Below are 59,857 nucleotides of genomic sequence, written 5' to 3' on the forward strand. Positions count from 1 at the left end.
CCTATTTTGAATTAAATTTGGTACACATTGGAGTTATTTTGTTATAAAATATTCAATTAGATTATGTTGTAATTAGACTTTGTTTATATTATGTTGTAATTAGACTTTGTTTGCAATTAGACTTTGTAATTTTTTACTATTTTGTTATGTGTGATACCTTTGTTTAAAATTTGAATTTAAGTTATGAAATTGTGAATTTATGATATGATATTTTTAAAAAATTTAAAAGTTAGTTAAATTTTTTGAGAGACTGAATCATCCGGTTCGACCGGTTTTATACCTATATAATGACAGGTCTATTCAACTGAGTTATCCGGTTTAATCCGGTTTGGTCGTGCGGTTCGACCAGTGACCCAGTGGTTCGACCGATAAACCAGTGACCCAGTACCCTCACCGGTTCGATGACCGATCCGGTTTTTAAAACACTGGTTAAGAGGGGAGAAGAAGGAAGGGAAGCAAAATCTCTACAAATCACACTTTTTACGTCCCCCGGAATAGGAGAATCGGACGGGAGGGGAGGTAATGTAACTTTTTTTTTTTGAATCAAAGAATATATTATTGATATTAATTCAAAAAACTATACAAGCACAAGGTGATCAAGTAGATCCAACCAACCCACCAAGACCAACAAGACAGACAACAACCTACATCATGATTCTAGCGATATGTTGTCGAAACTTCCTAATATTCCAAATCCTATACACTATGCTATCTTTAATTTTTTTCCACAATGTTTGTATTATCCACATTATTCTTGAAACAAGCATCATTTCTCATCCTCCACACGCTATAGATCGTTTCCGCTATACAAACTTTAATCAACATAGCTTTCCAACCCTTGCCTTTGGCAATAGTAGATATCCATCGAATTTCATCCTCCCAACTAACCGGCTGATGCTTTAACTCAATCCATTCTAGAATATTCTTCCATATATTTCCAGTTTTCCTGCATTGAAAGAAGATATGGTTGTGGGATTCCTCAGATTCGTTGCACAGAACACAGTTACTATCCTGCAAGGTAATGTAACTTTTGATATTTAATAATTTAATATATTTACTAAATTATCCTTAGTTTTATTTTATTATTTTAAAATTATTGTTTTCTTTTGTGTTCTTGTTTTTCTTTTTTGTGATTTTTCTCTATTGCTTTTTTTAATTTATTAAAATTATTCTTCACCTTTAAATTATATTTTTATTTAATAAAAATTATAATCACTCAAAATTTTTAATTTTTTATTATTTATTTATGTTAAATCAACAGACAACTTTATATTTTTACAATTAGGTCTGTCTTTAAAATTTCTCAATCTCTTTCAAATTTTTTTCATAAACTAATTGTTTGTTATTTTCTTTTAATATTTAATGATTTTGTTTACTATTTCTTAATTATGTTTTTAAAGTATATTGTGAAGACTTACAAAGATATATTTTTTTTAATAAAAGTATTATGCATTGTTGTTTCTTCATTATTGGTTTTTTTCTGCAGATAAGAGATTTTGAATTTTGATTATTTTGATTCCTATTTCTTTCTACTTAATTTTATTGTTGTTTACTAACTTTTAGTTTTGTTTATTTTGTATGTACATTTTGAACCATCACATTTTGAACCATAACATTTTGAAACATCACATTTAGAAAATTTTGAATTATGGAAGAGGGTTAATTAAAATATTTATATATTTTATTGTTTTTATTATTTAATATTATAATATTTTAGTTTTGGTCTTCCTATTTTTTCGAATTTACGAAATTGGTCTCTCTATTTTAAACTTAAACAGTTTTGGTCCTCCTATTTTTAGCTTTAAACAATTTTGGCCCCCTTTCATACTTTTTCACTTAAAATTAACGATATTTTCACTTTTCAAATGACAAATTACTTATAAAACATGACAAATTATCAAATATAAACTTATTATTGAATTTCGTAGATAATAATATAAGTTAAAAAATAAAAAATCTCATCGATTTTCTTTGAAAAATATGAGAGGGAGACTAAAACTGTTTAAATATAAAATAATGGGACCAAAACTATTTAAATTTAAAATAAGGAAACTAAATTCGTGAATCAGACAAAATAGAAGGACAAAAATTGTAATTTAGCCAATTTTTTTTATTTGACTTAGAGACAAAATCTAATATAATTACAATGTTATATGCTTTGTAAGTGAATATAAACTAATTTTTAACCTTTGTTAATTTTTGAATTTTTGTTTTTTAATTTTATTTTTTTCATTCTCATATTTATATTTATATAAGTGCTTTTAACGCATTATATTATCACAGAGTTTAGCTAATTTCTATAATGTGAATCACCTCATTCTACTAACTCGATCATTCAACAAAATGCGATAATGACTACCATTTTTAATTAATGCAAAATTTTCTAATAAGATTAAAATAGTGTTCTAAGTACTTAAAAAAAATATAACATCATATTAAATTATAATACTATAATATTTTCATAAAAATTTTCTGCCAAATTATTTTAATACATAAATAAATAAATAAATTAAAATAATTAAAATAAAAAAAATTCTGACTGTAACTTCCAATAATCCCTGCTTCATTGCTTTAAAATTATATCACAAATTTCCAACCCCATGTTTTCAATTAATAAAAAAAGAAAAAAAAAAAAAAAAGAGATATGCACTTTTACACTGTCAATCAGTGACGATCATGAATTAGGACAAGTCAAATCTTTTTCATAAAATTTGGTAACACTATAAAAATCATTTTTAAAAAAAACCAAAACAAACGGACCCTTTATAGATTATTTTGCTTCTTATACTAATCATTTGTAATTTTAATTTTTCTCAAAATTTTATTAACTTTTATTTATGTTTGTGTTGTAGTTATGATGTTTGTAGATAGGTAACATGTATAGGATTAAATTGTTTCACATTTAACATTATAAAATTTTAGTATATATATATATATATATATATATATATATATATATATATATATATATATATATATATATATATATATATATATATATATATATATATATAGTTTTTATTTCAGACCGGTTAAACAGTCTAATAAGACCGATTAAATATCAAATATTTTATTCAGAATATCCTTGCAAGAAAATGATAAATATGTAGACCTTTGTCAAAGAACTAGGTAGCAGTTGGTTTGTAATCTTTTCTTTTTGTCGGGTTTTCCCGTGTATTTGTGTAATCGGGTTGGAGAACCCTTAATTCTCCCTTTTATTAAAATCTTACTTACACACAAAAAAAATACTAACTATATTACTTTTACTAACTATATTAATTTTCTTTTTCACTACAATTAAATCACTACATTGCAAGGAAGATTAAGTGAAAATAGATTTTTTCTTAAGAAAATGGATTTTAGCTTTAAGAAAATGGATTTTTTCTTTGTATTTTTGAAAATAGATTTTTTAAAACCGTTTTTCAAAATATTACAAATTTTTTTATATTCGTTTTTTCAAAAATGAAACACTTAATTTGACATCCTATAACATAAACATACATAATTGAAGACCAAAACTTAGTCAAAATCATAATTTTTTCAAAAAGTTGTATTTCAAAAATGATTTTTATGACAACCTATTTGAAATAGCTTCAAAATTAAGTGATTTTTGGAAATTTTGATATCCAACTTTTTTCCCCATAAATAGATAAGATACCTAAAATCACATTTTAAAAATAACTATTTAAACAAAATTTTCTTTTGAAACTTTTATAAAAAATTTCTTTGTAAAAATCTTTTTCACAAAATTTGGTAACACTATAAAAATCATTTTTAAAAAAAGCCAAAACAAACGGACCCTATATAGATTATTTTGCTTCTTATACTAATCATTTGTAATTTTAATTTTTCTCAAAATTTTATTAACTTTTATTTATGTTTGTGTTGTAGTTATGATGTTTGTAGATAGGTAACATGCATAGGATTAAATTGTTTCAGATTTAACATTATAAAATTTTAGTATTTAAGATGTTAACAATTTATAATGAGTTTTGTAATTTTAATAATTTAGGCTAATATGAAAATTTTATTTCTTTTTTTTAGTTTATCATTGTACATATTTTTGTTTTTACAATATTTTAATTTTAAAAACAAATTTTATATATAAATATTTATAATAATATATTCTAAATTATTTATTTATTTTATTAATTATAAATAATAATTATATATAATTTATTCATGCATCGCATGATATATATATATATATATATATATATATATATATATATATATATATATATATATATATATATATATATATATATATATATATATATATATATATATATATATATATATATATATATATATATATTATTTATTTTTTTCTCTCTCTCATATAACTTATAACTGATATAAGGATACTCTTTCTCAATATATATATATATATATATATATATATATATATATATATATATATATATATATATATATATATATATATATATATATATATATATATATATATATATATACTTGATAGTTTTTATTTAAGACCGGTTAAACAGTCTAATAAGACCGATTAAATATCAAATATTTTATTCAAAATATCCTTGTAAGAAAATGATAAATATGTAGACCTTTGTCAAAGAACTACACACCTGATCGCGACTACTTGCTCATCATCAGTCATTGGATCCAATTCGGCGATCTCCCGCATTCTGCGCCGTGCCAACTGAAAGTGGTTAAATTTGTGAGTCATATATAACCTTGTCTACGTGCTTTAAGAGGTATTTTTAATTCACTTTTGCAAAGTTTTCGGTTCTTTAACCTCACCGACTTGGATGTTTGAGTGCTAATCTTGGAATAACACCCTCATCTCACTATATTGGAGATCAACATTGCCACATCGGAAAGTTTTGCATCTAAATGTTATCAATCTTCTATTCCATACTAAAATTTTTGCAATGTTAGTTGGAACTCGAGATTTGCACCTTCCCCTTAGCCACAAGTATGAGATAATTGTTTCGGGTTAGTTAAGATAGTCTCACATTATTTAAAAATTGAGACTAAAGATAGTTTATATACAACATTCATAATTCTCAATTCAATGTGATACTTTTTTTAAAGGACAAAGTCGTGTTCTCATATCTAAAACAGACAATACATTGTACTTGCGTTAGCCCATACCAGATATCGACTTGAATAATTCCTTTTATAATTGTTCAAAAAATAAATATTAAAATTAAAGTCGTTTATAAAAATACAATTTATAATTTATGTTAAATAAAAATAAAACAAAATATATAAATTTGAAAGCTGAAATGTAGTATATGAATTTTTTATAGTTTTTTAATTAATTTGTAATATAGTTAAATCTTTATTTACTAAATATTAAATTTAACAACTTTTATCCCTCCTCAAATATTGTGTACATCTATCTACACAAGCAAATTTATGAAGTAGTTGTAAGCTCAAAAAGTGAAGTTTAAACTTCAAAGCTTAAAAATCTAAAAGTAACAACCGCAAAGGCACCAAAGAACTAATCAACGGTAACTACATCATTATTAGAACTTAAAAAGGCTGTCCATGCCAAGCATGTCTAAGCCACCATTTCCCCTCGTAAATTTTATTTTTCTAAAGTAAAAAAAATCACATTTGACTAATTTAACTATGTTGGTTTGTCAACCTTATAGAACTAGTTAATAATAGATTAAAGTAAGGTGGCGTATGCATAAAGTGAAAAGTTGACATTATCTTCAAAATTGTTTTCTAAGTAGGGTTGCTGTTTATGAATATTTTCTAATTGAGCATGACATGAAAGAGTTGATAAACAACCGTTGCAAAAGCAAAAGAGGTATAAGGTATGAGTAATTAATATTGAGAAGAACCCACCATTATCATATGCTGGACACAACTTTAATTATTACAAGATTTTAGTAATTTAGTGGTAATGAAATGGAGCAGGCCATTATTTTGTTTTGAGACAGTTTGATACAAGTGTTGACTGGATTCTATATATCTCAGATCCGGCCCCATGCCATTTCCTGCTGTTTCTGAAACTTTGACCCGCTTTCAAAATCCATTATGAAAACATTGTTTTGTTTTTTTAATCAATACACTTGAGATTAACCCAACTCAAATTGATGACCCACCCAATGTACTACCATACATATATGATATATATCTATATAGATATATATTTATATAACTACCAACATATCCGTGCGTCCGCACGGATAAAAATTACTTAGGAATGTAAAATTATACTCATGCAAATTGAGAGTAATATTTATGTATAATTTTTATTTGTATTTAGCCGCTTAAATTTAATTGGTTGTGTCTCGGGACACTTCATAAAATATTTCGTGCTTTCAATATTAAAGACAAGTGTAAATAAGTGATAGTTCAACATCTATTAAATCTATTAAATAACAACATATTATATTGAGAGTGAGAATGAATTGGTTCTTCAATCGTTAATCATATTAATGAAAAGATTGAAATACATATTAATATTTAAAATATTTCATCATTGAAAGCAATATTTATGCACATGAACATTTAATCATTGTATATGACTAAGTCTTTAGTTGATAGGCTATGTCTAAAACAATAAGGTTTTTTCTTTACCCACCTCCCTATGGGGTCACCCCTAGCGAAAATCTCATTTTACTCCTGCTTCGGAAATGCATTTCCGAAATATTTTTTTTTCGAAATTTTTTCAGACTTGGAAGTGCATTTCCGAAAAAATCCTAAAAATTGGGATTTTGATTAATTCGGAGATGCATCTCCGAAAAAACAAAAAAAAATCTAAAAATTCCAAAAATTAATTTTAGGATATGAATTAATTTATATATTATAAATTTGATATAATTTATGAGTAATAAATAATAATAATTATATATTTTGATATAATTTATTAGTTATGAATAATAATTATTATATATTTCTATTCTGATTCATATTTTAAAATTTAAAATAATTTTAATTAAAGAAATTAAAATAATTTCACTTACAAAATGAGTTATAATTTTTTATTTATATATTTATAATAATCATTATGTATTTACAAAAAAAAAATTTAAAAAATGAGTGTTTTAATTTATATATTTATATAATTATTATATATTTATAAAAATTATTATATATTTATATATTTATATAATAATTATTATATATTAATTATAAATATATTTATATATTTATATAATAATTATAAAAATTAAAAAATGAGTGTTTTAATTTATAATAATTATTATATATTTATATATTTATATATTAATTATTATATATTTATATATTATATATTTATATATTTCACTTACAAAATTAATAATTATTATTATATATTTATATATTTCTATTCTCATTCATAATTAAAAATGAGATAATTTTTTATTTAGTTTAAAAAAATTAAAAAAAGATTTTGTCTTAATTTTATTTAATGAATAAATTTTATATTTAATTCTATATAATTCAAAATTTACTTATGGAATTAAAATGTTTTTGATTTATATAAGTTAGTAAAATAATTTTTAACTTTCAAATAGTTTAGGATGTTTTGATTCACCTAATTTCATTGATTCACCTTCATTTTATTGATTCACCTTGATTTTATACCTATTAATTGTATTGATTCACCTTGATTTTAATTTTTTTAATAATTATTAATTATTTCGGAAGTGTATATCCGAAACATTCCAAGACCAATTTGGTCTTGAAATATTTCGGAAGTTCATTTCCGAATTCCTCCAAGGGGGGTGCGTTCGGAGATGAACTTCCGAAAACACCACATTTTCTGAAAAGTAACTTTATTTCGGAGATGCATCTCCGAAATCAATATTTTATATTAAAAAAAACACGTTTTCGGAGATACATTTCCGAAAACACCTTTTTTAACAAAAAAAGTAACTTTTCGGAAATGAACTTCCGAAACAAGGGGTAGTGTGGTAAATTCACCAGGGGTGGGCAAGAAGGTTAGGAGGTGGGTGAAGAAATTTTCAACAATAAAGCTACTTATTTCATATGGTGGAGAAAAAAATCTTTTATGGAGTAATTGAAGGAATTTCACAAAATTATTAATGACTTGCAAAATATTGAGATAAAACTTGAGGATAAGGAAAAAGCTCTACTCTTATTGAGTTGGCTACTAGATTCTTTGAGAAAATCATGAATGCACTTATTTATCTGAATGAAAATATTATCACCATATAGGAGGTACAATTGACGATAAGAACCGAGTATTTAACCAAGATAAAAGATTTAAAGATTGACGATAATGGTCAAGGCCTGATTATTTCAAGAGATAGGAGTGATGGTGGAGAAACCTTAAAGGAGGAGAAATCTAGGTATAACTCCACGTACAAGAGGTTTGATAAAATCAAAGTAAAAATTATTTATTTGTAATAATATCACTTACTCCAAGAAATTTTATCCCGATAAGAAGAGCAAGAGTGAAAGTTCATGTTGCCTCTGATAAGGATGATTATAATAGTATTAGTGCATTAATTAGTGGTATAAATTTTGGAGACACGAAAGAGTTGGTTCATGAATTTTTAATGCTCTTATCACATGTTTCCAAGTAAAGAATACTTTGATACTTTTGAGTTAAAAGAAGGTGGATTCGTTTGACTTTGTAACAAGGCTTGCAAAGTTCATGGTGTTAAGACAATTAGACTTAAGATGTTTAATATTTGTGAATTCCTTTTATGCAGTGTAGGGTGTGTTCCAAACTCAAGTGAACTTTGTTATCTTTGACCATGTTTGATAATTTAGGCTATTTCACTAGAGTAGAACATGGCATGTTGAGAATTTTGCGCGATGCATTGATAATTACTAAAGGGTCTAAAATGTGTGATTGTATATTTTAGATGGTTTTACTATTATTGGATTAACTAGTCAAGACTTTTATGATAAAAATAAACTATGACGTTTAAGATTATGGCGTGTTAGTTGATAAGTGCCAAAATGTTGTTATTTTGAGTATATAATTGTGGCACTTATCGATTCTATTCATTCCGTTTTTGTAATAAAATCCCCACTTTTGTGTATATATTCACATTATTTAGTTTTCATATGTTTTATATACGGTTTAATAGTTTTTCCTTTGTTTTTATAGGTATTCATACTTATTGGCGCCTCGAGGAATAAAGTGTCGAAGGCACGGCTCCGATTGCACGATTTTGGATCAAATAAGCAAGATTTTGCAGAGAGGTCCGCTTAGCAGCGTCTAAGCGCATTTTCCAGTAGCGAACCATTTTTCCTGGCCGCTAAGCGGAGCCCTGTTTACTGTTCTAGATATTTTTGTAATACGTGTAGTCCGCTCAGAGAGGTTTGGCCGCTAAGCGGCTGTAGCAGAAATTGTGTTTATATTTCTTCATTTGTAACATTTCTAGGGTATGGTTTTGGAGAGTTTTTGGTTCCAACTCCATCATTTTCATTCTTAGATCAAGATTAGCTTAGAAAACAACACCGGGTCATGCACTTGGAAGATCGGAGATGGATTTCTCATCAACCGGAGCTGACAACCTGCGAGATGTTTGGTTTATCTCTTCTATTCTCTGTGTATTTCTTTTGTGTTGGGTTTGTTTGTATAGTTACTCGAATCTTATGTATATTTACCGATTATAATGTTATATTTAACTTGCTTTACAAATCTGTGTTGATGTTATCCTGGATTTTTGCTCTATACTGGGGATTTGGGTTGCTTTAGAGATAAACTTCTTGAATCCTTATCTAGGATGATTATCTGTTGGTTCTGAACTCTAGAGATAGATTTAGAGCTAGCATTCACTGTGGGTATCTGTACTTAATGCTTTCGTGTTTGAGCGGCGCGCGAGAGATCGCCGACGCGAGAACACGGATGTTCTCGTGACTTTGCGTTAGAGATAACCTTAGTTGTGAGATGATCTCTGAGTGCTCCAGAGATGGACGCTTATGTGGGAGATACGTGATGACATAGATGAGTATCGTAGGTTGAGTATAATGGGCTGGTAAGTGTATGTTTGTGAAGAGTGAATATATGTACATTCCTGATAAGTTATTTCTCTTCTAAGAATGTGTTTATTCTTTTCCTGTTTATATCTTTGTTTACTTTTTTCTCATTCAAACCCAAGATCGAAACCGTAGAAACTATTGAATGGCATCTCTCCATCTCTGTGGACGATAATTCACGGATCAATATTTCCAAATCTTTTTTGTTGCTTGCCCTATACTGCATTCAACAAAATGGCGCCGTTGCCGGGGATGGTTGTTGAATTGCATCGCAACAGTTTTCGTGGTTTTGAGCTTTGTATATAACGTATATATTGTATAGTTTCACGTGTATATATTTACTTGTACATGTTTACTTGTTTATGTTCACCATATAGTTACTTGTATATGTTTGCATACAAGTATACTTTTTTGGTGAATGTTGGTGAAACACGTTGAGATCGGACCAGTTCGTTATTCAAAATCTTCACTTTTCAACTTGTGAATCCAACATTCACCAATTTTCTCTTTTTGTATGTTAATAATTGTATTTGTTCCATACTTGTACATATGTGTTTGTTTGTGTATATAGTTGTATACTTTCATTTTTATGTTCGTTTAGTTGTTGTATATATTTGTACCCGTAACGTTTGTTGAGTGCTTTGGTTAGGACACTTTATTTAGGCTTGTGCGGTGAGACGTCACCGTGACATGACGGAAGGAAGTTACTTTCCAAACACGGAAACAATAAAGGTGTCGAGCTAACAACGTAAAACAAGCGCTTGTTGGGAGGCACCACAACGGTTGTAAATATTGTTTATATTTCTGTTTATGAGGTATTTAGGTGAAGTGGCGAGCGATTGGAACAGCTGGTGCAATTCTGATTTTTCTGAGTTCTGATGTGCCCGCTAAGCGAGCATATCCCTTGGGTTTAGGCAAGTTTTTGTTTCGATTAGCTTTAGGACATATCCCTTGTTTGTTAACCAAGCCACATTACAACCTTGAAAAGCCCTTGTGATTCTTGCTTTTATATCTTCAATGTGATTTTTGGATGAATGCATAATTTAATCTTTTGTTTGCAAGATTGTTGGATGAGTGTTAAAAGTCCTTCACCTTTGCGTGTTCTTCATCCATTGATGAAATTTTACTAGGCGTGATTCATGAGATAGCTTGTATTGTTTTAGAATGTTTTGCATGATTTTTGTACTTAGGATTAGTTTCATTTACATGTTGTCGTTGTAGGATAGTGGTAAGTATTTACTTTGTTTATACGTTTTTGTATTAAGCCATACATTTGTTTTTGGTTTTCTGAACTTGTTGATTCACAATTCTTCGGTTTATTACTTTTGATTATTTGATTTATTTGACATTGTTTGAGGACAAACAAAGTTTCAAGTTGGGGAGAGTTTGATAAGTGCCAAAATGTTGTTATTTTGAGTATATAATTGTGGCACTTATCGATTCTATTCATTCCGTTTTTGAAATAAAATCCCCACTTTTGTGTATATATTCACATTATTTAGTTTTCATATGTTTTATATAACGTTTAATAGTTTTTCCTTTGTTTTTATAGGTATTTATGCTTATTAGAGCCTCGAGGAATAAAGTGTCGAAGACACGGCTCCGATTGCGCGATTTTGGATCAAATAAGCAAGATTTGTGCAGAGAGGTCCGCTTAGCGGCGTCTAAGCGCGTTTTTCAGTGGCGAACCATTTTTCCTGGCCGCTAAGCGGAGCCTTGTTTACTGTTCTAGATATTTTTGTAATACGTGTAGTCTGCTCAGAGAGGTTTGGCCGCTAAGCGGCTGTAGCAGAAATTGTGTTTATATTTCTTCATTTGTAACATTTCTAGGGTATGGTTTTGGAGAGTTTTTGGTTCCAACTCCATCATTTTCATTCTTAGATCAAGATTAGCTTAGAAAACAACACCGGGTCATGCACTTGGAAGATCGGAGGTGGATTTCTCATCAACCGGAGCTGACAACCCGCGAGATGTTTGGTTTATCTCTTCTATTCTCTGTGTATTTCTTTTGTGTTGGGTTTGTTTGTATAGTTACTCGAATCTTATGTATATTTACCGATTATAATGTTATATTTAACTTGCTTTACAAATCTGTGTTGATGTTATCCTGGATTTTTGCTCTATACTGGAGATTTGGGTTGCTTTAGAGATAAACTTCTTGAATCCTTATCTAGGATGATTATCTGTTGGTTCTGAACTCTAGAGATAGATTTAGAGCTAGCATTCACTGTGGGTATCTGTACTTAATGATTTCGTGTTTGAGCGGCGTGCGAGAGATCGCCGACGCGAGAACACGGATGTTCTCGTGACTTTGCGTTAGAGATAACCTTAGTTGTGAGATGATCTCGTTTGTGCTCCAGAGATGGACGCTTATGTGGGAGATACGTGATGACATAGATGAGTATCGTAGGTTGAGTATAATGGGTTGGTAAGTGTATGTTTGTGAAGAGTGAATATATTTACATTCCTGATAAGTTATTTTTCTTCTAAGAATGTGTTTATTCTTTTCCTGTCTATATCTTTGTTTACTTTTTGCTCATTCAAACCCAAGCTCGAAACCGTAGAAACTATTGAATGACATCTCTCCATCTCTGTGGACGATAATTCCCGGATCAATATTTCCAAATCTTTTTTGTTGCTTGCCCTATACTGGATTCAACATTAGTGAAAAAGATTTGGTTGATCTAGCTAAACAAAATTAGTTAGGAAGTGAGAAATTATACAAGGCATTTAAGGTCAAACGTGGGGCGTTTCACCTCGGAAGTTGTGTCATTTAAAAGGTTTTTTTACCATTTTTTAGGGAGAGGTGAATACGAGAGACATTTCGTTGAAGCATTTTCGAAGCTTTTTTATTTTGCCTCAAATAAATGCCTTTGAGGGCAGACCAATGGTGTTTTGGACAGAGCACCTGGCTTTTTGGGAAAAAGCGGAAGTTGAATTCTTAAGGGTTTTCCACCATTGTTTAAGGGAGATGCGAATATGCAAGGCCTTCCATTTAAGAATTTTTTTTATTTTTTTTATTTTGCTTCAAACACGAGGTGTTTGAGGGCATGCCTAACATTTCAGATGAGGTGCAAGGTATTCTGAGGAAATGCTCGGCGTTTCACCTCATAAATTGTCATTTTTAAAAAATTTCTGTCATTAGAAAGGGATGAATTTTTAGAGAGACATAGAAATAACTTCTTAGAATTCGTTGTTCTAAAAATTTAGTAATCTTAAGAGGTTATCTAAAGGTTATGAAACACTTCCAAACATTTTAAAGTAGAGTTATTCATGTCTCAGGAGTATGAGAAATTGAGTCAGAATTGAATAAATATTAGAAAATGTTGTTACAAACTTGTTAAGTTGATTTATTTAATTTAAATCATTAAATCTCTTGATTAAAGATTATTGATTGATAGTGGATAGGAGAGTTGTTTTCTTTTCCATAATTCAATTGAATTGAATGAACAATTTTTGTATGGTCTTGTACTTTATTTTATTAATTCTTGTTACTGTGGATTTGTTTGTAAGAGTTCAAACAAGTTTTTGGTTTGCTCAATCTCCTAATAATAAAAGGATTTGTCTATATATATATATATATATATATATATATATATATATATATATATATATATATATATATATATATATATATATATATATATATAAAAAGGAGATTGAGTAACTCTCTAAATAATATCATGCATGGTGCGGAACATCCTTCACCGATCCACTATAGTTTAGGCCTATATGAAAATTATTGAAGCTTTGTAACACAAGTTTTAACAAACTTAGTTGAGTAATATTTTTTTCTGAGTTAAGTAATTAATGTGAGCGACGTGGCAAATCTGAGTCAACAAGACAATCCAGAAATTTTCACTCTTACAAGTCACCCTATACCAAACAGATGGACTTGTATAAAACAAAGCCTTGTGAGAGAGGCTAAAAAAAGGAGGCATATACTTGCTTGAAATGCAAGAGGACTACCTAAATGTCACAACAAGAAACCTTCTCAACGTGTGCCTTTTACCACTAAGTTATATGCTAAAATGATGGTGAAAAACATGGAAATGTATCTTCAAATATAAGACAATAGGAAAGGTAAAATTGATGCTTCTATTTTGTGGTGAACAAAAGTATGAGATAGACAGCTTATTGGTGGAATGACTTCTTCTTCTACAAGCTTGAAAAGTGCACTGTACCAGCAACAAATTTTAATTCATAATAAATACCTCAGTTCCATTTTCACATACATTTTGTAATATAATAATGTGTCACAAAATATGAAAGTGACATTTACAAAATCTTAACCCTTGTCTAAGCAAAGTCTAGAGATTGTTCTCCTCTTTATCTCTCTCACCTCTCTTGTTATTTACCTTCACATTACTTCATGTGCATGAGCCACAATACTTCATCAAATGGGGTGGCTTCAATCCCTCTTCTCTCCGGTCAAAAAGCTATGGTTCAGGTTGAATTCAACTCAAAAGAAGAGTAAGTTTAATAACACTCTCCGTAGTTACATTCTCTCATGCATGTACTTGGGAATTGTGTCCTCTATTTTACAATGTTTTTGCACTTTGCATAAAGCTTCTTCTAGTCTTGAACAATCAAATCAACCAAGAATACCACAGTTTCTTTTCTTTTCTTTCTGCACTGAATTTCTTCCTTTCTTTCCACCCACTAACACTAATTTTTCAGGAAGAGGGCTTTACATTCTATATGAAGATGTCAAATCTTGCCCCTACGAAGACGTGCATGTCCTCTGGTCAATACTAGTGGAATCACATTCATCTTCTTTACAATCCCAAAAATAAAGGCCATGTGCACTATGCAGGATTGATAAGAAGCTCATAATGTACATAAATATATTTACAATGTCCATAGTACTAGTACCATAGTTTTTTCTTTTTCTTTTCCTTTTAACTTCTGTAGCATCAACACATAATGACTAAAATTTTGTTTTTAAAGCGACAGCAATAACTTATAAGCTCGTATTCATGCTTTTGATTTCTGCATATATTTTCAGCCATGTCTAAAACCTGTATACATCATCAAGGTAGGGTAATCACAGAAGCATTTCTTGAGTTGTTTTTCTTGGTATGGTTTTTTTGCTTGTTAAGCTGTCTATTATAAGCTGTTTAAAAGGTGGTTTCTTACATGGATTTTCCTTGTTGATGTTGACTTGTGAAAGCTCGAGCTATAGCCTAGTCAATCACAAGTTGTTAGGTTATAGAAATTTGATAAATTAGGCCTTTCATTTCAAATCACATAGCAAGACGCAAGTTTCATAGAAAAAGTCTTTTTGTGCCACCAGACAATAATGTAGCAGTGACACTGACAACATGCATACCTTAGCAAAATCACTAGAAATCTAAACAACTTACTTTGCACTTGATTGAGTAGAAATCACTTTAAAAAACTAGAATAATCTAAAGAAAATAGACATTCATAAATCACATAACTTGAGATTTGAACTATTTTATAACTAGTAATTTGTAACTGTCTCAGATGAGATTTGAACTTTGTTCTTTTGGAAATGTCAAATTCTTATCATTGAGCTAACATCTCATATACAATGAAAAATATGAAGCAAAAATGATTCTTAGCTAGAGTGTTAAAGGTATCTCGGCACTTCTTTACCACCCGGTTTTATTGCTAATTTGAACCTCTGTAATCTAATGAAAGTATGAAGCCCCCCTTCATAACACTCCTGTAAAATAAAAAGTGAGAGCATTAATTTCATAATACACCTGCAGTCCTGCAAAAGAAAAATGTGAACTCTATTACAGCCTTTAGAGGTAACACTAGCAATATTTTGAAATTGAAGATTTCATACAAATCATGAACACATGAAATGTCTTACAGCATTATAGAGCCAACGAAGAGGGAGATTCTGAGACATTTTGTATCCAATCCCTAAAATAGTTTTGACAATCTTCCTCCGCCTGAGAGATAGCAGCAAGAGGGGTGACAGTAATCTAAACAAAGAGCAAAACTACGTTAGCTACAATCTGTGTATTCACTTCCAATATTTTTTATTGATATATACTCACATATCCTTCCTGCAAACGTTTGTGATCAGTATCATCATTATCATGTTGAGCACCTCTTACCTACACAAATAAAATAGAATACTACATCATACTCAAGAAAAAGTCTAAGCAGTGTAACATTGGTTAAAAGTTAAAACAAGAAGAATTCGTCAAAAGACATTGGAAATAATCTTATTTAAATGAATATAGAGATTTTCAAAGAAGAGAAATGATCATACTTCTCTTGCAAATAAAAGACTTTCAGGTGATATAGATGACGCGTTAAAATCTGAATGCGCTGCTATGTCTGTAGAGGTCATATCAGATGACATTTTTCGTCCTTCCGTCTCAGAGGCAATTTGCTTCCATCCCATTTTGATTATACTTTTACCCTGCTTAGTCAACTTGTACCCCTTTTTGAAAGACACGGAAAAACAACAAATTAATTGTAAGTCTCTGCATCATAACAAGGCTATCAGGCTATTTCATGTTAGTTATATATTTTTTAAGTTAAACATTAAAAAAAAGGTAACCATACCTTATGATTAGCCACATTGCTTGGAATATCTATATTCAAAAAGCACTTTTGAGGGTATCTTTGGTTCTTTATATCAGCCATTAAAGCACTTATGATAGGTATGCATGCTTGCGCGGCAAGGGTGAAGTCATGTAGGTTACTTGTTGCTTTAGCCCTGGATTTACATATAGCGGCTCCAAATGGTCAAATTGGATAGTAATTAGCAGTTTCAGTATTAGACGATGGATGAATGGTATGATAATGTTTATTACCAAAAAATTAATAAAAGCTCTTTAAAAGTTCAATTCAAAACAAATATTCAAGATATTCTGGCAGTATAGCCACAAAAGTATTGCAAAGATACCAGTCATATGAAATGGAGATAGAAGGTATATCATAGAAGAATGCCTCTCGAGCTCCAGCAACTGTGCCCGAGTAAACACTGCACGAAAGGAAACCTAATCAGTACAGTTATGAACGCAAAACTGTTGCGTTTTAAAATCCTGTATCCTCCTATCCTTTCTATTGACAAACATTTTCTTTTAAGATGCAAAGGAATAATTTGTAGTCTGAAATATGAAAAGTATTAAGATGGTTAAAGATGTGGAAAAAAGACATTACTCACATGTGATAACCGCAGTTGTTACCCATGTTTATGCCACTTAATACCTGTAAATATGCATGACACATGTGTTAGTAAAAAAAGATATTATATGTGAGGAATTTTTCAGAAAAAAGAAAGCCTCAACAAAATAATGTACGTAAGAAACCAGAAGTAGCACAAATAGAGGACAAAACATCATCGAAGGTTTACAAAGACTACCTAAATAATTAAAATAGCCGCCATTCTGCGATAAAGAAAAATAACCAAGAACCAAATAGAGCAAGGAAAATAAATTAAAAGTCCATACAACAATGTAATTACTTGGAATGCAAAACTAAAAACCCCGACAGCAGGGGTAGAGGAGAAGTACCATACCAGATCAGCTACTGTAGGAAAAAGTGCTTTGGAAATTCCCAGAGAAGTGCAATCAGCTGGAGTCCCTGTAAAGAATTTGCACAAGAACATTCTGTAAGAATGTAGAGTATGTACTACAAATGTATTTGAAAGTAACTTAAAAAGCAATTAAGAAGAAGAGTTACGAAATTTTTAACACCAGCTATTGGAAATGATAGGTTCTAAGATTTACACACAATGATAAAACAAATGAAATAGGAATGGTAACATTCTCTCTTCCTATTTTTCCTAACATAATACACCCTCCATATCTTGGGTACACCATGTGGAAAACTAGACACGGCATCACCGCCAATGTTTGCATATCTAGTTCTATCATTACACCCCCCTTGAGACACAGACTTGTCCTCAAGTCTAAGTGTAGGGAACTGAGTATGCATAACAAACTCCTCCTTCCAAGTAGCATCCTCAATGGCCCTGCCTTTCAAATGAATGAGCCAATGCTTGACATCAGACCCTCCCTTAGTGATGGTGTGAGCAGCAGCAGTGCAGAATCACACTCAAGGCTCTAAGGCATCTCAATTTTGATCCTGTAATTTCCGTCAGCCTTTTTAAGTAATGAGACATGGAACACGGGGAGAATTCGTGTTGTGGGAGGCAGTTGAAAGTAATGCGCAACTGCGCCTACTCTCTCCACTATCACACGAGTTGGGGGGCTGTCTTCCATAAACCAAGTCAAATTAAGTGGAGACTGTGGATGCCTGGTATATAGTATTGCACCAATATTCACCTCTGGGAAGCCACAGTACCCAGCCAGGTTTGTGGCTGGTCAGTTATGCAGCAGTGCAAAAACATCTCTAAGCAACGGTCTATGACCTTTGTCTGTCCATCCGTCTGTGGGTGGTACACAGTGCTCATTTTTAAAGAGTACCCTCCAATTTGAAAAGTTCACACCAGATATTACTGCCGAAAATGGGGTCACGATCACTCACAATAGAGGACTGGATTCCATGGAGTCGCACGATCTCCGTAGCAAACACTTCTGCAAGCAAACGGGTATTAAAAAGACACTTGAGTGGAATAAAATGACTGTACAGCCTGTCAACTATCACAAAAATCACTTCAAATTCTTTTGACTTGGGCAGCCTGGTGATAAAATCCATCCATCAGTCCTCCCGAATCTGTTCTGGCACGGGCTGGGGATGCAGTATACCCCCGATACTCTTTCAAGAGGACATGAATCCATGGAGAACTAGCAGACTCCACAAGTAGTCCGTTATACCTGAGTACACCGGTCACATAAGAAAAACCAGAGGGCTGCTTTGCCCTCCTCCAATGCAGTAATAATTCCTACAGCACGGCATCTTTGTGAACCTTCTCAATCACCTTTACGCCTTTATTTTCTAACTCAGGTTTGTAGACTGTCAAATTGGTATCCCAGCAGCTTTGCTGCCCAGTTTTATTGATTCATGGTTATAATCCACTGCAATAATAGTTGTTTAATATTCTTTTGATTGGAGCAAACCGTAAATTTTCTCCCTAATAGATAGGGGCGCCAATGAGGAATGACAAGAGCAACTGCCATGGGCTCTTTCTCATATGCTGATTTGTTCAAGTTTCCCTCTCCCAACACCTTGCCGAAAAAAGTGATAGGACTTCCTGCCTGGATTAAAATTGATCCCAGCCTGTTCCAGGAGGCACCATTCTCTATAATGAATTCTTTATGAAAATCAGGGAGCGCCAAAACTGGGGTTGATGTAACCTTCTGTTTCAACAAATTAAATGCTTGCTCTTCACAATCTCTCCACATGAAATTGTCTCGTTTGGTCAAATCAGTTAAAGGCCTAACCATCATCCTATAATCCTTAATGAACTTACAATAATATCCGGTGAGACCCAAAAAAAACCCGGACTCCTTTAACACTCGTAGGAGTAGGCCATTGTAAGACACTCGCTACTTTGGCAGGATCCATTGCTACCCTTTCTTCCTCAACACTAATTGTAGAAAAAGTGAATTTCTTTTTATTTGCCACCAGACCTTGCTTTGCTGCAAAATATCTAACACCATATGGCTACATGCTTGAGGTGATCCTCCCAATTTGGGCTAAACACTATTATATCAACAAAGAACACCAACACATACCTCCTTAAGAGGGCCCTTAAAATGATGTCCATCAAAGAGTGAAAGGTGGAGGGCGCATTCGTCAAACAGAATGGAATCACGAGGAATCCGTAATGTCCCTCATGAATACGGAATGCAGCCTTATGCACATCCTTATTCTTCACCCTCACTTGATGGTACCTCGATTTGAGGTCTAACTTATAAAAGTATTGTGCCCCGTGCAATTCATCTAAGAGTTCATCAATTACCAGAATAGGGAATTTATCTGGAACGATTACCTTATTCAGAGTAAGGTAGTCCACACACATCCGCCACGTTCCATATTTTTTCTTCCCAATATCATGAGATTTGAAAGACACTTTAGCTAGTACGAATTACCCCTGATTGTAACAACTCTCTCGCTTGTTTTTCTATTTCATTCTTGACTTCTTGTGGTGATGAAGGTACCTAAATGAACATTGATTAGGCCTTTTTCCTTCCTTCAGGTGAATAGCATGCTCATGTTCTCTCCTAAGGTAACCCATGCAGCTCGGTGAACACCCTAGGATACTCATGAATCTGTTGAGTGAAAGATCTAGGTCATGCGACTATTCTTGTGCTTTTGCCGACATAAACAGCCCCTTACACCCCAACTTGGGTCTCTCTAACATACTTTGCAGTGCCAATTGATTTTGGTGCTCACTGCCTTCACCCGTTGTTCCCCCAATTTAGAGTTAAATGAGAAATGCAACACCTTATGTGCCCAATCAACCGACATGCCTCCAATGGAAGCCATCCAAGATATTCCCATCACAAAATCAATACCATCAAGATCAAACAACCACACATCACTGGTAGACAGTCATATTTCCTATGTCCAGACCCAGCTTCCTCAAAACCTTTGTGCCATCACCTTAAACTCATCTCCCAATTTGACTGAGAGGAGTTGTTTCTTCTGATGGCCACCCCATAAACCTAACTAATTTGTTTGGTATGAAGTTGTGCATAGGACCACTGTCCACCAACAATGGTACTACCTGCACTTGCCCCCCCCCCCCCCCCCCCCCCCCCCCAATTTGATTGTACGCACGTTTCTAATCCTTGTCAGGACCATGTCATCAATATGAGCCAAGCTCATCATGTTGATCTCGATTACCTCCCTGGCTGCCTCCTCTTTCTCTCTACATTTATGACTTGCGCCTCTCCTTCAATGAGCTCCTCATCCTCTGTCACCATCACTCGAAATTGACAATCAGGAAACAGGTAGCACAGGTGCTAGGTGCCACCACCATACTTAAAACATAGGTTCTTCTGCCCCTGTTCTGCAATCTCTTGAGACAAGATATGACAAATTTTGCGATCTCAAGGGACAGACAGTCGCAGATATGTCTGATCTTCAAATTGTGGGATTGACCCATTTCCTCCTCTATCTTGACTCTCCTTGAATCCTTGGACCACGATCCAGTCACTGCTCCAAGTTCGGTTCGATTGATTAGCCCTGGATTCTAATTCGGATTAGGAAAATAAGACTAGCCCAACCCGGATCCCTTAGGCCCATGATCGTGTGACTCATTCCATTAACACCTTATCTTTTGCAGTTCAGCCTCTACTGCACATGGGTAATTGAAATAACCCATACATTGTGCTTCTGGTAAACAATCCATCTATACAACCAACCGTTTAAATTCCTTGATGAAATCCTAAACACTTCCTTCTTGTCGTGACACCCACTGCTCAACTTTCAAGATAACACCCTCTCACTGTGGGTGCACAGCCATCATCACCAACGTTCTCATCTCTAGTTCTATCAGGAAACAAAATTGAAGGAAAAGGAGGTACAACAACAATATCAACCGAAAAATCTATAAAGCAGAAAATAAACATGGACATTGTGGTTGAGCACGTGCAAACAGTAACAAAGTAACAAAGTGGGGTAGTGTGCACATTCCAATTTCCGAAGCATAGAAAAACATACCAGAAACTGCATAGGCCGTGGTTCCATCAATGTGAACTTTCTTAGCAGCTATAGGATGAATCCAAGTAATACAGTGACTAACTGCTGATTTCTCACTGAAAATCATCCAATTTCGAAATGGTTATTACGTATAACACAATAAAATCAAGAGCATGAAAATGTATTGTTACGTACGAATCAGGAGCGCAAACTTGAATATCGTAAAGATTGGTGGCGACGAGAGCGGTAACCAAAGCTCTGAGGCCAGGTGCGTCGATTCCATCATCGTTTGTGATCATGATGGTGCCTCTGTTACCTTCTTCCATATTGTTAAGCTCGGAGAATCAAAGATTGAGGGTTTGTTGTAGGATGCCAAATGAAACTACTTTGTTGGATATTTTTAAACGGAGTTGGATGTGAGGGAGAAAATGGAACATGAGTATTGTTGGGGACGTGGGCATTACTTGATTTTGACATCATTATGTAACATTCTATTATTTTGTCCGCTAGTATTTAAATGTTAATTAAGAAGCACAGAAGCAAAACACAATAAGAGAGCTTGGAAGCATCTCAATGAATTAATCCTTATGAAATGGTACATTATGTTCTTTATGTATTTGATTGCTTCAAATGGAAGTCAATCACAAGACTACTTAAGTAGCTTTAAACAAAGCTATTCAAAACACTTAGCTCATGGATTATGACAAGACATAATTGAAGTCATGATACTTCAATAAGATTGATACACTATAGACCTAAGCTTATATATTAAATTGCTATAAGCAAAGTATAACTAATCTGGTATACAATCAATGCAAAGATGCAATAATGCCTTAGCATGATGATGAATACTATAAGATAAAAGAGGTAAGGAAAAAAGAAAAGATACACAAGGATATATATATAGTGGTTCGGTTGTCTTCCATGCATTATCTACTCTAGTCTCCATTCTTCGATGGATTTAAAAGCCATTAAAAAATTATCACGATCTTCCATTATTTTGATAAGTTTGATTATAAGCATTTTGGTTACAACACACTATCAAACGATAATTACATTTATTGATGTAGATACTCAATTGTTAACAAAAAAAGATCTCTAAAAGATCTTCATCCAATAACTTTGTTATCCACAATATTTTTGCACCAAGTATCCGTATGTGGAAATGCACCTGATTCAACCGATATCTTGTCTTAGCGAATGCCATGGCCAATTGTTGATTAGAAAACTCCAAACTTTGTCTGCGAGTAACTTTCTCCAACACCACCAAAGATGGACTACTTCCATCCTCGTCTTATGGAAAATTGATACTATATCTCGCCAAAGTCTTCCTTGGAGTATAATGGAAACTCTATTCTTGATGAATATCAATAAACACCAAACGACATTCAAGAAACGGTACAAACACCAAACTTCACACAAAAATATTAGATACCCTAATGTACCATTAGTATCCATCAACACTCAATCTTTAGAGATGAAGGTCTTCAACAATAGAATAAGACTAAGGATGAAGATGGTGAATAATGCCAGAATATCTCACAAACAATCTACTAACACAAGGTGCTAGTCAAGTTTTTTAGAAGAAGGTGAATGAAAAACACACACCCACGCCAGGTTCTCTAAGTATCTAGATTGTAGTTTCTCTAAGATTGGCACGCATTTTGGTAAAACCAACCTAGAAGGAACATGTTGAATAAGATGTCCTAACATACACGTTTCAACATGTCAAACAAAGATGTTCCAACAAGGCGGGTAGGACATCGTGTCTGCAGAAGCTGATTTGGCATGTGTATCAGTCGTTTTATTAGCTACAGAATATTTTGGAAGATTCAGTTAGCTTATGTGCCATCCAAGATCGATTCAATCAAAGATATTTGTTGGTTTTCACACTTTCTATAATTGGAGACAATTTAGGAAAGTTTGGATTGAATACCTATTTTCTTGGAGAATAAATAGCAGTCTTGGTGCAGCCTCTTTGCTGCATTTTTGAAGCCCAAACCAATCTATTCTAATCCTATAAATAGACTAGCCTAAACCTAGTTTTAATTGGAACTTATATATTTTTGTGTTAGGGTTCTAGGAATCCTTATTAGGTTGGGTAGTAAGTTCCATAGATGTTCATTCACAAACCTTTAGGTGTTGAATGTTGGACCTCCGAAGCTGTTAAGCAAGGAGTGTTATTGTCAGTTCTCATAAGCTTTTAAGCATTGAGAATTGTGTATCTTTGAAGAGTGTCTTTGAAGAGTATCTTCTACAATTGTTTAATTGTGTCGTTTGTCACTGGTTGTGATTGAAGGGATTTGAGGAGGACCTCATACCTAGGTGAGTCTTAGGTAGAAGTCATAGGAAGGGTAGTGATTAAGTAAGAAGTTGTAAACCGGAGGTTGTTTAACTTCGAATTGATACTATTGTATATTGAATTCATCCCTGGCTTGGTAACCCTTAGATTAGGAAGGTTGTTCCGAACTGGGTAAACACTTTCTTGTGTTTGTTACTATCTTTTACTGTTTATTGTTTTGCTCCATAGTGTTTAGTCCTCAGATATTTTTGTCGTGACATCTCCTTCTAACATCTCATATCTGATATCAGAATTTCAATTGGTATCAGAGCAGGCATCCTACTCTAACTCTGGGTGAGATTCAGGGAGTTACTTTCTGGTACAATGGACAAGGTTGGGAGTGTAGTGATAATGATATCTATTCTGAATGGAACCAACTATGAGTGTTGGAAGGTTCACATGGAGGCCTATCTCAAAGCCTTGTGTCACGAGGTTTGGAGGAATGTTTTCGAAAGATGGGATCCTCCTAGAATTGTAAGTACAGATGGCACTGTTACTGATGTAATTAGGGATGAAGAAGATTGGGATGATAAGGAAATATCATCAGCTCAAGCAAACTTGGTATTAGATGCTATATTCATAAGGGTTGATGAGGACACCTTCATGATGACCAGTCGTTGTGAACAGGCCAAATCTGCAAGGAAAACTATAAGGGAGATCTATGGAAAAAATTCCTAGGAAAGGATTATAAACTATCAACTTCTCAACGCCAAGGTTGAAAACTTAAGAATGAAGGAAGATGAAAGTCTCCAAAGCTTTCACATGAATATTCAAAACTTGGTGAGTGATTTTGAAGACTTGGGAGAGAAGATGTTAGAAAACAAGTTGATCAAGAAAATACTCAGATCTCTTCCAAAAAGGTTCAACAAGAAAATAGCCTACAATATAAACTCATATCAGTTGAGTACAATGGTTGTGGACAATTTTATGACTTTGCTAAGAACTGTTGAGTATGATGGAAGAGCTGGCCAGAAGAAAAACATGGCCTCTATCTCGAACTCTAAAAATTCAAAGATCAGAGAAAATATGAGCTCTGAAAGTTCATCTGACGATCTGGTTATGTTGAGAAAGCAATTCAACAAAATATCAAGGAAGCACAGATTGAAACATGAAAGGTATGAACAAAATAAACTGATCATAAACCTCAAGAAGCATGGGAGAGGCTCATATGTGTCATGGTCAGGGGAAGAGTTCAAAAGAGAAAATAGAGATAAATCAGACAAATAAGAAAATATCATGACTGGATCATGTGAATTTGATGAGGAGACTGATAAGTCTGGTACAGATTCATATGTTGAAGAACTCACTGTAAGTGAACTCGCAGCAATACTCTCAGAGACATGTTTAGAAAATGAAAAACTACGTAAGAGAGTAATAGAGCACAAAACTCTTGCTGCTCTTCTACATGATGAGAAAGAGAAACTCGTATAAATTATTGATGATCTTAAAGAAGAAATTGTTTTGTTAAACTCAAACCTTCACAACATGACTCAATTGATGAAGAGGTCAAGTACTGGTTCCATTGTGACAGATGATACTCTTTAGAGTGAAGAAATCACTGAGAAAACCATAAATATTGACTATAGAATCCCAGCTGTGATGGAAAAATATTCAGAAATTAAGGAGGTCCCTCGAAGGAAGAAGCATAAGATGTCAAGACTTGTTGTGTTATTGGACCTCCGAAGCTGTTAAGCAAGGAGTGTTATTGTCAGTTCTCATGTGCTTTTAAACATTGAGAACTGTGTGTCTTTGAAAAGTGTCTTCTACAATTGTTTAATTGTGTCGTTAGTCACTGGTTGTGATTGAAGGGATTTGTGGAGGGCCTCATACCTAGGTGAGTCTTAGGTAGAAGTCATAGGAAGGGTAGTGATTAAGTGAGAAGTTGTAAATCGGAGGTTGTTTAGATTCGAATTAATACTATCATATATTGAATTCATCCCTGGCTTGGTAGCGCTCGGAGTAGGAAGGTTGTTCCGAACTGGGTAAACACTTTCTTATGTATGTTACTGTCTTTTACTGTTTATTGTTTTGCTCCATAGTGTTTAGTCCTCAGATATTTGTGTCGTGACATATCCTTCGACATCTCATATATGATACCAGAATTTCATAGATGAATGGGTTTTGGCTTTGATTGTTATCAGGAAATTGATTAATAATGAACAACATTTCAAGATTAATCAACTCCCTCTCTCTAATTCACTCAAACAAAACAACAAATTGCACTATAACAAGATGCAACAAAAAGGAAAATAAATTTGAATTGAATTTATAATTAAGAATTTGTAAAGGAGAAGAAGAGAAAGAATCATGGTGATGGGGATAAATACACTAAGAATAAAAGACAAAGTCACTCTTTATCACTATGGGTTTTCTCCATAGGTTTCAGTCACTTGTTACTTTCATCATAGTAAGAGCTATTTAAATCAAGGATGAAAAATAGGTCTTGAAACTTTGATTCAAATCGTGAAAACTGTTTTTCAAATCAATTTGGGCAGAGCCAAAATAAATTTTCAGGATTTTAGTTGATTCAAATCAACTTTTGCACTTGATTTGATTCACATGAGGCTGTGACACAAATTATGTTCAATTTCTAATTCGAATCTAGTCGTCCAGAGCTAAATCCCATTTTACACATAGCACGTGATCTGAATCATGTTCCTTTCCTTATTTAAATCATAACACTAAAACACCAGATTTAAGTGCTTTAACTTATGATTCAAGCTACACATGATGAAATGACAAGGTAGCAACTATCTAGACTAAAAAAGATATACTAAGAAGGGATAAACACTTTTAGTTTGATAATGAGGGTTCTTATTGGTACAACAACACAATATCCAAAAAAAATTCAAATGAAATACAAAACAAAATAAAGTACAAGCACACGAAATTATAATCAAATTACAAATACGCAAATACTAAAAGCATCTATATCAAATTGACAAAAACATCAAAACACATAAGCGATATCATACAATATTGTGACTTCACTTTCAGCCTTCTCCTTTTTTATGCATGGAAAATTTGAGATATTATTGATGATCAATTATTCAAGGCGTAATTTGGAATTAAATGAATGGAACGAATCGATGAATTAGTGTACATTTTTTCGCTTGAATTGTAATATTTGTAAAACTTCCCATGCATTAAACACTTAATGCGCATAAATATCAATAATATATTGATACCTTCTCCCTCTTTGACAAATATCAAAAAGAGAAAAGATTAAAGAGAAAGAAACGCAATCAATTGAGCCCAATATAGAATACAAGCCAAAATTAAAATGTCATACTTAGTGAACCAAACAAGCACCGATTAAATCGCATATGAAATTAACCATAACAAAACATGCAATTTAAGGAAAATAATCAAGAGACATATAACAAAAGAGAATCACAAAGATATCATACATACGTAACTGAAACTTGTCACACGATTCATAATCCAAAGTACTCATAAGTGATCAAAATACAGTCAATCAGTCAGCCAAAGTGACATAAATACGTCTAAACATGCTAAATGCTAATGATATGATATGCATGGTATGAATCATCAAGAGAGATCATGAGGAAAAACATCAGCAAAATCAGAGGTAGGAGGTGCATCAACAGTGTCATCTGGATCAGGAATAGCGAAGTTTTTTGTAGCATCAGTTGAGTTAGCATGAAATATGTAGTTATTACTACCTAGGTAATCAATACAGACCTTCAAGGATTCAATCTGAGCAACCATCCGACCTTTAGAGGCTTGAATCTCTTCCTTCAGTTGTACCCGACTGGCTTCATTGTCTCTAGCCATTGAGTCAATTTGTATCTTACTACGCTCCTCTCTAATTTGGTTGTCATCCAACAACTTCCCAACCAACTCATTAAGATAAGTCTTCAACTCAACAAATAAAGAACCATATGAAGTAGAAGAGAAAGTAGTTTCAACATGTAGATCTCTAGTAGGCTATACAATCTTATCATCACAAGCTTTTTTTTCAAACTCTTCAAGATAAAAGTAAGAGGCATCTGCAGAATCCCTGTAGTACCTCATCTTGGACACACCACCATAATCTAAAATCTTAGGAGTCTCATCCAAATCATCCTCCTTGGACACAATCCCATTAACCTCAAGTATCGGTTGCACAAAAGAAGAATAAAACAAAGGACTCCTCTTGTTGTCTCTACAATTAACTATCATTTTCACAATAAAGTTTGACCAATTAACTCTTGGATTTTTAGTAAGCATCCACTTTAGATAGAGATCATTATAATTTGCTCTTCCCCAGTTCCTAATTTTCATGTAAAGAATCTTGACAATAATCCAATACAATAAACTGTCAAAAAAAAATCCAATACAATAACTTTATAAAATCAGCACGAGTCACAACTAAATTGCAGCTCATTGCGAACCTCTACAAACATATCACTACAAACTCCAATTCTAATTCCCGCGCCGAACAACTTTAAAAATACCATAAGGACAAATTCTAACCAAACTGTCCCAGATCTGGATTCCCTACGTTTGAGACTAGAAGGTTCGTGCATTACAAACACTTTGGTCCATCGGATCAATCTCATGCTACAAATTAAGCCACGTCTCCATCATTTTATATACTCTCCCTCCATTCACGTATCTGCTGCTTCCGCCTCCGTGCCACGTCGCCGATACTGACATCGCTTCCGTTTTCACAAACACCGCCAATGAATTTTCCGATGATGCATGTTCGCGGTAAATATTTGTAATGGTTCCCTCTTAAAATTACCATTCGTAGAAATAGTTAATTCTACATCTATTGGTTCATTTGAATCCTTCCCCAAATTTTTGAATCCGAAGCAACATTATCTCTCTCTCATCATCTCCGAGTCTTAAAACCCTAAAACAACATTGAAATATTGGATGCAACCGTTCCTATTCTCTTCTTCCGTCTCTATTCTTTGTTCATTGGTATGTATTGTTCTCTTCATTATTAACCCCTTAGAATTCTCTCATTATTTTATTTTATTGTGCTTCTAATGTCCCTAATTGCATCTTAAGGCTTCAAATATGCAAAATTCACCACAAATAATATCAAAATAATATATTAGTGAGTTCATTTGTGATTGTAATTGTTAGTAGAGATATCATAGGTAGTTGAGCATAGCTGCATTAAATTGCCAAGTATATTGATACCACCATGCTTATCTAAGGCTTCATTTTGTACAGCTATTGATTCAAATCTTCGAAGTTAATAAAACCAATGTCAGGTTCGCGGTATCTCTTCAGTAATGGCGTCCTTTCGCACACCTTAGACGTTCCTCCTGTCAAACTCTTTCTTGAAACTCATCCAGGTGCTTACACAACATCTCGTACTCACAATAATGCTTCATGCTTATTATTTTGGGAAAGACATGTGAAAAGACTTTCAGAATCTACGCAAATTCTGTCGAATTTGGCACCGCAACTTTTATCCAAATCTCATAATGCTGCAAGTTTGCTACCATTGGATAAGAATTTTCCGGTTTGGCAACCTGCATTGGAGATGCTTGTTGATGAATCAGTGGGGAAGGTCTTGCCGATTGCGTTGAAAGAGAGGGTTGATTCTGAGGAGCTGGCTATTACAACTCTTGTTAGTGGTAATTTGGAGGAACTGAATGGATCTGAGACTATGACTGAGGGAAAAATGAGTAATTTTTTTGATGTGCATGTGCATATTGATACTTATGTTCCGCCTCAATTTGGTATCTGGGGAAATGGTGCACATTTGGCGGTGGGGGGCTATGGGAGGAACTTTGCAGCTGCAAAATACTCAGATTGGGTAAGGTTAGTTTATCATGCTATTTGGAACAGAATACAAGTATTAGTAAATTCTTCTATGCTTTCACTTAAATATAAATCCCATATAAGAAAAAACAGGATATTGTTGAGTTAAGGTACAATTCTTAAAAGTTTGCATTTTTCCTCCATTATCGTTTGTTTATAATTTATAAGCCCTCACGAAAATTAAAAAAACGTAAAGAATTGGTAATGTGTTTGAGACTGAAAATTTCTAATTTTATCCTTCTCTCTTCCGCCACTTTGTAAGTTAATGCCTTTGACAATATAAATTATAGTACTAATTTTTTCTTGCTGCTTGTAGTGCTGATGTTCCTTCAAATTAATGATTGCAACTTTTTTTCCTGCAATGCAGGGTTAGGAAAACTCTGGAAAAGCTCAGACCTCCATCAGTGACAGAACTGTTATTGTCTCATGATGGCGATCAAATACTCGAAGGTTGTGTGACAAATTTTTTCGTTGTTTGCTGCAAGGTGTGCTTATTTTATCCCTCCTCATCAATTATAATCTTATCTCCTAAGGTTTGAACCTAAAATCTGTTGGCAAATTTTTTATTGAAAACCTTTTTATTTATTTTGTTTTGTTAAATTTCACGGTGAATTCCTATTATTCTTTTTTCATATTGATAAATAAATCAATATCAACTTCTCCTCGTGTTCAAGACTTTATTGATCATATATTCTGTTTAAAGGTGTCATGGTTTCGTTTTTCCTGTTTTGTGCGTGTGTTTGTGACTCTGTTAAGACATTATATGGCATAAGCTTATGGGGTCATGGATTTTGTTGTTTCATATTAGGACAGGGATTCAGATAATGGGAAGGCCCCTTGTGATTATGGAAATAAAAACTCTTTTGAAGTGCAGACAGCTCCTATCAGTGATGGTGTTCTTCCAGGAGTTATACGCCAAGTAGTGCTTGAGTATGGTTTGATCATAAACCTTTTTTTTGCTGCTATGTTTTTTTCAACCACAAAGGAACTATGTCCATGTCTAGAAATATTTAGCAGCACATATGTTATTTACAGTGGAATGTAGCTCAAGAATAGTGAAAATCAGGGCTTTAACTCAATATCTCAAATTTCTAGCAATAAGAACAATGTTGTTGTGTTTGAATTGTCTACCGATGTTGTTTAGTGTAAATGTGGATGAACCCATATTTTACCCATTCCCCCAAGCAATTTAAATTATTGATTTTTTTCCTTATGATGCTATTCTTAAAACTACTGTGTCATAGATATTGTTAAGAAATGTGATTGGGCCTAACACAACCCTACAAAACCGGCTTGTAGGGTGAGGATTGCCCCCACTTATAAGGACATGTTCAGGTGGAAATAAACAGTGGGTGGCCCGATAGCGGAAACCATAGAAGGTGGCCCACCGGATCTTAAACGAGGCTCTTGATACCATGTTAAGAAATGTGGTTGGGCCTAACACAACCCTACAAAACCAGCTTGTAGGGTGAGGATTGCCCCCACTTATAAGGACATGTTCAGGCCATATATTGTCCAATGTGGGACTCTTAACAGATATAAATCTATTTGTTAAAGCCTGCTGGGTCCATAGGAGAGCCTTGCTTTCACTTATATTATGAAATTGTCTTGACCATAGAAATGTACACTGCAAGGGCAAAATGAAACTAGTACTAGAATTAGAAATATACTGGACCAGTGCCATATTTGTATTGGATAGAAAGTATAATGCACTAACAGGTTGTTTCTCATTTGACTGGGCTTGACTTGCACTTGTGCAGGGTATGCAAGAATGAAGGAATCCCATTTCGTGAAGTTGCTCCATCATGGTCAAAACATGAAATCTGGGAGGAAGCATTCATCACAAGTAATTTCTTGTCTTTTCATTTATTCATTTTAATGTTATTGAGGATAGAACTCAACATTGCACAATAGTTCTTTTGGAAATGTGAGTGGCTGATGAAGCCTCGTAAAAGCTGTACACTAAATCAATGATATAGGGTTCTGATACATCTAAACCGTTGGTCACTCACCAGCAGGTGCTGGTGTAGCCTATAGAAAAGTTCTTGATCTATGTTGAAGTTATGAAATTTTTAATTACCTATTCTACTCAAACTTACAAGATTTCAGACTCTCCTTTTAGGTTTTCTTATATCCTAAAACTCACATGGGATCTGATGTCATTACAGGTAGCTTGAGGGTTTTGCAACATGTAGAGAGTATTCAGGTTCCAACAGAATGGCAATCTGCCCATTCTAAAACATGGAAGGATATATCATGGACAAAAAAGCAATTTCAGGTGGTAAATTAATACCGTTGCTGCATTTATATTAATTTTATTTTAGTTTCTCACATTTTGAGTTACTGCAGGGTGGACCTGGAATGATCACGAATTTAATCCAGGTAAATTTTCTTTATTATTTTCACATTTTGAAGATAGGTTTAACTAATCACTCTTAAAGAGTAAAAATCTTCAAAGCTTTTACTCGCTCAAGCTTTTTCTTATTTTTAAGTTATATTTTCAAATATCGCAATTGTAAAACCAAAATGCGAAATTTTTTTAATCAGGAAAAAGTTATGGAGAAAGCAATTTTGGAAGGGTACCCAATGAGTAACATATGTACAAGGTGAAGATCCTACTTCTTTGCTGAGATGAAATAGACGGTAGTTGACCTTCCCTTTCTCTTAGGCTGGTATGTAACCCTGACAATGCCATAGTTTCTCAATGAGTAGATTGTGAATTTGTAATCACTTGGAAGATGTCTGAACAACTTTACAAATTGGTTGGGACCAAAACAGAAACAAAATAGCCCGAATAAGTCATTTCTTAGCCCACCTCTTAAGGTGTTTATGTTGTGCACAATTTACTTGACAAGAGTGGAGCTAGTTTTGCTGGGTGGAGTCTAATGCAGAGAATTCAAAGCCTGTTTATGATAGACTTATTCTTACCTTGAGACAAAATGTTGAAATGTGTCTTATGATGTGTTTGGACGTGTTACATGGAAATTATTTTTAAGAAATTAAAATTTTTAAGCAATTTAAATGATTAAATTGAAATTTATTTATTTTTAAATTCTTTTATTTGAATAGAATATTAAAATTATTTATTATTAAATTTAATTTTTAATTTGAAAATTATAAGGATCAACTTGCAAAACATCAAACATTGTTTTTACATATACAACATCAAGTACTGTTTTTTTGGGTAAGAACATCAAGTACTGTTTTGTTGATAATATTTTTTTAACTTAGAGAATTTAAATAATAAATAGTTAAAGTTATTAAATAATTTTGGGTAACTCTACCCAACTTTTTGTGTTGGGTAGATAAGAATTCACCATAAAATTTTATTTTTAGTCTCTATTAACAAAATGACATGTTTTGATCCTTACAAAATTATTATACATATAATTTTAGCTCTCCTGTTAAATTATTTTTTACAATTTAAAAAATTCATATTTAATTTTTTATTTTAAAAAAATTATAAAATTTGATAAATAAACATTTTACAATATGCTACTAAAATGAAAGAAATTATTCAAAAATTTAAAAATTAAAGGATAACTAAATAATTTTAAAAATTTTAAAAAATGGTAGAAACTGCATGCATAAAAAATTTATAGGAACTAAAATATATTAGTTTTTTAATAAGGACTAAAAATAAAATTTGAGATATTTATAAAGACTAAAAGCAGATTTAACCCTAAAATATTTATAAACATTATTTATAACATGATTTGCTTTAGAGTAGTTATAATAAAATTTAAATATCTTTAATAATTTAACAATTATGATTGCGTAAAACCGTTTTATTATAACTGTGTATAAATTAAAGGTGAATTCTTATCTACGCAACACAAAATATTGGGTAGAGTTACCCTTAGTGTTAAATGCATTGAAAACAACCTAAAAGTATATCATTTAATAAATATTTAAAGATAATAAAATTAAATGGTGTAATATGATTGGTTGAAGGTACACTACCCATCTTTTTGTGATTGGTAGAGAAAAGTTAACCCAACATTTTATGGAATGACTTTTTATTAGTTTCAAAACTCAATTGAGACTATATAAAGGAGAAAAGTTAAATGATCTAACGGCTATTCAAAGAAAGCAATGTCAATATACTAAATAACAATTTTTTTATACCGAGATTATTTGTTGAGAATTAATTTTAATTAGTAAATGAGTCTATAATTTGTAATTATTATTATTTTTCAATTATTATGAGATAATTTATTTGTTTTCTTCTACGTTTTCACCAACTACATGCTAGCTCACTGATTTCCACTAAATAAATAGAGTGTAGGGTGACTCACGTCTCTAGTAAACTTCGTCTTCGTCCTCTTCATTATTTATTCTTTAGTTGCCACTGTTGTCTCTAACCTTCTTTGATGATCTACTTGAGGTGAGTGTTTTTCTTTTCACAACTTTCTTTCATATCTATTTCGATGCTGTTTTCGATTTGTATCATCTAGTAATTTAGCAGCATGAGAATCTCACGTCATAGTATCAGTGATTCAGTTCATTTATATCATATTTTTTGCAGGCCAAATGGAATTTTACTATCATTGAATTGAAGAGAGTTATACAAAACTTGGATCCTTTTAACAACTATCGGTCCAAAATCAATGTCAGGAGGTTCTAGATATCTCTTCAGTAAGGGCATCCTTTCACGCACTTTAGATGTTCCTCCTTACAGACTCTTTCTTGAAGCTCATCCAGGTACTAAAATAACTCCTAAACGAAATACTTTATAAACTCTTTCCCATGTTATTTATGAGTTAAATGTCTCTTTGAATTGACTTCTTTAAACTTATTTAAACTTATTTATTAATACTATTGACTGTGAGCAATCTTGGCCTGTTTCAACCACGATCGGTCGTTTTCCGGCCACCACCAAGATGCAGAGACACAACAATTACGTCTATATATAATGTAAAAATACTTTAAATATATAGTATTACTTTTCGTTTTAGTACTATCTTACAATTTTTGTTATGATCTTATATTTTACTATCTTGTCACCCCCTCTCCATCTTACAAAAATAACTTCGTAGAATCTTCTGATCTTAGTTACGATCGTATATTTTACAATTTTGCTATCCCCTCTTGATTTTATGCAAAATCCCAATCTTGACAAAACTCCTAAAACACGCACTTTCTAAATTTGTAAATACTAAAAAGAGGATTAGGGGCTAAAATGATGTTTCACATTGTATTTATTTTAAAACTTATCAACTTAGTTTCTGGTCCAGGTGCTTACACAACAACACGGACTCACGATAATGCTTCATGCTTGATGTTTTGGGAAAGACACATCAAAAGACTTTCAGAATCTATACAAATTCTCTCAAATTCTGCTCCACAACTTTTATTCAAATCTGACAATGCTGCAAGTTTGCAGCCATTGTCACCAAATTTTGCAGTTTGGAAACATGCATTGAAGATTCTTGTTAATGATTCATTGGAGAAAGTATTGCCAATTGCATTGAAAGAGAGGGTTGATTCTGAGGAGCTGATCGTCAATACTCTTGTTACTGGTAATTTAGAGGAACTCAATGTATGCGGGACTATGTCCGAGGATAATATGAGTAAACTTTTTGATGTGCATGTGCATATTGAAACTTATGCTCCTCCTCAATTCGGTGTCCGCGGAAATGGCGAGCATTTGGCTGTTGGAGGCTATGGGAGGAACATTGCAGGTGCAAAATATTCAGATTGGGTGAGGTCAGTTTACTAATTCTTTATAGCCTTTGACAGTATCAAATTTCCATGCTGGTTTTTCTTGCTGCTTTAAGTGCCAATGTTCGTACAAATTACTAGATGCAACTTTTTTGTGCAATGCAGGATTAGGAAGGCTCTGGAAAAGCTCAGACCTCCGTCAGTGACAGAACTGTTGCTGTCTTATAATGGTGATCAAATACTAGAAGGTTCTGCTACAAATTTTTTCGTCGTTTCCCGCAAGGTGAGTTTCTCCTGCTTTTCTGCTTTGTGTGTGGATGTATTTGTTGAGACATTATACTGTATAAGCTCATGCATCATAGATTTTAACTTTATATTTCTTTATGCGGTTCACCTGCATGTACAAATTTTATTTTTCATTTCCTATTTCATATTAGGAGGATTGGGATTCAGACGATGGGAAGGCCTCATTTGATTATGGAAATAAAAACTCTTTTGAAGTGCAGACAGCTCCTGTCACAGATGGTGTTCTTCCAGGAATAATACGCCAACTAGTGCTCGAGTATGATTTCTAACTTCTTTACTGCTATGTTAAGAACTACTCAACTAACAATGTCAATATTGTTAGGCTGAATACTTCACATCACACGGGTTCGAACTTGAGACTTCACAGTCATGTGTGTGTTCCTGGTGGTGCTTGTCACTTCGTCTATAGAAGAAAAAACAAAGTAAAAAACACTAGACTAACATGTTGTTTTTCTTACGGCCGGGCATGATTTTCATTTGTGCAGGGTATGCAGGAACGAAGGAATCACATTTCGAGAAGTTGCTCCATCATGGTTAAAACATGAAATCTGGGAGGAAGCATTCGTCACAAGTATTTTCTTGTCTCATCATTCATTCTACACAAAGTATCAGAGTCTCCATTTTTGGTATTCTAAAACACTTGGGATCTAATATCATTGCAGATAGCTTGAGGCTTTTGCAACATGTAGAAAGTATTCAGGTTCCAACAGAATGGCAATCAGCCCATTCTAAAACATGGAAGGATATATCATGGACAAAAAAGCAATTTCAGGTGGCTAATTTATACTGTTGATGCGTTTTTATTATTTTTAATTTTCGATTTTTCTTAACTCAAGTATATGCAGGATGGACCTGGGATGATTACAACTTTAATCCAGGTAAATTTATTTATTGTTTTCCCACTTATCTTCCATTATATATGTGTTGGTTTACAGCATCTTCTGTGGTCTTTGAATTTGATTTGAAGTTAAATTTCACTAATCATACTCATGAAGAGCAAAATTCTTCAAAGCATTGAATTGATCAAGTTTTCTTGTTTATGAGTTATAGTTCTCTACATTGCAATTATAAAACCAAAATGGCTCTTTGTTTTAATCAGGGAAAGGTTATGGAGAAAGCGATTTTGGAAGGATTTCCAATAAGTAACATATGTAAAAGGTGAAGATCCTACTTTACTGGGATGAAATAAACAGTAGATCATGAAAATGTAATCACTTGGAAGATGTCATAGACTTTACTGATTTGAAGTCTTAATAGCTTGCTGAATAAGTCATGTACCATAACAGAAACAAAATTGTATATATAAATCAACTTCTTAGGCCAATTGGAAGTTGTTGGGTACAAGAAGAAAATCAACTTCTTAGTCTTTGAAAACTAATCTAGTCCTTAAATACCATCCTTAAACTCTTAGAAAACACCATTTCTACCTCTATAATAAAATTTGGTTGTGTGAGTTTGCAAAGTGCTTTCATAATTAAAACACCTACAAACTTTAAGGTGAACAAATGAATGATATTGTTTATAAAGAAGTTAATATGGACATTTGAGATTGAGAATAGGACAATGAAGCCTATTAATGAGATGAACAAACATGTTAAACACTAAAGTTTCATATAGTTAAGGAAATGTTAGAAAAAAAGGGACTTAAATATATCTAAAATATGTTGGTGTTTTTAATATAAAAAATGTTGGTGTTTCTCTCAACAACTCATTTTATTGTAAGGTTTAGAAAGAAGTCATTTATGGAAAAATAATGTAAGGTTTACATTAGTGTGGAACTAATTTTTCATGTGAGCTACAAAATAGATTAATCTTTTTTTAGTTTTTGTTGGAGCATAAGATTGAAGATGAAGATGGAAGAAGAGAAAATAGATATGTAACTAACTTTTAAAAAAGAGGAAAATTTGATTAGACTCTCTCTATTACACAAAATGAAATCGGTTACAAATGAATTCACTTACACGCTGAATCTCGAGTTCAGGATTTATACAATCAAACTTAAATGCAACTCAAATTATATTGAAATGCAAATGTTGAAAATAAATGAAATTGAATCTTAATTACTTCTAACACAATCCCTTAATTCATACTCAGCTAATTAAAATCAACAACACCAATTTCATCCCTCAAATGAATAAAGTGTTCAATCTTGATAGTTTTAGTCAGAACATTTGCAAGTTGCTTCTAAGTGTTACATTGAGCACTTTTATCACTCCATTCTGAAGTTGATTGCGTAGAAAATGGAACTTTGTCTCTATATGTTTGCTTCTCCCATGCAGCACTGGATTCTATAGAAGGTTTATGGCAGATTTGTTGTCTATCATCAACTTCACACACGACTATAAATAATATATTTTATGATGAAGCTTTCATCTCGAACATGCTAAAAATCGAGAGTATAGGTCATGGGAGCGCAATGTTTGATTTTTTTAAAAAAATAAACAACATCTTCCTTCGATTTTTTAAAAAAATCGAGGTAACATAGTTATAATTTAGCGCCATGTTTTGTCCATAAAAAAAGTAATAAACCTCTTACCTTGGTTTTTTGGAAAACCGAGGGGTTAGAGCTATAAAGATCTCGCTTCGAAACTCTATTTGCTCGTTTAAAGTTTTTTCCTAGGATTTCTCACTTGCCATCTTTCTAGATACCATATTTTTCTTTCTCAATTAGTAATTCTCAGAATCCTCGTTATATCAATAATCAAGAATACTAGGCAATAATAGAAAGAAAATATTTCATTGGCAATAACTATTTCACATATTCAAACTTTTGAGTTAATTCAATTTCAACATTATCCCTATTAACTATTTTTAACTGAGAGAAAAGTTCAAAAAAACTCCTCCATATGGTATGAGAAAAGTCATTTCCTCCCGAGAGATGATTATCATTTCCTTTAAGAAATAAAAAATGGTAAGAGGAAGATTAACTCTAAATCTGCGGGTAAGAAAATACAAGAGATGTTTGTCATCCCTAGTAACCGTTTCCAATAGTTTCTCTCTTGGACGGAGATTTGACAATAGAAGTTGAAACTAAACTTTTGCAATTGGGAGTAGAGTAGCAAGACTGGTGGTCTTATCTTTGTTGGCATAAATTAGGTTAAGGTGAGTTAAGCACACCAAAGTCCCTTTAAGGATTCTCATATTGTATACCACGCAGCTGGTCCCCAAGATGCCCATCCAGAGGTAATAGTCGAGAATAATGAGACTGAAGGTAAGTATTAGGTCTTGGATAAGAGGTTGAGAGTTGTTGAAGGGCATAACATATTCAATCTTGATGTTATAGGTATGTGCTAGGTCCCTAACGTGACCATCCCTCAAAAATTTAAAGTCCCAGATTTTGAAATATACAAAGGACTCAATTGTCCAAAAAGACACTTGGTGATGTACGGTAGGAAAATGGCTTCGTTTTAAAGAAAAAATTGTTTCAAAATGTGTCCCTTAATTATTACATTATACGCTACTTTTAACACATTCATAAGGTTAATTTAGTAAAAGTGCAATGTCTTATGATAATATTATTGAATTTCTTAATTTGTGTGAAAAGATCTTAAACGACACCTATATTAAAACGGAAGGAGTATTTGGTATAAAACAGAAAGGTGAAACACAACAAATTATTGTGGACAAAGAATAATTTTTAATTAATTAAACAATTTTAACACTGTTAGAGAAAAACAATATCACAACGGTTGGAAAAAGATACCAGAAAGAGAAAGGAAATATGAGGAGCCGTAGCCGGTAACAAGCAAGAGGCAAACACCAATCAACAAGCAAGAGCAAATGTAATTGTACTAAAAAAACACTGTCTACTTTATTTTTTTTATTGAAAGCAAACATGAAGGGGAAAATATCAATTCATAAGAATTTTTTTTCTTTAACCTAAATTACCTTTTGATACCTCTCAAAAGCTAAAGAACAATTCAATACACCCAAAAAAATCCTACTCATCCATGTTGACAAGTTCTCCACGTGAAGTTTATCTAATAAAGTAGATTATATTTGTATAATATAAATGCTTTATCAGTTTTTCACTTTAATTTTTCTTGTAAAGTTTTTTATTTCACTTTATAAAGTTATAAAATTTTACTTGCCATGAATAAATGATGGAGGATGTGTCTTAACTCATTAATTATGATTTAGCCTAATTAATTAATCTGCCACCGCCCAGTTACATAATGGTAGGCACTAAACCCTATTTGAGGGCACCAAGCATGTGCATATAGGCCTCTATAGAATGCACTTAAATGTCTTTTGCTTGTATCCTTATACAATATACCTTATCATGCAATTTCATCAAATTAAGACACCTCGCATTATAGTATTGTCTAATTTTTTTAATGAAACTCGTTTAATTTTAATTTTGAGATATAGAGTTATTGAATACTTTGAACATTAGTACAGAATTTGCAAGTAAATGATGCGTGTAGGTATAATGAATGCATGATGATTGTAGTAATCCAGTGGTAGTGGCAGTGGTGGTCCATGTCCCCACTCTATGTAGCTATGGCAAAGAACATGGGGCCAGCTATGGATTCGCCTCTTTTTCGCCAATTCCATCATCATATTCACGATTTTTTTACTTATATGCCACAAAAATGAAACAAAAATACAAATTTGCCACAATTTGAAAAAAAATTCCCTTTCTGCCACTTTTCCAGTTATGGTTCGGCCAAGGGTTGGTTGAACCAATGCATGTATTTTTTTTCATGTTAGGGTCCGGCCAAGGGTTGGTTGAACTCTAACTAGGAGTTTTTTTTTTTTGTTTTTTAATTTGTATGAATTTATTTTTAATATTTTTGAATTATTAATAATATTAATTAATTATTTTAAATATTAATTTAATTTAATACTTTTTAAAAATATAATATAATAATTTTATATAATTGTTTTATAATTTATTTAATAATATATTTTAGTTAATAAATTAATTTTTTTTTGGTTTTCTAAAATGTCACACTGTTGAAAAAATGAAATTTGTAATGGGCGGTGGTCCATCTCAGTAAAACGCACCTCCTCAACCTGAAATGGACAACATTAAAATTTGATTCAAAATATTTATAATGTTTTCCTTTTCAGATTGAGGAGTTGCATTTTGCTGAAATTGACTGCCGCCCATTGCAAATTCCATTTCTTCAACAGTGTGACATTTTGAAAAATGAAAAAGAATTAACCTTCATAGATTCAGCCAAATCTACTCTAAAAAGGTGACTACCTGAATCACTTTTTTCAACGTGCGGTATTTTAGTATATGAGTAAAAGAGAAACTAGCTAAAAAAATCCTTGAAAAAGTGATTCAGGTAGTCACCTTTTTAGAGTAGGTTTGGCTGAATCTATGAAGGTTAATTTTTTTCATTTTTCAAAATGTCCCACTCTATGTAGCTATGGCAAAGAACATGGGGCCAGCTATGGATTCGCCTCTTTTTCGCCAATTCCATCATCATATTCACTGCTGGTCCTAATTTTCAACTAGTATTGGTCCCTGTCCTATTACACTGGAGAATCCCAAAAACAAAGAATTCATATGCTAGTACTTCCTCCTTGGAAAATAAGTGTCTTTTTAATTCAAAAAGTTTTAAAAGAGTTTTATTTTGAAACGGGAAAACAAGTAACACAAAGAAGACATGATATCACAAATAAGATATCAATTAAGATTACTTGCATGGAGATTACTTTATTTTGAGAAATTAGTACATATTAGACCACTTCCGATATAAAGTGTTCAATTTCAATTTTTTTTTTAAACAATATGGGAGTTCAAACCTATATTTGTATTTTCATGGTTGTGAGAATTTTGGTGTATGAATAGCCATTCTCTATGTTGTTACCTTGCATTTTATCTATTTGAAAGTATTCAAATTACAATTTTTTTGTCAAGAGACATCAATTACCAATTAAAGATTGACTTTTAAAAATAACAAAAATTAAGAGTCAACTTTAAAATAATTTTCTTAAAAGTTACATAAAAAAAATGATCAAGAGTCTCTAGTTAGTTTTGAGTCATTATCAAATGTTAATAACACAAAGCTAATCCACTTCCCATAAATGCAAAAACCCAAATTCCCCTCTTGTGATACAAGCATAGAACACAACACCACATAAAATGTTACTCCCTCCGTCTCAAAATAAGTGTCCTATTTGAGATTTGTGCGGTTCTTAAGAAAATGATTAGATGTGTTGATTTTAGTGATAAAATTAATATTATTTACTAAAGTACCCTTATTTATTATAGATAGTGGAGTTGTTGAAAAACGTGAAAGTTAATATATAGGGGTATAGTAGGGGAAAAAAATAATAAATGTTGCATTGGTATTCTAAAGAGACATTTATTTTGAGACATAGAAAAAGTGCAAATAAGACACTTATTATGAAACGGAGGGAGTAGTTAAGGTGTTGCATTGAGAGAGTGATGATGGTTTTATTTTACAGCTCGTGATGAGATATAAAAAGAGGAAACAATTGAGTCAGATGTTGTCTGCCAAGTATGGTGGGAATATGAGCCATCACTCTCCTACCTTGTGAAATCTTTGCCTTCTTGTCTAGGGTAGGCCACTTTCCTTTTCATGGACACTATTTTACCTCCATACAAATTATGTTTTTAAGAAATGAATTATTTTATTTTTTAAGTAACATTAATTATGTTATTTCAGTTTTATGCATAAATTAATATGACATGAATTATGTTTTAAGTTACTATTATGTCAACAAACGTTTTCTAAGTTATTAAAAAAATAATTCATTCTAAAAGGTCGTTAATTCAACTTTTGTGATCATGTAAAAAAAAATTAAAAGTAATGTTTAAACTCAACATTTTATTCTTTAATTATATTTGACGTTGGATTTTAACACATTCACATTTAAAATTCAATAAGAAATTAAGGTGATAAAATTGATCCGGCTTGTTAGACTTCTATGTTTTTTCTGTATTTTTTTCAGAATAAAATAAAATTTTAGATTTGCATTCTTTAATATGTCTGCTCTGTTTCGCTCCATTTTTTAAGAATATTTGCAGTCGTGAACATTAGCATAAAATTTTGTAATTTTTAAGCTCAAAAGGTACATAATCCACGTGTCTGTCGCTCCTTGTCTTCATTTTTTTATGGAAAGGACTAAAAAATTTTATTCGCATCCTCAATAATGCTCGTCCCACCCGATCTATTTTTTTTTTTACTTTTACGAGACGGAAATAAACGTGACGGGCATGTTCGTTTTCCATTCCTAGCCGAAATCAACTCATCTAAATTTTTACTAATATTTCTTTTAAAAAATTATTATTATTTCTTATGCATTTATGACAATTATGGAATGGAGAGTATATTTAAAACAAATAAATATCTCACATATGAAATAATATATTAGGAATAAGAGAAAAATCATGATTTCGAATTCAATCTTAAATATACAATAGGGTTAAATCTTTTCAGATAATTTTTTTTTTTTTATTCTTTCAACTCAAATGATTATATGTCTTTGCCGGCAAAAGTACCTAATTTATACGAATAAAAAATACTATAAATAATAGAAATAGTAAATTTAGGAATGATAATTTTATAAAATAGTTAAATATATATTAATTTATTGATTTTCTAAATTTACTTTAAAAAACTTAAACAAACATTTATTTTAAAAGATAAGAATGAAAAATTACTAATTAGTCGTCAAAAGTTATTTAGGGAAAAGTTATTTAGGGTGTGTTTGGATTAGCGGTTAACATAATTAATTTTAGTATAATTGAGTTTTGTAGAATTGATTTTTGGGTTAAATACATTTTTATTCTCTATAAATATGCGACCATGCATTTTTAGTCCCTATAAAATTTTCCTTCAATGAATGGTCCTTATAAAATTATTATGCACCTAGTTTCAGTCTCTACTGTCAAACCAATGTGTATTTTACACCTAGTTTCAGTCTCTACTGTCAAACCAATGTGTATTTTAGAATGATTATTTTGCAGACATGTTCATAATGTTTTAAAAAGTTCCTGGAAAAAAAAGAAACTCAAAATTTAATTTCTAAGTTGAGATTTTCATTACTTTTCTCATTATTTTTTTAAATTTAAAAAATTCATATTTAATTTTTCTCGTTTTAAAAAATTCTAAAACTTGGTCGATAAATATTTTACAGTATTCTAAACATATGTAAGAAAAAATTATTAAAAAATTAAAAGGTAATTAAACAGTTTTTAAAATTTTAAAAAATAGCAGAGACTGAAATTGCATGCATAAAAATTTTTAAATAACCATTTATTGAAGAAAAATTTTATAAGGACTAAAAATGCAAGGTCGCATATTTATAGGGACTAAAAACGTATTTAACCCTTGATTTTATCATAATTGAGTTTAGTATAATTGATTTATGTTTGGATATATTTATGTAAAAGTGAGTTGAACAATAAATTTCAGTATTAAAATCATCCAGAATCAATTTTAAAGACAGAAACTACAACTTCTAACTTCATGTAGAATCAATTCTAAAGACAGAATCAATTCTACTTTTGCCTAGCCAAACTTCTTAAAATCACCTAAAAATCAATTTCAATTATGCACCTCTAGAATTGATTTTACCTCTTCCAAAAACCAAACCGTGCACTTATTTCTTTTCTACTTAGATTGTAAAAAGGACTGACTTCTTTCCCTTTTCTCATTTTCTTTATCTCTCGTGTGCTCTCACAAGCTCAAGTGAAAGCCTTAATGCAAAGAAATAAAACCAAAGAAAAACAAAAATAAAACATGAATGTTGCTGCAAGTTTTGAGGCACAAGATTCTGAGTTTATAGAAGTTGATCCTACTGGAAGATATGGAAGAGTACATACATACTCCACTTTTCTCATCACATTTCTTTAAACTTTCATCAAATGCATATATTCTTTGTTTTGATTCTGTATTTTGTATTGCATGTTTAACAGTACAATGAAATTCTTGGCAAAGGAGCTTCCAAGACAGTGTATGTAATCATATCCTTAGTCTCTTTGTTTTTTCCATAACAAAATCTTCAACTCCTTTGAGGTTTTTGTGTTCATTTTTTGTTGTTGTAGATATAGAGCATTTGATGAGTATGATGGAATAGAAGTAGCATGGAATCAAGTAAAGCTTTATGATTTTTTGAAAAATCCTCAAGACCTTGAGAGGTTATACTGTGAAATTCATCTTCTCAAGACATTGAAGCATAAGAACATCATGAAGTTTTATACTTCTTGGGTTGATACTACTAATAGACACATTAATTTTGTTACTGAGATGTTCACATCCGGTACTCTAAGACAGTAAGCCTAATCCTCTATTTTATTGAAGGATCGCTTAGATAAATAGCTTAATTAAGCACTTATAGGATAAGCTCTTATCACATTAGTACTCATGTGTAAGTTATTTTTATAGAAAAAAGTATAATAAAGTCATTGTTTCCATATATGTAGCGGTGTTGGTGTCCTATAATTCTTACATTATTAGTGTTGGGGTGTTTGTGTTCGTGTTGGAGTCTTTGATTCATAGTCCAAAAGTTATTTTCAGCTTATTTCCATCAACTACTAGCTTATAACTTATATGAAAATAAATTGACTTTATTGTATCTTTTCTTATACAAATAGCTTATACACAAATGATAAGCCCTTAATTAAGTTTTTTATCCAAACAGAACTTTAATTCAAGTCATTTTAGCTCCTATTTGTTTTTGGCTTGTAATGTGAGTGTGCTTATATTCATTGTCATGTCTATGCAGATACAGACTCAAACATAAAAGAGTTAACATAAGAGCTGTTAAGCATTGGTGCAGGCAGATTTTGGAAGGTCTCCTCTATCTCCATAGCCAGGATCCTCCTGTAATCCATAGAGATCTCAAATGCGACAACATTTTCATCAATGGTAACCAAGGAGAAGTCAAAATCGGTGATCTTGGCCTCGCTGCAATTCTCCGCAGATCAAATGCCGTTCACTGCGTTGGTATGTAAGCCAGTAGAAGAGTTTAAATTTAAATAAGTTGATCATAACAAAGAAGCTCTAAATCAGTTTAATACATTGGATTTACTTATTTTTCTTCCTTGTTTCACTTCAGGAACACCCGAGTTTATGGCTCCGGAAGTGTATGAAGAGCATTACAACGAATTGGTTGACATATACGCTTTCGGAATGTGTATATTGGAGATGGTTACCTTTGAATATCCTTATAGCGAATGCAACCATCCAGCTCAAATTTACAAAAAGGTTGTCTCGGTAAGAACCTCAAAATAATGAACAAACCATCAATTTAGTCTCAGCAAGTATCACTTATTTTCATGCTTATTATGCAGGGGAAAATGCCAGAATCATTTTACAAAGTAAATGATCAAGAGGTTAAGCAGTTTGTAGAGAAATGTCTGGCAACTGTGTCCCTTAGGCTTTCAGCTAGGGAACTCTTAGATGACCCTTTTCTCCAAATTGATGATTATGGATCTGACTTGAAAGAAGTTCAGTATCAAAGAGGTTGCTATGAAGAAACACCAACGATTCGACAAACTGTGAATGGAAGTTATAGCAATAACTTAATGAGTTTGTACACTGATAATTCTGGTGGTTATCAAAATGATTTTGATCTCTTTGATTGTGAAGAGGATGATAATTTGGATAAAGTTGATACCTCGATCAAAGGTAGGAGAAGAGATGATGGCATCTTTCTTAGAATCAGAATACCAGATAAAGAAGGTTGGTCATGGCATAAATATTTCTCGTTTCTTATTTTCCTATTGAACTTGGTTTAGTATTTTAACTATTTCATCCCTCTAAATAGGTCGAGTTCGAAACATCTACTTCCCGTTCGACACGGAGACTGATACTGCATTGAGTGTTGCGTATGAAATGGTAGCGGAGCTTGACATAACTGACCAAAATTTAACAAAATTAGCGAATATGATAGATAATGAAATTGCAAATTTGGTACCGGGATGGAAAATGGGACCAAGAATAGATGAAGTTTCAGAAGCTTCAAGTGCAAATTTCTGTCTCAACTGTGCTGCAAACAATACCTTAGTTGATTACGTCTCATCGAATAATCCATGTGCCAAGAATCTTCAATTTTTCCATTGTTCTAAAAACGGATGTGCTGCGGTTCACGGCCGATTTGAGGAGATTACGTATCAATACGAAGGGTCTGCAAACACTGCTACAGAAGCTGAACCACCAAGTCAATCCAATGACATTCATTATGCTGATATCTGGGGTCAGCGAGACGAACAACAGTCAAATCATGAAGGATTGAAAGACATTCATTGCGACGATTCTCATGAGAAATCTAAACTATCACTCATAAAGGAGGATGAAGAGGAGAATAGTGTTGATGCAGATGACCAAGTTTATCTTAATACCAAAAAGCCTCCTTCTAGCCCTGCAGCTTCAGAATGTTCGTTATTCTTGGACTACGAAAATGATATAAGGCATGAACTCCGATGGCTCAAAGCAAAGTACCAAATGCATTTAAGAGATCTTAGAGGCCATCAACTAGGTAGTAATACTAAACCTAAATCTACTTGCCCATCTCCTGAAACTATAAAACTAGAGCATGGAAAAAATGGATTTCTGAGACCACCAGCTAAATTACAAAACAATAACTCATTATCGATAGACGTTGATGCTGCAAAGTGCAACACTCTGAATGACCAAATTATTCCAAGTATTGCTTGTGATACAAGTCAGCTTAACAATTCTCAACAAATGGTCACGGCCAAGGATTTCTTTGCAGGAGCATTGCTTCCAAACTCGCTTCAAAGGGCAACCTCGCTTCCAGTCGATGCAGTTGATGTCTAGATAGAATCTGGAAATATGTTTTCTCACCTTGTTTGTAGCTTAGTGCATGTTTGGATTTGCAGTGAATTTGGCGAATTGGTTCCGCTAAAATCACCGTTAATCCAAACATGTCCTTTATGGTACCCTTTTTCTTGTAAGGTCACTTGACAAGGTATGAGAAAATGTCAGATGTAAATCATAGTAGACTAACATAATCACATAAATGTAATCAAGTTTTCCATTGAGTTGCTGAATTGCAGATTCATCTACCATATAGTATGATGTTTTCAATAGGCTAAACTTGGTTGATGATATTATGCTTTATTTGATATATTTATATTACGACAAGTTTCTTTGTAATATACAAGTTTTTATCTATTTATTTACTAATTGAGTCAAGTCATATCAGGGAGAAATGGAAGTAAATATCTACCTACATATATAATCATATACTTGTGCAATTTGGATAATATGAAAGAAGATGTTATCAAGATTTTGGTGTGATTGTTCAGTGTTGGCAAAGTAAGAACACTTGTGAATAACAGCTAGCAGAGCCATGTGGTTTTGCTGCTACATAGAAATATCTCATATTTAATTGGTAAGATATATTCAAAGGAGTGGTAGATATTGGCAAACTAAATAAGTATGTAGATATTATTATTTCTGTTCATAGTATCTCCATTAATGTTGCTCTGAAAAGCAGAGATGGGTCCATACACTCCCACTTGGCATCATAAAGTTGTTGCTTTATAATTCATTTAGGACACTTTACAGGTACACTTCAATTATGAAAACTGAAATTACAAGTAAAGTTGTTGCTTTATCATCCATGTTAGTTCATTTCACAAGATATGAAACTAGCCGAGACGCGAACTGCTAAGCTATAGCGGTCGGCCACTGCTCTGAACTGCTCTATCAGGATAGCGCCGCTATTTCCCGGAATTGATAACTCTGAAACCAACCATCATTTTACTGTGATGCAATTAGGACTGTTGAAAAAAACTTCTTAACCGAACCGAACCACTGAACTGAAATTAAAATAATAGAGCCATTGTGTTTGGTTAGTAAACCAAAACGTGTGTTGCGTAAAGTTCTAGAACCAAACCAAATAGCAAATAAACCGAAGCAAAATTGAAAATGGAAAATGCTAAAAACAAATTTAAAATCTTTTTTTTACTAAACTATCTTCTAACAGTTTAGTATGGTTCGGAATTCCAAACCGGTATATCAATGTTTTTTGTTCGATTCATTTTGGCTCTTGTGACTTTTTACTATGAACTATACCATGAACAACTCTAGCTCTAGATGCAATGCAAACAAATCCAACCTATTGCTTTAACTCCAGCACTAAAAACATGTTCGCTATTGTTTGTACGATAAGCAAGCAAATTCAAATTTGGATTTCATACTGATTCTTAGACAAATCCGGTTCGCTATTGTTTGTACGATAAGCAAGCAAATTCAAATTTGAATTTCATACTGATTCTTAAACAAATCTGGTTTCAAACCAATTCAAGCGAAAAACCTGTTATTAATTTTAAACCAAAGTGAACCAAATGAAAACCGGCTTTAAGATAATAAACAAATTTTATTAAAATGGTTTTAAGAAATCATATATTTGGTTCACTTTGATCGGTTGAACCATGCACATCCCTAAGGCTATGTTTGGGAGTTTGGAGGGGAGGGGAGGGAGAGGCTTCCAAAAACAAAATTTTAAAAAAATATAGGAAAATATTTGACATTATTTGAAAAAATGATTTTGTTTAGAATGATAAAAGAGTCATTATTATTAATATATTTTTAATTTTGGGAATACTATAACAACCTAAAAGATATTTGGAACATTTATGTAAGCCCTTCAAAACCCTCCAAAACACTCGTTCAATACAATTTTTGAGTTCCCCCATTTTATGGGGTTTTTGGTGTTATGAATAAACTCAAACCCTCCAAAACCCTCCTACCCAAAATCTTTTTATCCTTTTCACTCAATTCTTCCTATTTTTCAAAACCCTCCCCTCCCTTCCCCTCCAAACTCCCAAACATAGCCTAAGTGTACCCCGTCATTTTTTTCATTTTGGACAAAAACACTCCTTGTAGAAAAATGTGTAGCGTTGGGGAGAAGAAAACATAGAAGGATTTTTTTTTTTTTTTGCTCAAAATAGGAAAAATGTAGAGATGCACTGCCAATTGTAGGAGTTAATTTAACAACTCTCTATAAATAGTTTTTTAAATTCATGTTAACATGACCTTTGCATGTTGCATAAGTTGTACCAAGGCCTCCAAATCCATTTTAGAGACTACCGCAAGGCCTTCATTTCTCACGAATAGCACCAAAACCTTACGAATCTCATCTATCACTTTAGGCCTTAACCCCAATTAGGGGGATTAACCAAGACAAATTGAACCATTTTTCTGGAAAGAAGGTAGCCAAAAACTTGTATTGTGGGCAGAAAGTAGAATCCAATGAGCAAAGTACCAGACAAAGGTAGTCCATGTGGTAGCTTTTTAGGTGTATTATACAAATATATACACCTGATAAGTTAGTCATTGGTGACACATCTTTACCATTTCTTTTTCTTTTTTTAAATTACATCCATTTCAATAGGTGATGAAGACATGATATACAGCAAACTGTTGTAATTCACCCAATAGAAACCACAAGTGAGCTCAGGGAAGTGGTGTCCTACACCAGCATCGTTGGGGAAGCACCTCAGCTATATTGCACATAAGTCACTTGTATGCTCCTTTCATATAGCAGGTAATGTTTTGTAAAATCCTGCTTGTAAAATCAGCAGTTGAACCTTAATTTTTCTTGCAACTTTCATCTGAATAGAGCCACCAACCCGACACCAATACGTGTTTTATGCTCCTCAAAATGCTCCAATGCTGCTTATAGAGAAAATACCTAAAGTCTACCAACTAAAGTGGGTGACTGTCAGCAAATACTAGTTCCAGATTATCTCAGCATCAATGAATATGAACAATTAAAAGTTTGAACCTTTAAAGACTAGCCTAAGAGTGTACACTGAATCATCTCCGAGTTGGTAATATGAGATTTCATCTGCACGATACATCGTAAGGGCATGAACAGGGACAAACAATCAATTTATTGACCTGGACATTCTCGCATTCATTCACTTGAAACCAATTAATGCGCCCGTTAACGTTTATGATTTAATCGGGTCAATAAGCTTATAAATTACTTATCCCCGTGTGGTTGGATTCTAAATGAAATTCCACTGTTTCTTTTACCAATAATCCTGACAGGAACAAGAACCGTCCTTGAAATGATGAAAACGCGTGACATCTCTTACTATAATTTCTCTTCCCACTAGCTTAGAGATATATTTTATGGCAGAATGGCAGTCATTACAAACTCTAAGGTTCTTCATGATCCTCAGTGTAGTATACCCTGGACTGTTAATTAATGCAAATGCAATAGCCAGTTTTTCACTATGATGTCTGAGGATCTGTTCCTTCACTTCTTGCTCTAGGTCATGTAATACAGAATCAGTGTCCGGAGTAAAACCCATTTTCTTTATCTCTTTCCATATTTTTGACATCATTTTGTATATCGCATCTCTTTGTGGGTGAAGCGCATCTTCAACCCCAAAAATATGTACTTTGTTTTGGATTTGAACCCAACTGAATCCTTGTTCTTTCTTCACTTCCTTGACCTTCATTAACTTCCTAATCTTAGCAGCATCCTCCCATTTACCACAAGCTGAAAGAGTGTTCGCAAGCGCTGAGTAAGCACCGCTATTATTGGGATCGAGAAGAAGCAATTTTTCAGCTGCCACTTTAGCCAAATCTACATTTTTGTGAACCCTGCAAGAAGACAAAAGCGAACCCCACGCTATAACATCTGGTTCGATAGGCATACTTTGTATAAAATTGTATGCATCTTCCATCAACCCCGCGCGTCCAAACAGGTCAATCATGCATGCATAGTGGCTAGGGGTAGGTTCAATGTGGTGAACATTTTTCATCAAATTAAAGCAACGCTTACCCTGCTCTACCAATCCCACATGCGTACAGGCAGACAATACACCAACATAAGTAATATGATCAGGCTTTAAGTTAGATTTCAGCATCTCTTCAAACAGCTCTATGGCCTCGTTTCCCAGACCATGTTGAGCTAGAGCTATAATCATGGAAGTCCAAGTCAATGTATCCCTTTCAGTGCATATTTGATTGAATACTTTCCTTGCATCTTGGATACATCCAGACCTCGAGTACATGGTAATTAAAGCATTACCCACAGAAACCGATGACACTTCTTCCAATCTTATTGCAGTTGCGTGAAGCTGCTTACCATGATCCAAAGAAGCCAAGCTTGAAAAGACACTCAACACAGCTGCTAGAGTATAACTGTTTGGCCTTGTGCCATCTGTAATCATTAATCTAAATAGCTCCAAAGCATCGTTAAGCAATCCATTCTTTGCATAACCTACAATCATGGCAGTCCATGCAATTACATCACGACATTTCAATGAATCAAATATCTCTCTCGCCGGATTTACGTCCCCAATTTTGACATAGCCATTCAAAAGTGATGTGAATGCTATAACATTAAGACTCGAAGTGCCTCTTAATTCTACAATTGTTCGAGCAATTTCAACTGCACCGGATTTTGCATACATTGACATAAGGGCATTCCCCAATGCCCCAGAGATATCAATTTCGGCTCTTACAATATATGCATGAATTTGCTTCCCAAGTTTCAAGCTTGCAAGATTAGCACAAGCCGACAAAACACTGCCCAAGGTGAACTTATCTGGCTTTAAAGATGAACTCCTAAACATATCAGAAAATGTTTCCAGAGCTTTGCTGTCATGCCCCTGATGACAGTAACCGGCAATGATGGAATTCCACGAGACAATATCTCGATCAATCATTTGATCAAAGAGTGCAAGAGCAGTGTCAAGTCGACCAGATTGCATATGCATTGAAATCATAATATTCCAAGTCGATTTATCTCTTAGCCTCATACGATCAAAAACAACCTTCGCCATTAACGAATCACCAGACTTTGCATACATATTAAGCAACGAATTTGCAACCGGAACCACACCAGTCAACCCGAGTTTTACAATGAAGGAATGAACCTTCTTACCAATATCCAGCGTTCCAGTTGCAACACAGGAGGCAAGAACATTAGTAAACGTGAACTGGTTCGGTGAAACTCCAGCTGATATCATTTTTAAAAACGTGTAAATAGAGGTATAAAAAAGACCAGTTTGGTTATATCCCACTATCAAGGAATTCCATGAGACAGAATCTGGTTGAGGAATTTCATCAAACAAACGGCGCGCAGTTTCTATGTTACCCCCTTTGGCATAGGAAGCGAGAAGGGTGTTCCAAGAGAATGTGGTTTTGAGTGGCATTTCAGCGAACAGACGGTGTGCATCTGTGAAAGAGGAGGTTTTGGAATAGAAGTTGAGGAGGTTGTTCATTAAGAAGGCGCTGAGGTGAAAGCCATGTTTGATGATTCGAGCGTGGATGAATCTTCCGGTGGAGGAGTCTCGGGATTTGATAGCTGATTGGAGAAGATAGACGTATGCGTCGGATTGGGAGTGGGGTTTTGGGATCTCCATCAACTTCAGAAGTATTCACAGACATCAACCGTTAATATTGCAAATTTGAAAAAAGAAAAATATGGGGTTTTGATACTTTGTTGCTGCTGTTGTTGTATTACAGTTTTCAAATATGGGTGGGTTCCTATCAACTAAGAGCATGTCATATTGTCATCCGGATATAGGGAGAATTTATGCAGCCACCCAGACAGTTTGACCTCCTCACATATTAAAAAGTCAACTTTATTATTAAAAGGTTAAATAAGTATTTGGTCCCTATAAATATTGCAGTTTTCATTTTTAGTCCCTCCCTGCCTTTAGGCAACGATTTTTACAAAAAAAATCGTTGCCAAAACCAGCTAAAACCGTTGCCAAAATTCAGGAAGGACTAAAAATGAAATTGCAATATTTATAGGGACCGAAAACTTATTTAACCCTTATTAAAAAGTCTGGACAACAAATTCAAGGATATCTCAATCCACTTCATAAGAGGCATCCGATAAAATTTTATTTTTGCCCCTGTTTTTGTAGATGTATCTACGAAAGCATTTTTTTTTTTAATTTTTTCGTAGATTCATCTCCGAAAATAAAGTGTATTTTTGAAAACGCACATGGTGCGTGAGAGATCTACGAAGTGCAGCGAGAGATTTTAAAAAATTCGGTAATAATATATGTTATAATAATTAAATAAATTATTATTATATTATTTAAAAATATTTATTTAAATTGTCAAACTTAAAATAGTAATGACAAATTATTGGTGACATATAATTTGTCAAAAGATAGAATAGTAATACTAATTATTTACTTAGTATAATAGTAAATTTGGCTAGATTTTTTTTATCACACTTAACCTTTTTTCTTTTTCTTTTTCTCCAGCGGTAATATAACGACCATTTTTCAAAATTACCTCTATAAATACTTCTACTTCTTTCATAACTTTCACACCATTCTCAAAATATCTATCCATATTTTTGTTCAAATGGCTAAATTTCTTATTTTGTTCATCATTCTACTTGTAATTATTTTGTTTGTTGTCGGTATTATCAAGCGTGAAGAATTAGGTAATGATTTCGTAGCTTTAATGATAATAATCGTCTTACCGTTACTAATCATAGCTTGGTTTGTTAGCAGAGGTTTCTGAATAATATGTAGTTATGAATTTTGTAATTGAATAAATTGATATTTCTTTTAATTTTTAAATATTAATTATGTTCATCTGGATTATAGATATAATCATGTCAAATCTTAAGCATCAATTCAAAATTTTAAACATAATTGAGGACAACTTCATAACCTGGAACAAAATTTAATAGAGTACCTTACATGTGAAGGACTTAACAAAATCCTTGAAGGAGACAATTATGGAAAATCGACAGACGACTCAAATGAAATAGAAAAGAGAAAGTCAAAAGTGAACAAAATAATCAAACACCATCTTGATGATGGAATGCAAATAGAATAATCAAATGCTAAATATCCCAAGATTTTATGGGACAAAATTAAAGCAAGATTTGGACATCAAAAGAAAGTCTTGTTATCCTCGTTAAAGGATCAGTGGAACAAGTTAAGGTTCCAAGATTACAAAACTGTCATTGCATATAATTCTGCTATGCACCAGATTATAGCATAGGCTAGAATTTTGTGGCAAAATTATAACTGAAAAAAAAGTTGAAAAAAACTTTTTTAACTTTCCATGCATCCCAGGTATCATAGCAACAACAATATAGAATGAAGGAATTCACTGAGTATTCTGATTTAGTTACAGCCCTTCTAGTGGCAGAATAAAATAATGAGCTCCTTATAAAAAAAATCACCACTCACGACCCACAGGAACAATGTCATATCCTAAAATTAATGTCACGACCTTTAATCGTGGGCGTGGTGGCTTTAATCGTCTTAAAAGACGTGGTGGTCATGTTAGTTTTGATGGTAATAATGGTCATGCTTGTTTTGATGGTCAAGGTCGAGAAGGATATCATGGTCGAAACCTTTTCCACAGTCGAAATCATTTTCATGGTAGAGGACGTGGACGAGGTCATGTGAATAATTATAGATCCCTCAGATATGACTAAAATAATTAGAATCGCAAAGGAAAGGTTAAGTATATCCAAGAAGGTTCCTGGAGGAATTATGAATATATATATATATATATATATATATATATATATATATATATATATATATATATATATATATATATATATATATATATATATATATATATATATATATATATATATATATATATATATATATATATATATATATATATATATGTTACAGATGTGGAAAGAAAAGTCATTGATCTAAGGTGTGTAGAATACTAGAACATTTGTGTAAAAGACAAATGATGTAACACCCTTCTAAATACCTCGAATAACATAGTGCATAATCAGAGTTAAACATGAATTCAAGGGTGTCACAATTTAAAACAATTATACATTCCATGTGTAACCATGCTCTACTGAGAAAACAACATATAATTAATTCAAACTCATATTTTATCATAGCGGAAAAATCAATAATATTTGGATACTCCATGAAACATCATTCATAAGGATCTAAGCCTTTTATTCCAACAAAAGAGAATTATCCAAACCAAATAATAAGAAATAAAAGAGTATGATAACTCTAAAATCATGCGTTCCCAGTGTTACAAGTATTCAAAGCATGACACCAACACCTAATTATTAGACTAAAAGCAATAACTCTCTAAAAGTCATCCTCACCAAACACCTAAGCCGCTTAGCTTCAATCTAAAAAATAAGAGTAAAGGTGAGACTACATCATAAATTAAATAGCATTATAAATTGTCAGATATAGAATTTATAAGCAGTTATCTACCCTACTTAGCATATTCAGATTAATCAATTCATACCAATCACAAGCACAAGTCAAGAGTATGCGCCAATAACACAACACAATCATAACATCGGATTTCATACTGACATGTCACAATTTATACAAAGACTATGCAGACTCTTATGCATGTGGTACCAACGACAAGTGAATCATGTCACCACCACTGATCCCTCAATTGGATACAGTCTCATCGATTCGTCTATGTCACCAGAACACAATTCAGTCTCACCTCCCATATCCTGGGCTTGGCTATTGACAATACACACCCGATTCCACACAATGGGAACCAGTGTCACCAAGATGCATATGCATGCAAACCACCATGCATGCAACATCATTCATCCATACACATGATAGCAACATTTACCATGAATAACATCCATTTGCATAACAAGCAGAAGCAATCAAATTATAACAACACACATCATTGCATATCTTCAATTATGCAACAACAAACCATTGCACATCATCAATTATGCAAAACAAAAATAAACCACATTTGGAGAAATTGATACTTTTCAAAATGAAATCAAGTTATTGTTGTTTTCTTTACTTTATATGGTAGAGTATTTAATTTAATAAACAAAGTCCAAAACGGCGTCTAAAACAGACTTACGGTTTAAAAATTAGAAGTTTTTAATGTAAAATGGATTTTGAAAAAAAAGAGTTGGAACCCGGTTCCTCCCCAAATGGGAACCGGATCCTGAAATCCAGAATTTCCTCGCTTCAGATTTTTATTATGGGAACCCTGTTCCTCCCACCTGAGAACCGGTTCCTAACGCTGCTGTAGCAGAAAAACTCCAATTTTATGACTTTTCTTCATTCCTACTTTCACTATCAACACCAAATACGAACTCACACATTATAGTGATCAATTTTCACCAGTTTTCATGATTCCAACACAACAACAATGCAATATAACTATCATCCATCAATTATAACAAACCAATTGCATCATATTCATCAAATTGGGCATATCAGTGTCAGAATCTCATGAACCCTAACATCCTAAATAGAGGTTCAAACTCTTAATCTATTCTATCATCATCAAAACTATAATACTAGTTAATAAAGAATAGTCACCCCTTAACTTGATGGAGATTCTTGAATTGATCCTTGAACTATGGGGTTTTTCCTCCTTCCTTTGCTCTTCTCACTTTTACGATCAAAATCTTTTCTCCCAACTCTTATCTTGTTCCTTTCTTTTCTATTTTCCCAATAATAAAATAATAATAGAATTAGGACTAAGTGTAGAGCTTTTTACTCCATACACCCCCTAATCACCCCTCACACCCCAAAAGTCTAATATTCTCTTATTTCCTTATTTTATGAAAACATAACATAATTTAGTAATGGGCTCAACAACTTAACACCCCCTCATTACTAAATACTACGCTTGGTCCAAAGACCAATATTCCATAATTCCTCCAATTAGTTCAACGAAATTACTAAATAATAATTTAATTTCCGATTAAATTAAAATTAAAAAATTATGGGGTGTTACAAATGACATTTGTAGAGGAAAAAGGAAAAGAAGTGAATTTTAATGAGATTGAACCATATGTGATAATACCTATTTTGAGACTGCTGAATTTGTTGGAGGTGGAACAGATTAAGTAACTATTTAAAATATATATTTGAATAGTGTATGGTGTGCTTGTATTAATTTTATATTTGAAATATGTATCAACTTAAGAATTTGTATGTTGTTTGGGTGTATCTTATGTTTGCATGAAATAATAATGTTAAATATGTTGTTAATTTATTCTATTTAATCTTATTTCGATTTTAAGAATGTTAGACATAGAACATGTCAAAGACATTTGCTTTCCGGACAGTGGAGCTACACACACAATCCTCAAAAGTAAGAAATATTTTACTAAAATAAATCTCACTAAAGGTGTAATAAATACAATCTCCGGTCCTACATATTTGATCGAAGGAACAGGTAATGCTATGTTCATATTACCAAATGGGATAAAAATTTTCATTAATAATGCTTTGTACTCTCCAAAATCAAAGAGAACTTTTTTGAGTTTTAATGACATATATCGTCAAGGATATGATACTGAAACTGCAAACTGCCATATATCGTCAGGATCATTCAGGTATTTGATGGTATTGATTGATGCATCTAGTAGATGGTCATATGTATGCTTACTGTTAAGTCGTGATATGGCATTTGCAAAAAAATTTGTACAAATAATTAAACTTAGAGCTCAATTTCCTTATTATACTATAAAGAAAATTAGATTTGACAATGCCGATGAATTTACATATGAATCATTTAATAATTATTGCATGTCAATTGGAATTATTGTTGAACGTCTCGTTCCTCGTGTACATACACAAAATGGTTTAGTTGAGTCATTAATCAAACGTCTTCAGTATATTTCTAGACCATTAATAATGAGAACTAAACTACCAGTTATTGTTTGGGGTCATGCAATTTTACATGCTGCAGGACTCATCCGTCTAAAGCCAAGTGCTGATCATAAACATACTCGTTATCAAGTTGTAATTGGTAAGGAACCAAATATTTCTCATTCAAAGATATTTGGTTGTGCAGTACATGTCTCAATATCACCACCACAAAGAACAAAGATGAGACCTCAGAGGAGGTTAGGTATATATGTGGGGTAGTATGAATCACCATTTATTATTAGATATCTTGAACCTTTAACAGGTGATATTTTTCAAAAATGACATAATATGGTATGTACCTCATTTATTACATTTTGACCCATATAATAGATTGTGGGAAGAAAATGTAAAGAAAATAGTCCACTTACAAGATTTAGAAAATCAATTGCCAAATTCATTTACTAATTTGAAATTAGTAACAAAGTCACATATACCAGCTATAAATGTTCCAGTTAGGATTAAGATTTCAAATCAAAATAATGTAGCAAGTACATCTACTGCACACTTGAAGCGTGGTCGACCTATGGGATCCTAAGACAAAAATCCCAAAAAAATAAAGGGAATAGAAAAGGTGAATTTGATTGAAAGTAATCTTGAAAAGACACTAGATAATGATAATTCCACGATTGAAAAGCGTGCTCTCGAAGAAGCTCAAGATGATGAAAATGAGATCATTGATAATGAAACTGAAAATAAGAATGGTCTCGAGATTTCAATTAATTATGTTGATACAGGAATTTTGTGGAACCGAAAGGGTGTGAATATAGATGAAATATTTCCATTCTCCATTGCATGTGAAATTATTAATGAAAATGATGATCTAGAGCCAAGAACTATGAGTGAATGTCAAAATAGACATGACTGGAATAATTGGAAGGATGTAATAGATACTAAGTTAAATTCTCTTAAAAATTGAAAAGTATTTGGCCCTATTTTGGCTAACCGAAAGATGTGAAACCGGTCGGGTATAAATGAGTTTTTGTAAGAAAAAGAAATGAGAAAAATGAGATTGTCAAATACAAAACTCGTCTCTTTGCACAAGGTTTTTACTAAAGACCGGGAATTGAATATGAGGTAACATATTCTCCTGTTATGGATGCCATTACTTTTCGTTATTTAATTGTTTTATCTGTATTTAACAATCTTGATATGTATCTTATGGATGTTGCTAATACTTATTTATATGAATTGCTTGATACTAATATATACATGAAAATCCCAAAAGGATTTAGAATGCCTGAGACATCAAAACCTATAGAAATGTATGCAATTAAGTTACAGAGATCATTGTATGGGTTAAAACAATTCATGCGCATGTGGTACAATAGGCTAAGTGAATATTTACTTAAAGAAGGCTATGAGAATAATCCTATTTGCTTTGTGTTTTTATAGGAAAAATAATATTCAGATTTGTAATAATTGTTGTTTATGTTGATGATTTAAATATCATTAGGACTAATAAATAAATCAGAGAAGCGAGAAATTATTTAAAGAAATCATTTGAAATGAAAGATCTGGAAAAAACTAGATTTTGCCTTGGTTTACAGATTGAATATACTAAAAATGGTATATTAATACATCAATCAAATTATACATAAAGGGTATTGAAAAGGTTCAACGTGGACAAGACAAATCTTTCGAGTAGTTCAATGATGGGCAGAACA

At 32.6% G+C, this 59,857-nt stretch overlaps 5 protein-coding genes and 1 long non-coding RNA gene across 10 annotated transcripts; 4 read left to right on the forward strand and 2 right to left on the reverse strand.

Moving 5' to 3' along the window:
* The first annotated feature begins 14,272 nt into the window (after window positions 1-14,272).
* Window positions 14,273-14,888, forward strand: LOC131640519 (uncharacterized). The gene is made up of 2 exons (XR_009295270.1): window positions 14,273-14,412; window positions 14,620-14,888. It is a non-coding gene; the product is annotated as an uncharacterized LOC131640519 (long non-coding RNA).
* Window positions 14,889-15,383: 495 nt separating this feature from the next.
* Window positions 15,384-21,947, reverse strand: LOC131640511 (uncharacterized). Of its 2 annotated transcripts, none has more exons than XM_058910910.1 (10): window positions 21,679-21,947; window positions 21,505-21,599; window positions 17,450-17,514; window positions 17,096-17,139; window positions 16,835-16,912; window positions 16,492-16,645; window positions 16,193-16,366; window positions 15,975-16,034; window positions 15,785-15,899; window positions 15,384-15,631 (listed from the first exon to the last, which is right to left on the reverse strand). In XM_058910910.1, exons 1-9 carry the CDS (start codon window positions 21,807-21,809, stop codon window positions 15,789-15,791), a joined length of 912 nt encoding a protein of 303 aa, XP_058766893.1. In that variant the 5' UTR covers window positions 21,810-21,947; the 3' UTR covers window positions 15,384-15,631; window positions 15,785-15,788. The 2 variants fall into 2 exon arrangements, with proteins under 2 accessions (XP_058766893.1, XP_058766892.1); XM_058910909.1 differs by having other exon boundaries at window positions 15,384-15,679.
* A 6,247-nt stretch (window positions 21,948-28,194) lies between these two features.
* LOC131640507 (uncharacterized) lies at window positions 28,195-32,736 on the forward strand. Of its 3 annotated transcripts, none has more exons than XM_058910904.1 (8): window positions 28,197-28,540; window positions 29,015-29,611; window positions 29,979-30,096; window positions 30,420-30,541; window positions 31,372-31,457; window positions 31,780-31,889; window positions 31,961-31,993; window positions 32,159-32,736. In XM_058910904.1, exons 2-8 carry the CDS (start codon window positions 29,049-29,051, stop codon window positions 32,219-32,221), a joined length of 1,095 nt encoding a protein of 364 aa, XP_058766887.1. In that variant the 5' UTR covers window positions 28,197-28,540; window positions 29,015-29,048; the 3' UTR covers window positions 32,222-32,736. The 3 variants fall into 3 exon arrangements, 2 of the variants coding, with proteins under 2 accessions (XP_058766887.1, XP_058766885.1); XM_058910902.1 differs by having other exon boundaries at window positions 28,198-28,756; XR_009295265.1 differs by lacking the exon at window positions 32,159-32,736 and having other exon boundaries at window positions 28,195-28,756; window positions 30,420-30,546; window positions 31,961-31,997.
* Window positions 32,737-33,846: 1,110 nt separating this feature from the next.
* Window positions 33,847-36,955, forward strand: LOC131640526 (uncharacterized). The gene is made up of 9 exons (XM_058910927.1): window positions 33,847-33,998; window positions 34,140-34,315; window positions 34,849-35,320; window positions 35,441-35,558; window positions 35,713-35,837; window positions 36,067-36,152; window positions 36,244-36,353; window positions 36,427-36,459; window positions 36,681-36,955. The coding sequence occupies exons 2-9, from the start codon at window positions 34,222-34,224 to the stop codon at window positions 36,741-36,743; spliced, it is 1,101 nt and encodes a 366-aa protein (XP_058766910.1). The 5' UTR covers window positions 33,847-33,998; window positions 34,140-34,221; the 3' UTR covers window positions 36,744-36,955.
* A 7,203-nt stretch (window positions 36,956-44,158) lies between these two features.
* Window positions 44,159-47,582, forward strand: LOC131640512 (probable serine/threonine-protein kinase WNK9). 2 transcript variants are annotated; one of them, XM_058910913.1, is made up of 7 exons: window positions 44,159-44,382; window positions 44,484-44,521; window positions 44,613-44,840; window positions 45,293-45,513; window positions 45,626-45,774; window positions 45,861-46,251; window positions 46,337-47,582. In XM_058910913.1, exons 1-7 carry the CDS (start codon window positions 44,308-44,310, stop codon window positions 47,347-47,349), a joined length of 2,115 nt encoding a protein of 704 aa, XP_058766896.1. In that variant the 5' UTR covers window positions 44,159-44,307; the 3' UTR covers window positions 47,350-47,582. The 2 variants fall into 2 exon arrangements, with proteins under 2 accessions (XP_058766896.1, XP_058766895.1); XM_058910912.1 differs by having other exon boundaries at window positions 44,161-44,382; window positions 45,626-45,783.
* Window positions 47,583-49,000: 1,418 nt separating this feature from the next.
* Window positions 49,001-53,089, reverse strand: LOC131640520 (pentatricopeptide repeat-containing protein At2g22070-like). The gene has a single exon (XM_058910921.1). It carries the CDS (start codon window positions 52,923-52,925, stop codon window positions 50,577-50,579), a length of 2,349 nt encoding a protein of 782 aa, XP_058766904.1. The 5' UTR covers window positions 52,926-53,089; the 3' UTR covers window positions 49,001-50,576.
* Between the last annotated feature and the right edge of the window lie 6,768 nt (window positions 53,090-59,857).

Source organism: Vicia villosa, unplaced genomic scaffold (assembly GCF_029867415.1).
Source record: "Vicia villosa cultivar HV-30 ecotype Madison, WI unplaced genomic scaffold, Vvil1.0 ctg.003183F_1_1, whole genome shotgun sequence".
NCBI classification, from domain to species: Eukaryota; Viridiplantae; Streptophyta; class Magnoliopsida; order Fabales; family Fabaceae; genus Vicia; species Vicia villosa.

Coding starts and splice junctions, on each gene's coding strand:
- LOC131640511 (XM_058910910.1), bottom strand. CDS start 21,809: ATGGAAGAAGGTAACAGAGGCACCATCATGATCACAAACGATGATGGA. Junction 21,600..21,678: donor CAAGTTTGCGCTCCTGATTC/GTACGTAACAAT, acceptor GATGATTTTCAG/TGAGAAATCAGCAGTTAGTC. Junction 15,900..15,974: donor AACGTTTGCAGGAAGGATAT/GTGAGTATATAT, acceptor CTCTTTGTTTAG/ATTACTGTCACCCCTCTTGC.
- LOC131640507 (XM_058910904.1), top strand. CDS start 29,049: ATGTCAGGTTCGCGGTATCTCTTCAGTAATGGCGTCCTTTCGCACACC. Junction 29,612..29,978: donor AAATACTCAGATTGGGTAAG/GTTAGTTTATCA, acceptor CCTGCAATGCAG/GGTTAGGAAAACTCTGGAAA. Junction 31,994..32,158: donor TGATCACGAATTTAATCCAG/GTAAATTTTCTT, acceptor TTTTTTAATCAG/GAAAAAGTTATGGAGAAAGC.
- LOC131640526 (XM_058910927.1), top strand. CDS start 34,222: ATGTCAGGAGGTTCTAGATATCTCTTCAGTAAGGGCATCCTTTCACGC. Junction 34,316..34,848: donor CTTTCTTGAAGCTCATCCAG/GTACTAAAATAA, acceptor TTTCTGGTCCAG/GTGCTTACACAACAACACGG. Junction 35,838..36,066: donor ATACGCCAACTAGTGCTCGA/GTATGATTTCTA, acceptor TCATTTGTGCAG/GGTATGCAGGAACGAAGGAA.
- LOC131640512 (XM_058910912.1), top strand. CDS start 44,308: ATGAATGTTGCTGCAAGTTTTGAGGCACAAGATTCTGAGTTTATAGAA. Junction 44,841..45,292: donor ACATCCGGTACTCTAAGACA/GTAAGCCTAATC, acceptor ATGTCTATGCAG/ATACAGACTCAAACATAAAA. Junction 45,514..45,625: donor AAATGCCGTTCACTGCGTTG/GTATGTAAGCCA, acceptor GTTTCACTTCAG/GAACACCCGAGTTTATGGCT.
- LOC131640520 (XM_058910921.1), bottom strand. CDS start 52,925: ATGGAGATCCCAAAACCCCACTCCCAATCCGACGCATACGTCTATCTT.